At 37.5% G+C, this 72,089-nt stretch overlaps 3 protein-coding genes and 1 long non-coding RNA gene across 4 annotated transcripts; 1 reads left to right on the top strand and 3 right to left on the bottom strand.

The window, feature by feature from the left end:
- Positions 1-6,534: 6,534 nt before the first annotated feature.
- On the bottom strand, positions 6,535-7,225 carry LOC113321160. The gene is made up of 2 exons (XR_003346523.1): positions 6,981-7,225; positions 6,535-6,861 (listed from the first exon to the last, which is right to left on the bottom strand). It is a non-coding gene; the product is annotated as an uncharacterized LOC113321160 (long non-coding RNA).
- An 18,927-nt stretch (positions 7,226-26,152) lies between these two features.
- Positions 26,153-28,881, bottom strand: LOC113321899 (FACT complex subunit SPT16-like). Its single transcript, XM_026569853.1, has 2 exons — positions 28,762-28,881; positions 26,153-27,856 (listed from the first exon to the last, which is right to left on the bottom strand). The coding sequence occupies exon 2, from the start codon at positions 27,831-27,833 to the stop codon at positions 26,610-26,612; it is 1,224 nt and encodes a 407-aa protein (XP_026425638.1). The 5' UTR covers positions 27,834-27,856; positions 28,762-28,881; the 3' UTR covers positions 26,153-26,609.
- Positions 28,882-41,634: 12,753 nt separating this feature from the next.
- LOC113322158 (FACT complex subunit SPT16-like) lies at positions 41,635-44,406 on the bottom strand. The gene is made up of 2 exons (XM_026570195.1): positions 44,280-44,406; positions 41,635-43,374 (listed from the first exon to the last, which is right to left on the bottom strand). Exon 2 carries the CDS (start codon positions 43,349-43,351, stop codon positions 42,125-42,127), a length of 1,227 nt encoding a protein of 408 aa, XP_026425980.1. The 5' UTR covers positions 43,352-43,374; positions 44,280-44,406; the 3' UTR covers positions 41,635-42,124.
- A 21,902-nt stretch (positions 44,407-66,308) lies between these two features.
- LOC113320798 lies at positions 66,309-70,712 on the top strand. Its single transcript, XM_026568691.1, has 2 exons — positions 66,309-66,623; positions 69,142-70,712. Exon 2 carries the CDS (start codon positions 69,829-69,831, stop codon positions 70,636-70,638), a length of 810 nt encoding a protein of 269 aa, XP_026424476.1. The 5' UTR covers positions 66,309-66,623; positions 69,142-69,828; the 3' UTR covers positions 70,639-70,712.
- The last annotated feature ends 1,377 nt before the right edge of the window (positions 70,713-72,089 follow it).

Raw genomic sequence — 72,089 nt, 5'->3', positions numbered from 1 at the left:
AATATCATCCCTTTAGTCTCCAAAAAACTCGATCAAAACTCTAACCCTAAATCTGCCCGTGAAAGCCTTGTTTTCCCGCCAATTTCTATTTCAAAAGAAGAAAAGGTGCCCTCTCCCTATCCAGTCTCGGTGTCCCTTTAGCACATGCCTAGAAATGGGTTACCCCTTATCCAAAGCGAGAATATGAATAGCAAATGTCCTCATAGGTGCCTTTAACAACTTTTCGAGCCAATTTCGCCGCAAAAGCTTATTTTCTCCAAAAACACCTACAAAGAGATAAAATACCAAAATAAGTACAAATATGGGTACTAACAATATACACAATAGAGATGAAAATAGACACATAAATGCGTCTATCAATATACAACGGTCTAGACATATACAAAGAAGGCAAAAGTGAAACAAATACTCTTTACTGTTACTATCTTGACTTCGTGAGGTCTAAAGATAATATTGTAGATCCTTTGACGAAAGGTTTATCTAGAGAGGTAGTTAGATCCACATCGAGGGGGGTGGAACTGAACCTCATAAAATAAATCACCATGAAGGATACTCAACCTTGTGAATGGAGCTCCAAGATCAAGGTCCAATGAGACAACTAGTTTATGGTGATATCGAGACATCACTATCTCTGTCCCTCCATGTGGTGTAACTATGTGATAGTGCTACCTGCATGAGATATGATGATCTATTGAGATCTTAATGGGTTACATGGATTTATTTAAAGAGATGTGTGGCAGGACACTCTTGATGTACTCACCTATGTGGATGTTGGAAGTGGCGCCGCTTCCTATGAGAATTTGAGCCGATTCCCTACAGACATTCATTAAAACCGGGATTTAGCCCACGACCAAAAAGGGCGCAACCGTAAGAGCTTGAAAGCTTTTGTTGGAGACATCAAGTGTGGTTGTTATTTATGGATTGCATTCACTGGTGGCGAATCAAGACATTGTGTTCACCGTTACAACAAGAAGTTTCGGTAACTTCTCACTAAGCTAAGGTTCAATCTTTACGACACCTTGGCCTAATTTAATGCCTTTTGTTTTCTCGTGTTCTATCTATATGTTTTATCATTCATGTGGGGGATTGTTGGAAAAAATCAGTTTTTTGTAAATAAATAAAACATGATGCTACTTTTTTTTTTGGTGGGACTATTCTCTTATCTCCCACATGCTTCATGGCACAACTTTTGCTTGGAATCTTGTCTGATTTATCTCCTTGTTTTGTGCATATGCATTTCACTATTTTTCCTACAAAATATTTTCACTCATGAGATTCTTGTCTTTGACAATTCCTATGTCTTGTTTTTAACGATAAAAACACTAAATAAAAAATACATCTACTCATTCTTTTGGAGACACATGCATGTATAGATTCTTTTCATTGTTAATAACATTTGAAAATTCTATAAGTTAAAGGGTCTTCAATTCATTAAAGAAGAGAGTTGAAGATGAACTTAACTCTTCTCCTTTTTTTTAAAAGAGAGAAAGAGAAAAACAAGAAAATTTTCTAGTGGAAATATAGGGAAGATAAAAGGCAGGGGAAAGTTTCTATTGAAAAACATCAACCGGTTACATGGAAAAATATCCTATATATATATATATATATATGTAGGAAGAAAACCCTAGATACTATATTGGTCCGCACACCCATGGGCTACAATCCCTACAACACTCCCCCTTGTGCGGTCCAGCATAACTTCACATGCAGTGCTTCACATACAGTGCTTCGAATGTAGTTCTTCAAATGTCGTTCTTTCCTTGATGACTTGTGCCTAAATCAATTGCCTCATTAAAACTTTGATAAGGAACAATCCATCAGGACAAAGCCCTGGTACAACTATTCACATGTAGTACTTCACATATTATCTCGTACTTTACATATAGTTCATCACATGCAATACGATCTTCAAAGACTGACGAGTCTAAGTTAATTGTCTCGTTAAAACTTCTCCAGGAAAACCCAAAGGTACAAAACCCGAACTAAAGAAAAGGATTACAATATTGAGCAAACTTAGAACATAATTTGACTTGAATATGTTGCCTCATTAAAACCTTGACAATGAAAACCCAGTGGGATAAAACCTTGACGAAGGGAAAAGAGTACAACATGATAGATGCAAGTAAAGGTGATCTGTTGCAGATGATCACTTTGCTCCGTTGAAGTTGACTAGTTGCTTCACAACTCTTAAGGCAGAAAATCCTCGTGGAAAAGAAAATAACCTTAGCTGGGAAATTACATTCCCCGTGTTTGTTGTTGTCTCATTAAAAACTTGCCGAGTAACAAAACCCTGTGGGAAAAAGCAACCTCGGTGGAGGAAAATAGTTCAACAGACCATTAGATGCTCCTCCTGATGCCAGAAAATTTTCATTAGTCTAATATAGTCAGAAGAAGTTTATCACACTTTACTTTAGTGACTTGAATGTTTATATGACCTTGTTGTTGATTCTATAAGTTACGTTGCTTTACAAACTATCGCGTTTCATCTCTTTGATTCAGATATTTTCAGTAATTTCAGCGTGATCTTTATGTCTTCAACGTTCAATATACTTGATATCTTTACTGTTGTCTCGCTAAAAACCTTGTCGAGTAACAAAACCCTTCGGGAAAAACTATTCTCGATCGAAGGGAAAAAGAGTACAACACGTCTTCAATTTCGTAGTAAAATATGTCGACATCATATCCTTGGATCCTCCCCCTGATGTCGGCATCTCCACCTGATTACTTTCAGATTTGTTCCAGACAGTGTCTTTAGTCATGTACTTTTCGAAACTGAATATCGGTAATGACCTAGAACATAGTCTACCATATCTCCCCTGATTACTTTCGAAGGAGAAGAGATTAATGTTCTTTCATAATCAACAACTTTTGAAGTGCACTTTTATTAGATGTCTTTGCAGGGATAAAACAAATTTATGTCAATGATTACTTTTAAATACATGATTACATTCACTATACCATTCCAATGACGTTGCATTGGCGCTAAGCTATTTCTAGCTGACAAGTTCACTGAGGATGTAACATTTGTCTGAGTACAATATGTCAAGTACAATAACGCGTATATTATACTTAAATGCATGTCCCGACACAACTTCGCCATCTTGCTTTAGACGAATTGGTCATTTATGTACATTTTAAACTCGACTAATCATCAGAGTGCTAGTAGAATGCATGTCCTTGTTAAATTTCCTGACAATGGACATATGCAAAATGGTGGAATAATATACCACAAGCTCGGTATTATTGTTTACAACATATATAATATCGAGATTTACCAGGATTTTCATCTCAAATTCAGATTTTAAATAACTTGTAAGATCTCTTATTCCATTAAGAGTACTTATCATGTCCATGCTGTCGACATAAATAGCTATAATTCTGAATCAAGAACTTATTTAATACGCATGGCACGAAACCTTACTTTTTTTATCCATTACCAATCAAATAGTCACTTAGACGGGCATACCACATCCGCCTGATTGTTTCAATCAATAAATGAATGTTTCAGTGTAACTGCAAACACACTCCGTGGTTTAGAGTCATTCGACTTTGGAAGAAAAAGGCTATCATGAACTTTTACAAATATATTTGATTCTAAATCTCCAGAGATATAACCACATCTACTATGTTTCAAGTTCTTTTGAAACTACCAAGCAAACTAATTAACTGAACATTATAACGTTCAAAAGAGTAAGTGATCCAGGGGTTTGTGAGAAACCTCGCGCCACAAGGTGATTCTTTATACTTTAAGACCTCATTCTTCTCACTACAGTTTGTGACAAATAACCACATATGTCCCACAGGCTTTACACTAGGTTGGTTAGCACTACCACACCAAATACCCGTATATTTGTCAAAGAACTAAGTTCTACCTGGATTGCGTAGGCCAAATATGCTATTTATTTGAAATTAATCAAAATAAATCATGGTTCGATCTCATTGTGCTCTACTTCTGGAGCAACTATTTATGAATTATATCATCATTGTGCACGCATGATCCTTCCATTGACTCATATGCATTCTCATAATCCGTCAGGATTTCATTGTTCTCTAGAATCATTTAAAACTTTGGAGAGTCCTCCGGTTTGATTCATGGACATATTCAGAGACAATCTTATGAGATGATTTCTGATGATATAAATAAGTTGTGCCTTACTCACCTACTTCCTTTCTAGGTGAGGATTTATTGAACCGGGTGGTCTCTCCAACTTTATTTATGGAGCCACGGCCTCAACCAGACTTCCACTGAGTGGGTTGCAACACCTTAGTCTATGGTGTATATATCGTATTGAGGATTTGTAACTTTGCAGGTAGGTTTGCAGCTGGCATGTGTGATCTCATCAGTTTAGCAACATCATTGTACATTCTGAAAATCGAATATTATTTATCACTTCACATTCACATTTATGGAGTACAAGAATCAATATGAAACACAGTGGGAACACACCACGAAAATTCTTGTCGTTCCCTTAGAAAATACTTTTTCTTATCTCCCCCTAACGACGGGAAGACTGTCTCATTAAAGTGATAACACGCAAATCTAACGGTAAGAGATCTCCTGCCAAAAGTTATAAAATGCGGATAATTGTTGGAAATTCATTTCCAACATAACTACTTAACAGTTTTGAAGACCCATCATAGTACGATGTGGACTCGTAATGACACATATATCGTGTAGCCAAAAATGCGTAAGAACACGAATATCAGGCTTAAATCCAGTTACCAGCTGGTACGCAGAAAAGGTTGACTAATATTGGGTTCTAAAAACGAATTAAGTAAGATGCGTGCAATAATGCATACCCCCAAATCAATAAAAGATAGGTTGGTACGCATAATTATGCGTCATTTGTAACCTGTGATGGTAGCCTCTGCGAGACCATTGGGCATAAGATGCTCTACATTATTCCTATTAAACATGCAATATTCATCAAGTACTTTTGATGTAAATTCTCTAGCATTAACAAGAGTGGTAAGCATTTGCACTTTTCATTGTGTAATATGTGCTAGGATTTTAACAAAAAATGAAAAGCATCGTTTTTTGTGTGCAATAACTTGAGTGGTCCGCATTCTGCATGGATATATGTTCACTAGTAACCCTTTATTTCTTTGAAGAATGAGTTATTTACCATTTGCATCTAAGTAAAACAGGATGGTCTCAATCGTGTTTTACTAAAGAAAAGACTTTGTAAGATGAGTGACGTGCTTTCTTACTCTAAAGTATAATGGGGATAGGCAGTGCAAATCTAGTAACTTTAGTAATCACTGATTGTGATAGATGTTGTAACTTCACATTCTAATAGTTTATTATCTTGTACACTCAAATGAAGTGATGCCCGTGTTAGTACTTTCAAAACTGAACATCGTATCAGAACTAATGTTCCTTATGGTTATGTCAAAGTCTTTATGAGGCCCAATTAGTTTACTATTGGGGTTAATATGGATTCAGTAATTCAAGTTCCGGTGAAAAACAATTCACTAGATTGACACAGTAATTTTCTATGAATATGCTTCATTCCTCATTCATTAGAAATAATTTATAGATGCAATAAACTTCATTCTCACAGTGAGTTTACAAAAAGGTAGGTAATAGTTCATGCATGAACACCCTTTGGTGTGATTAACCCTTAGTACATACAGAGATTAGATATTGAGTCTTGAGAGAATTAATAAGTGGTGTGGCCTTATTACGTAACAAAAATAGGATTCAATTCAATTACTTTACAACGAATATATGTTACGTTTCATCCAAATATATCTCAAGTGCTTTAGAGAATTTATGTCTCGTGGTTTCACTCCATAAGTGCAGACATTAGATCTAGTTCAACTGAATAAGATAGTCAATTGGCCAGACAAAGTTCTTGTTGCCATTAAAGTTGATGTGAAGATTGATTGGTATTATGATACACACATTACATTGTATATACCAACATCTATGAGCAGGTTCATTTCCAACTCTTGCATTTATGACAAGAGTTAGAGTTACATTTTAGCTTCGTACCATATTCAGTTGATACCTGGACTTTGGTGTCATTACTAGTGGCAAAAAAAAATACATCTTTGTCTCATGATATATATGTCCCATTTCACATGCTTTATATGAGTCGGTATGTCTAACCCTCATTACTTCGGAGTTCTTTTCATTTTCAATTTTGCTACATTTAGCATGATTTTAGAATATTCATTATCTCAACAGGCCAATAGAATCTCACTATACATGTCAACCACATACTTTGGTTGAACATATTACTAAAGATAGTTTCTTATATCACCTTTTGACTCATATCACCTTTTGTGAGTTCTTCCAAAAAAATTAGAATACATGTGATTTTATTTCCAACATATCTTTTGAAAATACCTACTCTTTAATAGTCCATCAAATGCATTACATCCCACAAAACATTCAAATTTAGGGAGAACATCTAAACCTCAGATGAATATACTGGAATCGTGTTGGTACAACCAATTGAACAATAAACAACATTCAACTATAGCCAATATTATATTCAAGAGAACTAGGAACATTAACCAAAATTATTAATGAAAGAGATCAATAGTCATAATTGAAATCGATCGTTTGTATAATATTGATTTATCTTGAGATTAGAAAAAAAATTATTCTAAAAACAAATAAATAAGCCCAATAAATATTACATTCGTTACATACCTCAAGCTTCGGTTCCCACCATATATAGACTGAACCGGAACGATATTGGTCGCGCACGGCCTGGAACCTAACACCCGGCCTGGAACCTAACACATGCTCTGGACAGGACCGGTTCGACTCGGCTGGATAGAACCGGTTCGACTCGGCCGGGTTGGACCAGATAGGAACGGGGAACGGGGAACGGACTTTCCTTCTTCCTGTTTCGGCAGACGCTCACATAATCAATCGCATATCATAATGAAAAATATTAATAAATTGAAAAATGTAATCCATAGTATGAGCAATATAAATATATTATATCATCAAAAGCGATTACCATTGATTATGGAATTTGCAAACGGATCAATCCCGCAACAGCATAAAATTATTTATAAATATAAACAATCCTAAAAGGTAATCACAATCACTGTTGATTATGGGATTTGCATACAAATTGATTACGGGATTTACACACATACATAATACGAGATCAAATCAGACCACCGATTCTAATAGACCAAATGTATAGCATAGTCATGGAAGAAAAACAAGGAAAGTCATGGAAGAAAAACAAGGAAAAAAAATATACTAGAGAAAGTAGATCCAAATTAGCTTATTTGTAGATAATGATTCCAATGACGCCAACAAGCCCAACATAGTATATTTGATTGATCCCTTAGGGATATGATAGCAACCAAAAGAAAAATGATAATATCAAAACCCATTGTGCGAGGTTAGAGTTCGTGCATAATAACATTTTGTAGTGGAAATATAGGGAAGATAAAAGGCAGGGGAAAGTTTATATTGAACAACATCAACCAGTTACATAGAACAATATCCTATATATACATGTAGGAAGAAAACCTTAGATATTATATTGGACCTCACACCCATGAACTACAAGCCCTACAACAGAAAACTATTTCTTCTTTTTGTTTTATCAAAAATCTAAGTTTTACTTCATGTTTTGAGAGAGAAATAACCCAAAATTAATTCATTTAATTTTAGTAGAAAAGTAAAGTAGGATAGAAAAAGAGAAAACATGTTTTCTTTTTCTATTTTTCTCCGAATTGTGTGTGTGTGTGAAACAAGGTGGTTTCAATGCCAAGTTCTTAGGGCGTTTTATTGTATGCTACAATAAGGAACGCTAACGATAGTTGTATCATGTAGGAAACTCGTCAAAAAAGATGTACCATCTCTCTGTTTAGAGGAATAGCAGGCGATATTATTTTTAAGACAGCGTATCTAATACATGCCTCTATCATTTTTGTTCCGCATGCTATTCGACATGATTCATTTATCAAGTTTCTGCAAATAAAGCTAAGTACATCTTGTTCTTATTCAATTTATTTTTCATTATCTTTGTTACTAAGCCAACAAAACATTCTTTAACTCATATAAGCTATAAGAAAATTAACCATAACCGTAGCTCTGTTGTTGTACGGTTGTACTTCTGCCAATAAAATTGGTGCACATATTGTAGAAAAGATTCTTTTATATTGGCCCGTCTCCTTATTCTATTGGCACGCGTTCGCAGTAGTTCATTTCCACTACGCCGAACTTAATTTATCAGTAAAACGCCTTTGGGTCATCTCCACTTGGGTCCCCTCTGCCATCATCTTGTATTTATGCGGTTTATAGTGTGGAATACCATAGCTCTGGCTTACATTTCTACCAGTGATGCATTCATTAAGTTAAATTGTTTTCTAATCATATTTGCTTAACTATGCTATGCCTATTATACTCGTTGGATCTAGGTGCAGGTAATTTATGATATGGAACAGTTTAAGCAAGAATTTCGAGAACACACTCACGAGGCACAACATTATGTACGGTAAGGTCATACTGTAGCTTAAGACATTCTTTTTATTGAGAAGTATAGTTGATAGTTGTTAGCTGCATAAATAGATAAGTTCATGTTATGTATGAAGAACTCATCTCTCTGTTTTGTTTTTCAGAAGTAATTTGATAATTTTTTTGTTAGTTGCTTTTTTGTTCTGATCATATGTCATGTTCTTAGATATAAAGTTCAGGTGCAAGACAGATGGAATTAAAGCAGGAAATGGATGCAGCTGTTGAGTTAAGAGTTACAGTAAGAGCCGGTGAGGACAATAAGGAGAGGATTGCAGTTGAAGCTACAAGATGGCAGTAGTGATCTGGTGCAGTTCTGGTGATACTGCAATATAGAGTTGAGTTGGTAGAATCAACTGAAAGAAGAGCTGAGAAGAATTAACACTGAAATGGGGATGGTGTTGCTGTTGCGGATAATAAGGAGAAGTGGATTGATATTGCAGCTGAAGTGCAGGCTGTGGATTGAGGTGGTACTGAGATGAAGATGTTGTTGTCACAGGATGAACATCCATTATGGCTGGAAGTGAAGCAGTGATGCACTATGATGGTGCAACACAGACTTTGGCCTTTGCAAATTGGCAGTTCGCCTGGCAATTCTCTCCACCCAGATGACTCAGTTAGCTGACTCAATTCCCTGACTCACCCGATGATGTCACTGAGTTGATTCATCTCGACTTGGTTTAACTTTGACCGGGTTGACTTGATTGTCCAGTGACCGGTTTGACTTTGTCCGGCATCTGAGTTATTTTCTGGTGCCTTTTTCCGGCATGTCGCGGCGATGGAACCAGTCTCCCGACGATAGATTTTTGGCAGATTTTGTTTTTTACATTATCGACTTAATACAATTTTGTTTTACAAATTAGAATTATGATAAAAAAAATTCTGAACAAATCTGAATCCGTGCAATCACGTAATGGTGTCGTTCCGTCAAGTTCTTCGGTCGGCCCCCTTCCACCGTGGCAAAGGTTGTAATAGTACGGTCCCTTTTTTGTATCATTTAAGTGATAAATTAACGTGGATTTGGTGTCTATGGTTAGTCTTTTTCACTTGACACAATTATCCCTCCCTTTTAGTCAAATTACTTATATACTATTTTTTAGGGGTATAATTGGAAGATAAACTTTAATATAACATACTTAAATCTGTGCCTTGGAATTTTACGAATTTTATCTCGTTGGAAAGGTATACATAAAGCTACTCAATGAGTGCAAACAACAATATCAAATTAGAGTTTTTACGAAGAATCGGGAGCTATTTATCATTTTAGGCACACAATTTTAGGAAATTAAACGTATATCCATTATGGAGACCACTATAAGGATACATAATACTTTATGTAGCCGTATTTTGGTTTATGCATCAACTAATTTTTCCGTTGTAACTAATGAAACAATGTACTCCCTCTGTTTCAAAAAAAGTGATATTTTTAATTCAGACACATTTCTCGAAAATTGAATGCATCTTCGTTATGGAAACCACCACAAATGATGCATAACACATCATGCAATAATATGTTGGTTTATGGATCGACTAATTTTCCGTTTTAGAAAAAGTGATACTTTTATATTCCGTTTTAGAAAAAGTGATACTTTCTCCATGTTTCAGAAAAATGGTATTTTCGCTCGGTTTCAGAGAAAATCACTTTTTCTAAAACGAAGTGAAAATATCACTATTTCTAAAACAAGACGAAAATATCAATTTTCTGAAAAGAGGAGAAAATAATCGTAGACAAACCCCATTTTCAGATTTTTTTCAGTCAGCCCTCTCACAGTGGCAGCAGTTACAGTCGTCCTAGTTTATAACCCATATAATATTGGGTTGGTGGAAGTTTTTACGAATCATAAGGGATGAGGCAAAAACTGGACCAATACAGACCAAGTTTACCCCCATGTGCAACAGTAGAGGTTATTGCTTGAATAGTTGGCTTCATAGCTGGTGCTCAGTATTCATGTGGGATCGTGATCCAATTTTATCCAATTTTATCCAATTTTTTGTTCTTTGCTGGCAAGAAGATAATTATTCTTCGAAACAACTATACATCCACTTTTCAAGAAAATGAAAATAAGATGACACATTCACTGCATCTGCTTAGTAATAAACTAGTAACAGATGACTCACTCGCATCTATTCTACTAACATAAGTTTCTTCCAGTAAGAATATGATATTGACAAACTGTAGGTATATATTCAAAAAAGACTCTATACTTCTTTGTCAAAAATCATAAAAGAATTAACAGTCACTGAAACAAAAACAAGTAGTAAATGCTTATGAAGAAACTCCAGCCAGCTAAGGAAGTCACCGAAGCAAAAATAAGAATAACATTCACCTGTTATAGAAACGCTAATGAAGAAGCTCCAGTGTCTGTCTACTGACACAAATTTCTTCGTGAGATAAGAAATTGACAAACATAAGAAATTGACAAACTGCAGATTGCGAAAATATCTTCATTACAGCAACATTGGCTTTATAGGTAATACCTGCATGCACATTCAAAAAAAAACACCAGACTATTTTGTCTGAAATCAACCTTTCTCCTGCTATACTACCATTTCTTAACTATCCGACCCATTGCTTCTTTCATTCTTACTCTGGGGCAAACGCTATTTTCCTGCAGTAGGCAGAAATATCAGAATGTTCGCCTTTAAAGTAATCCCTTCCACCATTCTTCATGAACTTCTCGGGGCAATCTGTTGGTTCCATGTAGTAGGCCAAAGTATCACGATCCTCGAGTTTAAAGTAATCCCATCCACCATCATCTATGAACTTTTTTGGGAAATCTGCTATGCCTTCCACTATGGCCTTCCAGTCTAATTTTTTAGCATTCACATAGTACTTCACTCGAGAAAGGTTAAGGCGACGTTTTATGCAATCAAGCGACCTTAAGGGAATTGAATTGATTTCAAGCACACCGTCCTCCTTAAATTCCCGAAATATGACTGTCATATCAATTTCTTGAGGTCTAAGCAGCGCCAGATTAACAATCTCAATTTTCCTTAGTGGCACCATAATGAAAGGTGTTTCTACAAACACAATTAGGTTAAAGATCGTCAGGGCAAATGCTGATGGCTTCGAGGAAAGAACCCCATAAAATTCGTACTCCTTCTTTATCTCTTCAAACGGAAAAGGTGGATTACACGGGTATTTCCATAGAGCATTAACTTTGCCAACAAAGTTCTTTAAATCTTCATTAAGGCCCCCATCCCTGATTTGCTTCTCTTTCTCAATCTTATCTGAATCATGATCAGACCTCATCTGTCCCAGAGGGCATTGCGCCAAATGGAATTCGATATCTGTTGTCTTTCCTGACCCCATCATGATGGGCTTATGCAAGTGAAAGTGTAAGAGAGGCGGCATCCTGTTGTCCCCAAGTCGGAAGAAAGATTTTTTAATATCGTCAAAAAAATAATGCATATGGAAGCTGGAGGTTTTGTATAGGAACCCGTTAACATGGGCTTCAAGGGTACCAACAAAGGTTTCTCCAACTTGGCTTCCTACCTTCGGAAGGACCGTAACAGCAGTTAACCTTATTACTGCGTGCTCTTCTTCTCTTCAGCTCCAAAGGAGCAGATTTTCTTTCTTTAAACATAAATCCCTTCCCAGTCTTTTTGTAAGAACTAATTGCTTTGCTAGACTGACACCCAACAATCTTTGTTTATCTATAATCTTCAACCGGCAAGCAAGTTGTGCCTGATCATACCGGCGCTTCTCCTCTTTAATAAGCTCTGGGTTGTCGGAGAGGTCAACTGCTTTAAATCGTCTCAGTAGGAGGTGCAGAAAGTGATTATGATAACAATGCATGTGGTCCATTGAAAGGAGATGTAAAACTAAATCTGTGTGTAATAGAAAGGAAACAAAACTTATTTCGTTGGAAAAGATTAAATTTCCAAAAAGACATTATCTTCTATCATACTTATCAAACATGGATGCTAGAATGGCAGTTCAAAAAAAAATGACTACACAACAACAAGGACACCAGGCGAACTTCTAAATTTATATAAGTCGAACACAGGGACATTTATCTGATCGCGAGGAAATGACGAGAGAATAAGACTAATTACTTCTAAGAAATGCTATCAGAATCATTATGTACCAAGATATATAAAGAAACTCTGTGTGCTAGTATTAGAAACAGTGGCCTTGCAGGAGGGAATTTATCAGCGACAATGAAGATAGGTTATAGATAGAGTAGGAAACAATATATATGATTGACTGACCTAGAAGTCTTGTGTTCTAACTGAAGTGCTTATGTTTGTAAATTAAGACGGTGATTGACTTAATAAAAGATTACAGCACTAAACATACATATAAAGTTATTAGGTGCGGTAACCAGTATGGATTTAAACCACAAAAACTAAAAGAAGCACATAATCACTAACAGATCAAGATAAGTAAATAATACATATATCAGTTTACTTTTATCTATTAGCTCATCATGTTGATACCTTCTCCGACATGGATACAAAGAAGGAAACAAAATTGACCCAAAGTATCTTTACAGCACAACTCACCGATTGACATCAATCAGTGATGGGTCAAAGATTTATAAAAACAATGAGATGGAAATCATGCAATAAGAGGATAAATAAAAGTACATCTCAAACCAAAGATCGTTTTGAACAAAAAATTGAAACCCTAAAACTAAAATTTAGAACAATAATTCGGTAGGAATGGTAAAAGGAACTAAAACTTAAGGTCTTAACAAATATCATATGCAGGATTCGTATCATACATACCTAAACCGTTAATCAGAAGGAAGATCTGATTTTATGGGTCGCGTCTCGTCCCGTCTCGCTCTCAACAGAGGTTTCAAACACTTCTCTCTTTCAGTTTTCTTTTTGGTACGGGAATTTATTGTTATCAGTTCTATTTTCATCAACTAGGGGTCCTTTTATCCAAGGCTGCTAACGTGAGTAGGGCTGCACAACGGGTAGGGTGGGTAGGATATGGCCTATACCCGCCACCCTATCCGTTTACTGGCGGTTAAGAAAATCTTTACCCGCCAACCTACCCGCCAAATAATGGATAGGGTAGGATACGGTTAAAAAACTGACGGGTAGGGTAGGGTTGGCGGGTATGAGTAGGGTATGTGCACCCCTAGGTAGGATGGGTAGGATATGGCCTATACCCGCCACCCTACTCGTTTACTGGCGGTTAAGAAAAATTTTACCCGCCAAATAGTGGATAGGATAGAATACGGTTAAAAAACTGACGGGTAGGGTAGGGTTGGCGGGTATGGGTAGGGTATGTACACCCCTAAACGTGAGTACCAAATTGATGGATTGTGTAAACCCTTTTTTTTAAATAAGAAAACGGAGAAACCCCGAAGATTAGATGTGTTGGTGTCTGTTTCCATAACCATCATCAGGTAGGTAATTCAAATAACGCAAAAAGGAATTATCGAATCATGTGTTCGTTAAACATTCTGCTAGACCTACTGCCGCCACACTTCTGGATATAGAGTTTTCAGAAGTTGGAATTAAGTTAAGGGTTCGTATCCCTTTCATACAAACATAAAAATTTAGAATGTTTCCGTCCTGCAACCTTGTAGAGCTTTTTTTTATGTTGTTCACCATTTTCCTAGTAGCTTCAAGGACTTTCATGTTGCCACTCTCAATTTGTACCATTTGGAGATGCAAATTGCGTGTCCACTTGATCGTCAAAGAAACCGCTTTTTCCTCTAATTCTTCTCGACTGGCTCCTGATGTATTAATGCACCTTGCCACGAAGTAAGCACCTGTATGATCAGAACAGGTCAGAGCAATTGCAGAATTTTTTTACCAAGATCGCATACAACAGCTACGTTAATTTTCATAGACATAAAAGGAGGGTTTAACATACAATCACACGTGGCAATGTTTATCTCTTCCTTCCTATTTGGTAAAAGCCTACTTCTAAAGTTATCCTTAACTAAAGATGTTATAGTGTACTTAGTGCTTTCAACATTTGATTTAATTTTCCTAAACACTAGATCACATCTAGCTTTCCAAATTGCCCATAGAATGGTATCCATTGTTTCTGGCCAGTTGAGTATCTCTCTTTCCTTGATGTCGTTTCTAGTAAACCATTCCTAATCCATCCAAGGATATGCACCTGATTATTCAAAACAAATTCAATGTTAAAACAAATGCTATTAAAAACACTCAAAGTGAATTCACATTTTAGAAAGATATGAGTTAGAGTTTCTTCCTGTTGTCCACACAGAGGACAAGACTTGTTTATGGATGGTAGGATTCTCGCCATCCTCTCATTGAGCGGGAGGATATCGTGGACACATTTCCAAAGAAATGTTTTAACCCTTGGCATTGTGTTGAGCCGTCAAATATTTTTCCAAAAACCACCATACTGTTGTTGTTCTTGTTGCCCACTAGTCACGATCTGTTTATATAAAGACTTGGTAGTGAAATTGCCATTGCCTTCTAGGTTCCATACCAATTTCTATGCACTTCCCTTGTTGATATTAACTGTTCTAACTCTTTCCACCACCCCTCTCTAAAACCAAACTTTCAACATATTTGTATTCCATTTCAAACTTTCACCCGTACATTCAATTAGCTCAGCAACGAATATGATATTCTTGCTCTGTTGGTTTAGTGATTGTAAATTACCCAGTATCTCTGGACACCACAAGTCCTCCCAAATTCTGATGTTATTCCCATTTCCAACCCTCCAAAGAGTTATTTCTGATTCTTGGCATTTCTTTATTGATGTTCTTCCAACCCCATGAAGCTGAGTCAGGACACATCTTTTCACTGTTTAAAAGGCTATGTTCCTGGTAGTACTTGTGTTTCACTACTTGAGCCAACAGAGTATCTGGATCATGCAAACGTCTCCAAGTAATTTTTGCTAACATAGTGGTACGATCAAAACCAAAGATCAAAGACCAAAACAAACGATCAAATTTGAGTTTAGTACGCAGTGTGACGTTAAGGCAGTTGAGTATATTTAGTCAGGCGGAGATATAATCCACGCTTGCATGTGGAGCGTTGTTATAATCTTCGTTTGGGCCGGGCGGAGATATAATTAACGCTGCTTGTGGGGCGTTGATAAAGAATACGCTTGTTGTGGGGCGTACATATATTTCACGCTCGGAGAATGGGCGTTTGTATAATCTACGCCTGGTGGGGCGAACGTATAATCAACGCCTGAATAAAGCGTTTGTATAATCAACGCCTGACGGGGGGCGGACGTATAATCAACGCCTGTGTCAGGCGTAGGTATAATCAACGCCTGACGTGGGGCGGACGTATAATCAACGCCTGTATCAGGCGTGCGTATAATCAACGCCTGACGTGGGGCGGACGTATAATCAACGCCTGTATCAGGCGTACGTATAATCAACGCCTGTATCAGGCGAACGTATAAACAACGCCTGTTTTGAGGCGTAGGTATAATCAACGCCTATTTGAGGCGAACGTATAATCAACGCCTGAGTGGGGCGTACGTATAATCAATGCCTCCTCTTCTCTCAGGCGTACGTATAATCAACGCTTGGTTTGCAGGCGTACGTATAGTGTTGGACTTCCATTAACACACGTATCTAGCACGTGTGGCATTAAAGCCCGGCCAATCTCTAACCACCACGTATAGCCCACGCGTTCACTTTCCCTTTACCCTAATCTTCCCCGTCTTCTTCTTTTCTTTTCTACCTCCTCTTTATTTCTTTGTTTCTACCGCCCACAAACACAGCTTCTTAACAAAAACATCACAGTGACGAGCAGTAAAAGAAAAGAGAAAACCAAGATACTTGATGAACCCGGGTTACAAAAGAGGTATGTTTTTTTTCTCTTAATCTCTTTTGTTTTATCTATAATTTATTTAGGGTTTTATTTGTTAAAATTAGTTTATCTAAAATTTGGTTTTAACGAACAAATATGAATATGAAATTGGTTAAATTTAATTGGGTATGTGTGTTTTATGTTTTTATAGAGATTAATATGTATGTGAAAAAAACCATATTTGATGATTATGTAAATTTGGTTAAATTTTTTTTTAAAATAGTTAGAGCTAAAAAAAAATTTGAGATTAATATTTGTGGGTATGTGTGTTTTATGTTCTTGATAGAGATTAATATGTATGTGAAAAATTGGGTATGTGTGTTTTATGTTTTTATAGAGATTAATATTTATTAGAGCTTCCACAGTGGTTGTAAAAATTTATTTGTGGGTATTGTAAAAATTTGATTTGTGGGTATTGTAAATTTTTATTTGATTTATAATCTATATTTGATTTGTGGGTATTGTAAATTAGAGCTTCCACAGTGGTATTGTAAAATTTGATTTATTATTTTTGCGTATTGTAAATCATCCGTGGTTATGTAGATTATGTGGGAAATAGTTCTCACCCTTCAACTGTTTCAATCAACCTATTTCAATTGAGAGCTTCCTTTTATTGTTTTTCTTCATGTTGTCTGTTGGTAATTAATTTTAGTGAATATGGTTATCAATAATTGTAGTTATGTAAATTATTGGATAAATTTTAAATTATTGTAAATTATTGTAGTTATGTAAATTTTGGGAGGGTTGGTCTTTTAATAATGTAACTGCATCTATATTGAGTGTGCACAGATGTTGAACAAATTCACAGCGCGTTTCAATGGTCGCGTGAAGACGAACAAGAAACAAAAATCTGTAGCCGAAGAGGATTATAACTTAATCGCTACTGGTACAATTAAGGAGGTTGATATTCCCCGGTTAGGGAGGTTTCCTATACTGCAAGATGATAAACCGCACACTACTATGGACATCACATTTACAGGGGAGCACAAATTGAAGTATCAACATCGTGGATCTTTGGCATCGGTAATTCATCACTATCAAACTATTTCACAACACTGTCCTAGAGCTAAATATATTATTGAAAAAGCGGGATGGCAAAATTTACTGGACATACAATGTAGCGAAACCAACCATTCAATGGTTGATTATATTGCTGAGCGGTTTTGGGATACAACAAACACTTTTCACTTCCCATTTGGTGAGATGGGATTCACCCCCCTAGATTGGCTCATGTTGACTGGACTGAGTATTGGTGATGGGCCTGATGTTCCTTATGATTCGGGGAAGTACCAATTTGAACATGTTCGTGAGCATATCTTTCTGGATATCCAAGATGTCACGCTCTGTCCAAAAGCACCGTCGTGGGTTTCAAATTCAATTACAATTAAATATTTAAGGTCATATTTCACCGAAGACAAGTTGGTTGCGGCTGAAAATGATAGCACCCTTGCTCATAGAGTAGCAATTGCCTTTTTCATGTATGTTTTGGGACATTTTTTCTTTTCTAATGCAAAGACTTATATTGATGCTGGATGGTTAGCTGCTTTTGAAAATCTTGATGTAGTATCCACGTATGACTGGGGTGGTGCTGCGTTTTCGAAATTGTATGCGGCACTCCGTTTATCTGGGAGGAGACAGAAGGCACTATGTGGTCCATTCCAAGTATTAGAGGTATTCTTTCAATCTAGTTATTTTTCCTCTCATTGTTTATTTTGTGCTAAGTTATTAAATTGGTTAATTATTTTGATGGAGTAGTTTTGGGGGTATGAATACCTGGGCATATGTCGACCAGAAATCCCAGAGGCGAGTACAGAACAAAAAGTGGCCCGTATCTTCTAAATGGAATGTACCGAAGAATACAAATGATATTTTCCGTTGTAGGGATTTACTAAGTAACCTTACTGCTGAACAAGTGACATGGCCCCCATGGGAATCATACAGAGAAGTTCTTGCATCTGATATGGGATGCACGGCTACGCGGCTATCAGACTCGAGATATATATTTTCTTACATGGGCATTGTGAGTTAATTTGTAAATTTTATTATATAACATACTTTTTTTCTATATAACATACCTATTATATAACATACTTTTTTCCTATATAACATACTTACTAAATTCTTATTCCCTTTCTAACTGTACAACAAACATGTATCTTGGTGAAAGGTGTTGGCGGCAAAACCATTGTACTTTCGCTGTTCCTATAAGACTACACACAGTTATAGGGGATATTGGCAATATTCAAGCCGAACGCCTAAAAAAGAAGGTTTGGTCGATGCAACAGAGATAGTGCAAGTTGTTAAAGATTATGATATATATTTTACAATACTGGACAATGGTAACCAACTCCAAAGATTTTACAAACAAAAAACCAACCCCAAAAAAAAACGTGACTCATCCTATTTGGGAAGCCCAAACATATGGGTATGTCGGTGACTTGTATACGGTCCCAATTGAACAACCTGTTGAACATGTACATATCCCTCCTCCACATCTATTATCCCACGTAAGTGTACTTTCGACTTTTTATTGTACGTTCGATTTTTGTTGGTATATTTGTACTTATATATTTTATTTTTCTTCACAGCATGAAGCTTACACATTATTTCAAGAAAATGCTGATTTTAATCAACAATTTCGCGAATTTACATTAAAACAAACGAAGGAGAGGATGGACGTTATCATGTCGAAAGAAGCAGAAATACAAAGGCTAAATAATGCGAACGTTGATTTGCAGCAACAACTATCTCTTTTCCGTATGCCGCACACTGTCCAACCTCAGCTTGGATACGGTTCCTTTTCCCAAACCCTGCCATCACAAGTTTGGAGTGGTATGAATCAGGGATCAGCTTCAACAATGTCCTCAGTCAATACCAATCCGAGAACGCACATGCCTTTGTGGCACCAAGATCGTCCACTTCGGATAATGATAATATGAAGGGTTAATTTGTTATGACTATTTAGATGAACTGTCTTTGGAGTTATCTTTTCTTATCTTATATAGTATAGTCATATATATAGTATAGTCTAATCTATATAGTATTGTCATATCAGGTCACTGACAAACACTTTATCTTTTTTGGAAAACACATTTGCGTGAACCCAAAAAAATATCTATTTTTTTGGTTTTTTTAATGCTCTTGAAAATGGGTTATAAATTAAAGACTGGTTTCACTCAATATATGAATAACAATACATCTCTTCTGCTTCATATAGCAATGGAACAATATGAGAAAACCGCTCATTATTGCTCTTCTGTTTCTTCTTCATCTTCTTCTTCTAATAGTAGTTTTTATTCCTCGGATGATGATGCAATAGCAATTATGCAAAATAACATGGCCGTTAGTTTGGGAGTCCTTGTTACAAATTCAAAATGGCCTCAAACTCGTATCAGAATACCAAGAGATCGTGAGTCAGGGGCTGAACTTCTATGGAACGACTATTTCTCTCCGTACCCAAACCAACCACCCAATGTTTTTCGCAGAAGATTTAGAATGCGTCGACAATTGTTTAACCGGATAGTGGAAGGTGTTACCAATGCAAACAGATATTTTGTTCAAAAGCCCGATGCTTGTGGAGTTTTAGGATTAAACCCTCATCAAAAAGTAACAGCAGCAGTACGAATGTTAGCTTACGGATGTGCGGCAGATGCAATAGACGAGTACTTACGCATAGGAGAAACAACTGTGTTGGAAGCTACTCGTAGGTTCTGTAAGACGATTGTGAATTGTATGGGAAAGAATATTTGCGTGAACCAACGGCTGGTGATATTGAACTGTTGCTCAAGCAAAACAAAGACCGGGGATTTCCTGGGATGCTGGGTAGTCTAGATTGCATGCATTGGAAATGGGATAAATGTCCGTCGGCAGAATCTGGGGCTTACACCGCGTATAAAGGGAGCGAAAGTATCGTGTTGGAGGCAGTGGTGTCGTATGACCTATGGTTTTGGCATGCTTTTTTTGGTATGCCCGGTTCTAACAACGATATTAATGTTATGAACCGTTCATATGTTTTTCGAAGTCTTGTAACAGGAAAAGCACCGCCGGTGAGCTATGAGGTGAACGGACATTCATATGATATGCCGTATTATCTAGGTGATGGAATATACCCAGAGATTCCTACTATTATTACGGCCATTAAACATCCGGTGGGTAGGAAAAAGGAAATATTTTCATCGATGCAAGAGGGTGCAAGAAAAGATGTTGAACGGGGATTTGGTGTACTTCAACAACAATTTGGAATCATCAAACAACCTGCAAGAATGTGGAATCCAGATGTGCTTGCCTATATCATGAAAACTTGTATTATCTTACATAATATGATAGTCGAGGATGAGCGTCTACCCGGTGACTGGCCACATGTTTATGAACAACGTAGCAACGCAGCACCGGTTAATATATTAAGAGGCAATAGTGACGAGTTTTCCCAAATTAGAGCTCAGCAACGCCGATGTGCAATGCGTAACAAAGATGCACATATTCGCTTGCGTGATGACTTGATCGAATATATATGGGCAGAATATGGGAATTAAAAATTGTCGTTTGTCATTTCCTTTCTATTATCTCTTTGTATGTAAACATCCTCAAGTTTTAATTAAGGTCGTATGTTTCAAAAAAGTAGAAATTTAATTCAAATCAACGGAAGTAAATTTAAAATCCAAAAATTACATAATAATAATGCTAATTGTTCAGATACTAAGAAATTTAAAACATAATAATACTAATAATACTACTAATCACTAAATAGGAGAAATAATTAAGGTTTGAACTATTCCGCCTTTGTGTTAAGATTGGTTTCTTTTATTCCGAACTATGTCCGCCCTGCGAAGTCGGAAGTACTCTTGTTGTACAGGTTCCATTTTTTCAAGATCCATCATAATGATGCGAAATTCTTCGTCTTCAGCTTGCTTGGCTATTTTTGCAGCATGTTCAGCTTGTTTTGCTGCAAACTCTGCTGCTCTTTGTTCCATCTTGAATCTTGATTGTGCTTGGTAATGAGTATTGAAATTTTGTTGTTCTTTAATAATTATTCCCATCAATTCCTCTTGGTGACTGGATTTCTCTCTCCCTGTTTTCTTCAATCTTTTTGCTGCTTTTTTCCCCATCTTACGAAGATATGTGTTCTCTATGTCTCCCCCATCTGTGTCGTTACCGGTCTCTCCTTGAGTTGTTGTTTGCGGTCCTTCATCATCTTCCTCGTTATTCTCATAAGTGTCCAAATCATGCGTCGTATCGAATACAAAAGTCGATCGTCGATTATATTTTATATTTTCTAACACAACTTGGTAGCACTCTTCGTGCTTAAATTTTTTCCCATCGTTGCATTCCTTGAACCTCTTGTTAACTTCTTCAAGCTGTTAATGTTTTTAAAAACACTTAAGTACATGGGCGCTTATTAAATATTAGAAAACAATGGTTGGAAAAATCAAGAATGCTTACCTTCTTTTCAGGACCCCATCCAGTATGATATTCACCTTCAACTTCTGCCTCTTTTGCCGAAAATAACGCCACATCTTTACTTATTCCCTGATATCGTTTTTGCCAAGAACTCCAAGACCGCTCTGGATTATTAGGTAAATGAAGTTCAATATCATCCTTGATACGAGTCCACAACGTCGCCTCTGATTGATCAGCTCCAACACTAGAATCTTGAGATATAGATAAATGAATTTTACACATTGTTACATCTTCGATTGTCGTAAAATTTGGACCTCGTGCTACTCTTGGTGCCATTGTAAGCGAATCCGTGAAAATTTTCCAACTGATTTGAAAGCAGAAACAATATTTCTTCTTATTGGTGTGGATAGTTTGAAGTATTGGTCGTGGGAAAATGTCACAGGATCTCATGTGTATATATAGGTGTTTCTTCCGAAAAAACCGAAATGTCTTCCAAACTTTCCAACGTTCCAAATTATCCAACGTTCCATTTTCTTCAACGTTCCATTTTCTTCAACGGTCGAATTACCAACGGTAAAAAAAATTTCAAAATCAATTTTGTCTAAGTATTTTTTTTTTTTAAACTCAAGCTTGGGGCGTTAACTATATAAACGCCGAAACGCCGGGGGCGTTAATTATATCACCGCCTGCATGGGGCGTTAATTATATCACGCCTGTGGGCGTTAACTATATCAACGCCTGGCTGAGGCGTTAACTATATCAACGCCTGAATGGGGCGTACACTTTATCAACGCCTGGCGTGGGGCGTTAAGAATATAAACGCCGGGCTGGGGCGTTTGTATAATCTTCGTCTGAATGGGGCGTTCATTTTATTAACGCCTGACGTGGGGCGTAAACTTTATCAACGTCCCAACGGGCGAACATTTTATCAACGCCTGAACCGGGCGTAACTTATATAACGCCTTTATGGGGCGGTGACTTTACGTACGTTTCACAACAGGCGTAGATTATATATACGCCCGATGCCAAACGGTGATTATACCTCCGCTCCACTATATATAGTTTTGGTCTTGGTCCCAGACCAAATATGGTCTGGAATTTGGTTTTAGTCCAGAGTTTAGTCTTTACTTCGTCCCGTTGGTCTCGTCCCTGGATCATAATTATAGGTTTACTCGTCCATTACAGTTGCTCTTAGGGATATGATAGCAACCAAAAGAAAAATGATAATATCAAAACCCATGTGCGAGGTTAGAGTTCGTGCATAATAACATTTTGTAGTGGAAATATAGGGAAGATAAAAGGCAGGGGAAAGTTTATATTGAACAACATCAACCAGTTACATAGGACAATATCCTATATATACATGTAGGAAGAAAACCTTAGATATTATATTGGACCGCACACCCATGAACTACAAGCCCTACAACAGAAAACTATTTCTTCTTTTTGTTTTATCAAAAATCTAAGTTTACTTCATGTTTTGAGAGAGAAATAACCCAAAATTAATTTAATTTTAGTAGAAAAGTAAAGTAGGATAGAAAAAGAGAAAACATGTTTTCTTTTTCTATTTTTCTCCCAATTGTGTGTGTGTGTGAAACAAGGTGGTTTCAATGCCAAGTTCTTAGGGCGTTTTATTGTATGCTACAATAAGGAACGCTAACGATAGTTGTATCATGTAGGAAACTCGTCAAAAAAGATGTATCATCTCTCTGTTTAGAGGAATAGCAGGCGATATTATTTTTAAGACAGCGTATCTAATACATGCCTTTATCATTTTTGTTCCGCATGCTATTCGACATGATTCATTTATCAAGTTTCTGCAAATAAAGCTAAGTACATCTTGTTCTTATTCAATTTATTTTTCATTATCTTTGTTACTAAGCCAACAAAACATTCTTTAACTCATATAAGCTATAAGAAAATTAACCATAACCGTAGCTCTGTTGTTGTACGGTTGTACTTCTGCCAATAAAATTGGTGCACATATTGTAGAAAAGATTCTTTTATATTGGCCCGTCTCCTTATTCTATTGGCACGCGTTCGCAGTAGTTCATTTCCACTACGCCGAACTTAATTTATCAGTAAAACGCCTTTGGGTCATCTCCACTTGGGTCCCCTCTGCCATCATCTTGTATTTATGCGGTTTATAGTGTGGAATACCATAGCTCTGGCTTACATTTCTACCAGTGATGCATTCATTAAGTTAAATTGTTTTCTAATCATATTTGCTTAACTATGCTATGCCTATTATACTCGTTGGATCTAGGTGCAGGTAATTTATGATATGGAACAGTTTAAGCAAGAATTTCGAGAACACACTCACGAGGCACAACATTATGTACGGTAAGGTCATACTGTAGCTTAAGACATTCTTTTTATTGAGAAGTATAGTTGATAGTTGTTAGCTGCATAAATAGATAAGTTCATGTTATGTATGAAGAACTCATCTCTCTGTTTTGTTTTTCAGAAGTAATTTGATAATTTTTTTGTTAGTTGCTTTTTTGTTCTGATCATATGTCATGTTCTTAGATATTAAAGTTCAGGTGCAAGACAGATGGAATTAAAGCAGGAAATGGATGCAGCTGTTGAGTTAAGAGTTACAGTAAGAGCCGGTGAGGACAATAAGGAGAGGATTGCAGTTGAAGCTACAAGATGGCAGTAGTGATCTGGTGCAGTTCTGGTGATACTGCAATATAGAGTTGAGTTGGTAGAATCAACTGAAAGAAGAGCTGAGAAGAATTAACACTGAAATGGGGATGGTGTTGCTGTTGCGGATAATAAGGAGAAGTGGATTGATATTGCAGCTGAAGTGCAGGCTGTGGATTGAGGTGGTACTGAGATGAAGATGTTGTTGTCACAGGATGAACATCCATTATGGCTGGAAGTGAAGCAGTGATGCACTATGATGGTGCAACACAGACTTTGGCCTTTGCAAATTGGCAGTTCGCCTGGCAATTCTCTCCACCCAGATGACTCAGTTAGCTGACTCAATTCCCTGACTCACCCGATGATGTCACTGAGTTGATTCATCTCGACTTGGTTTAACTTTGACCGGGTTGACTTGATTGTCCAGTGACCGGTTTGACTTTGTCCGGCATCTGAGTTATTTTCTGGTGCCTTTTTCCGGCATGTCGCGGCGATGGAACCAGTCTCCCGACGATAGATTTTTGGCAGATTTTGTTTTTTACATTATCGACTTAATACAATTTTGTTTTACAAATTAGAATTATGATAAAAAAAATTCTGAACAAATCTGAATCCGTGCAATCACGTAATGGTGTCGTTCCGTCAAGTTCTTCGGTCGGCCCCCTTCCACCGTGGCAAAGGTTGTAATAGTACGGTCCCTTTTTTGTATCATTTAAGTGATAAATTAACGTGGATTTGGTGTCTATGGTTAGTCTTTTTCACTTGACACAATTATCCCTCCCTTTTAGTCAAACTTATATACTATTTTTTAGGGGTATAATTGGAAGATAAACTTTAATATAACATACTTAAATCTGTGCCTTGGAATTTTACGAATTTTATCTCGTTGGAAAGGTATACATAAAGCTACTCAATGAGTGCAAACAACAATATCAAATTAGAGTTTTTACGAAGAATCGGGAGCTATTTATCATTTTAGGCACACAATTTTAGGAAATTAAACGTATATCCATTATGGAGACCACTATAAGGATACATAATACTTTATGTAGCCGTATTTTGGTTTATGCATCAACTAATTTTTCCGTTGTAACTAATGAAACAATGTACTCCCTCTGTTTCAAAAAAAGTGATATTTTTAATTCAGACACATTTCTCGAAAATTGAATGCATCTTCGTTATGGAAACCACCACAAATGATGCATAACACATCATGCAATAATATGTTGGTTTATGGATCGACTAATTTTCCGTTTTAGAAAAAGTGATACTTTTATATTCCGTTTTAGAAAAAGTGATACTTTCTCCATGTTTCAGAAAAATGGTATTTTCGCTCGGTTTCAGAGAAAATCACTTTTTCTAAAACGAAGTGAAAATATCACTATTTCTAAAACAAGACGAAAATATCAATTTTCTGAAAAGAGGAGAAAATAATCGTAGACAAACCCCATTTTCAGATTTTTTTCAGTCAGCCCTCTCACAGTGGCAGCAGTTACAGTCGTCCTAGTTTATAACCCATATAATATTGGGTTGGTGGAAGTTTTTACGAATCATAAGGGATGAGGCAAAAACTGGACCAATACAGACCAAGTTTACCCCCATGTGCAACAGTAGAGGTTATTGCTTGAATAGTTGGCTTCATAGCTGGTGCTCAGTATTCATGTGGGATCGTGATCCAATTTTATCCAATTTTATCCAATTTTTTGTTCTTTGCTGGCAAGAAGATAATTATTCTTCGAAACAACTATACATCCACTTTTCAAGAAAATGAAAATAAGATGACACATTCACTGCATCTGCTTAGTAATAAACTAGTAACAGATGACTCACTCGCATCTATTCTACTAACATAAGTTTCTTCCAGTAAGAATATGATATTGACAAACTGTAGGTATATATTCAAAAAAGACTCTATACTTCTTTGTCAAAAATCATAAAAGAATTAACAGTCACTGAAACAAAAACAAGTAGTAAATGCTTATGAAGAAACTCCAGCCAGCTAAGGAAGTCACCGAAGCAAAAATAAGAATAACATTCACCTGTTATAGAAACGCTAATGAAGAAGCTCCAGTGTCTGTCTACTGACACAAATTTCTTCGTGAGATAAGAAATTGACAAACATAAGAAATTGACAAACTGCAGATTGCGAAAATATCTTCATTACAGCAACATTGGCTTTATAGGTAATACCTGCATGCACATTCAAAAAAAAACACCAGACTATTTTGTCTGAAATCAACCTTTCTCCTGCTATACTACCATTTCTTAACTATCCGACCCATTGCTTCTTTCATTCTTACTCTGGGGCAAACGCTATTTTCCTGCAGTAGGCAGAAATATCAGAATGTTCGCCTTTAAAGTAATCCCTTCCACCATTCTTCATGAACTTCTCGGGGCAATCTGTTGGTTCCATGTAGTAGGCCAAAGTATCACGATCCTCGAGTTTAAAGTAATCCCATCCACCATCATCTATGAACTTTTTTGGGAAATCTGCTATGCCTTCCACTATGGCCTTCCAGTCTAATTTTTTAGCATTCACATAGTACTTCACTCGAGAAAGGTTAAGGCGACGTTTTATGCAATCAAGCGACCTTAAGGGAATTGAATTGATTTCAAGCACACCGTCCTCCTTAAATTCCCGAAATATGACTGTCATATCAATTTCTTGAGGTCTAAGCAGCGCCAGATTAACAATCTCAATTTTCCTTAGTGGCACCATAACGAAAGGTGTTTCTACAAACACAATTAGGTTAAAGATCGTCAGGGCAAATGCTGATGGCTTCGAGGAAAGAACCCCATAAAATTCGTACTCCTTCTTTATCTCTTCAAACGGAAAAGGTGGATTACACGGGTATTTCCATAGAGCATTAACTTTGCCAACAAAGTTCTTTAAATCTTCATTAAGGCCCCCATCCCTGATTTGCTTCTCTTTCTCAATCTTATCTGAATCATGATCAGACCTCATCTGTCCCAGAGGGCATTGCGCCAAATGGAATTCGATATCTGTTGTCTTTCCTGACCCCATCATGATGGGCTTATGCAAGTGAAAGTGTAAGAGAGGCGGCATCCTGTTGTCCCCAAGTCGGAAGAAAGATTTTTTAATATCGTCAAAAAAATAATGCATATGGAAGCTGGAGGTTTTGTATAGGAACCCGTTAACATGGGCTTCAAGGGTACCAACAAAGGTTTCTCCAACTTGGCTTCCTACCTTCGGAAGGACCGTAACAGCAGTTAACCTTATTACTGCGTGCTCTTCTTCCATCTTCAGCTCCAAAGGAGCAGATTTTCTTTCTTTAAACATAAATCCCTTCCCAGTCTTTTTGTAAGAACTAATTGCTTTGCTAGACACACCCAACAATCTTTGTTTATCTATAATCTTCAACCGGCAAGCAAGTTGTGCCTGATCATACCGGCGCTTCTCCTCTTTAATAAGCTCTGGGTTGTCGGAGAGGTCAACTGCTTTAAATCGTCTCAGTAGGAGGTGCAGAAAGTGATTATGATAACAATGCATGTGGTCCATTGAAAGGAGATGTAAAACTAAATCTGTGTGTAATAGAAAGGAAACAAAACTTATTTCGTTGGAAAAGATTAAATTTCCAAAAAGACATTATCTTCTATCATACTTATCAAACATGGATGCTAGAATGGCAGTTCAAAAAAAAATGACTACACAACAACAAGGACACCAGGCGAACTTCTAAATTTATATAAGTCGAACACAGGGACATTTATCTGATCGCGAGGAAATGACGAGAGAATAAGACTAATTACTTCTAAGAAATGCTATCAGAATCATTATGTACCAAGATATATAAAGAAACTCTGTGTGCTAGTATTAGAAACAGTGGCCTTGCAGGAGGGAATTTATCAGCGACAAATGAAGATAGGTTATAGATAGAGTAGGAAACAATATATATGATTGACTGACCTAGAAGTCTTGTGTTCTAACTGAAGTGCTTATGTTTGTAAATTAAGACGGTGATTGACTTAATAAAAGATTACAGCACTAAACATACATATAAAGTTATTAGGTGCGGTAACCAGTATGGATTTAAACCACAAAAACTAAAAGAAGCACATAATCACTAACAGATCAAGATAAGTAAATAAATACATATATCAGTTTACTTTTATCTATTAGCTCATCATGTTGATACCTTCTCCGACATGGATACAAAGAAGGAAACAAAATTGACCCAAAGTATCTTTACAGCACAACTCACCGATTGACATCAATCAGTGATGGGTCAAAGATTTATAAAAACAATGAGATGGAAATCATGCAATAAGAGGATAAATAAAAGTACATCTCAAACCAAAGATCGTTTTGAACAAAAAATTGAAACCCTAAAACTAAAATTTAGAACAATAATTCGGTAGGAATGGTAAAAGGAACTAAAACTTAAGGTCTTAACAAATATCATATGCAGGATTCGTATCATACATACCTAAACCGTTAATCAGAAGGAAGATCTGATTTTATGGGTCGCGTCTCGTCCCGTCTCGCTCTCAACAGAGGTTTCAAACACTTCTCTCTTTCAGTTTTCTTTTTGGTACGGGAATTTATTGTTATCAGTTCTATTTTCATCAACTAGGGGTCCTTTTATCCAAGGCTGCTAACGTGAGTAGGGCTGCACAACGGGTAGGGTGGGTAGGATATGGCCTATACCCGCCACCCTATCCGTTTACTGGCGGTTAAGAAAATCTTTACCCGCCAACCTACCCGCCAAATAATGGATAGGGTAGGATACGGTTAAAAAACTGACGGGTAGGGTAGGGTTGGCGGGTATGAGTAGGGTATGTGCACCCCTAGGTAGGATGGGTAGGATATGGCCTATACCCGCCACCCTACTCGTTTACTGGCGGTTAAGAAAAATTTTACCCGCCAAATAGTGGATAGGATAGAATACGGTTAAAAAACTGACGGGTAGGGTAGGGTTGGCGGGTATGGGTAGGGTATGTACACCCCTAAACGTGAGTACCAAATTGATGGATTGTGTAAACCCTTTTTTTTAAATAAGAAAACGGAGAAACCCCGAAGATTAGATGTGTTGGTGTCTGTTTCCATAACCATCATCAGGTAGGTAATTCAAATAACGCAAAAAGGAATTATCGAATCATGTGTTCGTTAAACATTCTGCTAGACCTACTGCCGCCACACTTCTGGATATAGAGTTTTCAGAAGTTGGAATTAAGTTAAGGGTTCGTATCCCTTTCATACAAACATAAAAATTTAGAATGTTTCCGTCCTGCAACCTTGTAGAGCTTTTTTTTATGTTGTTCACCATTTTCCTAGTAGCTTCAAGGACTTTCATGTTGCCACTCTCAATTTGTACCATTTGGAGATGCAAATTGCGTGTCCACTTGATCGTCAAAGAAACCGCTTTTTCCTCTAATTCTTCTCGACTGGCTCCTGATGTATTAATGCACCTTGCCACGAAGTAAGCACCTGTATGATCAGAACAGGTCAGAGCAATTGCAGAATTTTTATTACCAAGATCGCATACAACAGCTACGTTAATTTTCATAGACATAAAAGGAGGGTTTAACATACAATCACACGTGGCAATGTTTATCTCTTCCTTCCTATTTGGTAAAAGCCTACTTCTAAAGTTATCCTTAACTAAAGATGTTATAGTGTACTTAGTGCTTTCAACATTTGATTTAATTTTCCTAAACACTAGATCACATCTAGCTTTCCAAATTGCCCATAGAATGGTATCCATTGTTTCTGGCCAGTTGAGTATCTCTCTTTCCTTGATGTCGTTTCTAGTAAACCATTCCTAATCCATCCAAGGATATGCACCTGATTATTCAAAACAAATTCAATGTTAAAACAAATGCTATTAAAAACACTCAAAGTGAATTCACATTTTAGAAAGATATGAGTTAGAGTTTCTTCCTGTTGTCCACACAGAGGACAAGACTTGTTTATGGATGGTAGGATTCTCGCCATCCTCTCATTGAGCGGGAGGATATCGTGGACACATTTCCAAAGAAATGTTTTAACCCTTGGCATTGTGTTGAGCCGTCAAATATTTTTCCAAAAACCACCATACTGTTGTTGTTCTTGTTGCCCACTAGTCACGATCTGTTTATATAAAGACTTGGTAGTGAAATTGCCATTGCCTTCTAGGTTCCATACCAATTTCTATGCACTTCCCTTGTTGATATTAACTGTTCTAACTCTTTCCACCACCCCTCTCTAAAACCAAACTTTCAACATATTTGTATTCCATTTCAAACTTTCACCCGTACATTCAATTAGCTCAGCAACGAATATGATATTCTTGCTCTGTTGGTTTAGTGATTGTAAATTACCCAGTATCTCTGGACACCACAAGTCCTCCCAAATTCTGATGTTATTCCCATTTCCAACCCTCCAAAGAGTTATTTCTGATTCTTGGCATTTCTTTATTGATGTTCTTCCAACCCCATGAAGCTGAGTCAGGACACATCTTTTCACTGTTTAAAAGGCTATGTTCCTGGTAGTACTTGTGTTTCACTACTTGAGCCAACAGAGTATCTGGATCATGCAAACGTCTCCAAGTAATTTTTGCTAACATAGTGGTACGATCAAAACCAAAGATCAAAGACCAAAACAAACGATCAAATTTGAGTTTAGTACGCAGTGTGACGTTAAGGCAGTTGAGTATATTTAGTCAGGCGGAGATATAATCCACGCTTGCATGTGGAGCGTTGTTATAATCTTCGTTTGGGCCGGGCGGAGATATAATTAACGCTGCTTGTGGGGCGTTGATAAAGAATACGCTTGTTGTGGGGCGTACATATATTTCACGCTCGGAGAATGGGCGTTTGTATAATCTACGCCTGGTGGGGCGAACGTATAATCAACGCCTGAATAAAGCGTTTGTATAATCAACGCCTGACGGGGGGCGGACGTATAATCAACGCCTGTGTCAGGCGTAGGTATAATCAACGCCTGACGTGGGGCGGACGTATAATCAACGCCTGTATCAGGCGTGCGTATAATCAACGCCTGACGTGGGGCGGACGTATAATCAACGCCTGTATCAGGCGTACGTATAATCAACGCCTGTATCAGGCGAACGTATAATCAACGCCTGTTTTGAGGCGTAGGTATAATCAACGCCTATTTGAGGCGAACGTATAATCAACGCCTGAGTGGGGCGTACGTATAATCAATGCCTCCTCTTCTCTCAGGCGTACGTATAATCAACGCTTGGTTTGCAGGCGTACGTATAGTGTTGGACTTCCATTAACACACGTATCTAGCACGTGTGGCATTAAAGCCCGGCCAATCTCTAACCACCACGTATAGCCCACGCGTTCACTTTCCCTTTACCCTAATCTTCCCCGTCTTCTTCTTTTCTTTTCTACCTCCTCTTTATTTCTTTGTTTCTACCGCCCACAAACACAGCTTCTTAACAAAAACATCACAGTGACGAGCAGTAAAAGAAAAGAGAAAACCAAGATACTTGATGAACCCGGGTTACAAAAGAGGTATGTTTTTTTTCTCTTAATCTCTTTTGTTTTATCTATAATTTATTTAGGGTTTTATTTGTTAAAATTAGTTTATCTAAAATTTGGTTTTAACGAACAAATATGAATATGAAATTGGTTAAATTTAATTGGGTATGTGTGTTTTATGTTTTTATAGAGATTAATATGTATGTGAAAAAAACCATATTTGATGATTATGTAAATTTGGTTAAATTTTTTTTTAAAATAGTTAGAGCTAAAAAAAAATTTGAGATTAATATTTGTGGGTATGTGTGTTTTATGTTCTTGATAGAGATTAATATGTATGTGAAAAAATTGGGTATGTGTGTTTTATGTTTTTATAGAGATTAATATTTATTAGAGCTTCCACAGTGGTTGTAAAAATTTATTTGTGGGTATTGTAAAAATTTGATTTGTGGGTATTGTAAATTTTTATTTGATTTATAATCTATATTTGATTTGTGGGTATTGTAAATTAGAGCTTCCACAGTGGTATTGTAAAAATTTGATTTATTATTTTTGCGTATTGTAAAAATCCGTGGTTATGTAGATTATGTGGGAAATAGTTCTCACCCTTCAACTGTTTCAATCAACCTATTTCAATTGAGAGCTTCCTTTTATTGTTTTTCTTCATGTTGTCTGTTGGTAATTAATTTTAGTGAATATGGTTATCAATAATTGTAGTTATGTAAATTATTGGATAAATTTTAAATTATTGTAAATTATTGTAGTTATGTAAATTTTGGGAGGGTTGGTCTTTTAATAATGTAACTGCATCTATATTGAGTGTGCACAGATGTTGAACAAATTCACAGCGCGTTTCAATGGTCGCGTGAAGACGAACAAGAAACAAAAATCTGTAGCCGAAGAGGATTATAACTTAATCGCTACTGGTACAATTAAGGAGGTTGATATTCCCCGGTTAGGGAGGTTTCCTATACTGCAAGATGATAAACCGCACACTACTATGGACATCACATTTACAGGGGAGCACAAATTGAAGTATCAACATCGTGGATCTTTGGCATCGGTAATTCATCACTATCAAACTATTTCACAACACTGTCCTAGAGCTAAATATATTATTGAAAAAGCGGGATGGCAAAATTTACTGGACATACAATGTAGCGAAACCAACCATTCAATGGTTGATTATATTGCTGAGCGGTTTTGGGATACAACAAACACTTTTCACTTCCCATTTGGTGAGATGGGATTCACCCCCCTAGATTGGCTCATGTTGACTGGACTGAGTATTGGTGATGGGCCTGATGTTCCTTATGATTCGGGGAAGTACCAATTTGAACATGTTCGTGAGCATATCTTTCTGGATATCCAAGATGTCACGCTCTGTCCAAAAGCACCGTCGTGGGTTTCAAATTCAATTACAATTAAATATTTAAGGTCATATTTCACCGAAGACAAGTTGGTTGCGGCTGAAAATGATAGCACCCTTGCTCATAGAGTAGCAATTGCCTTTTTCATGTATGTTTTGGGACATTTTTTCTTTTCTAATGCAAAGACTTATATTGATGCTGGATGGTTAGCTGCTTTTGAAAATCTTGATGTAGTATCCACGTATGACTGGGGTGGTGCTGCGTTTTCGAAATTGTATGCGGCACTCCGTTTATCTGGGAGGAGACAGAAGGCACTATGTGGTCCATTCCAAGTATTAGAGGTATTCTTTCAATCTAGTTATTTTTCCTCTCATTGTTTATTTTGTTGCTAAGTTATTAAATTGGTTAATTATTTTGATGGAGTAGTTTTGGGGGTATGAATACCTGGGCATATGTCGACCAGAAATCCCAGAGGCGAGTACAGAACAAAAAGTGGCCCGTATCTTCTAAATGGAATGTACCGAAGAATACAAATGATATTTTCCGTTGTAGGGATTTACTAAGTAACCTTACTGCTGAACAAGTGACATGGCCCCCATGGGAATCATACAGAGAAGTTCTTGCATCTGATATGGGATGCACGGCTACGCGGCTATCAGACTCGAGATATATATTTTCTTACATGGGCATTGTGAGTTAATTTGTAAATTTTATTATATAACATACTTTTTTTCTATATAACATACCTACTATATAACATACTTTTTTCCTATATAACATACTTACTAAATTCTTATTCCCTTTCTAACTGTACAACACAACATGTATCTTGGTGAAAGGTGTTGGCGGCAAAACCATTGTACTTTCGCTGTTCCTATAAGACTACACACAGTTATAGGGGATATTGGCAATATTCAAGCCGAACGCCTAAAAAAAGAAGGTTTGGTCGATGCAACAGAGATAGTGCAAGTTGTTAAAGATTATGATATATATTTACAATACTGGACAATGGTAACCAACTCCAAAGATTACGTGACTCATCCTATTTGGGAAGCCCAAACATATGGATATGTCGGTGACTTGTATACGGTCCCAATTGAACAACCTGTTCAACATGTACATATCCCTCCTCCACATCTATTATCCCACGTAAGTGTACTTTCGACTTTTTATTGTACGTTCGATTTTTGTTGGTATATTTGTACTTATATATTTTATTTTTTCTTCACAGCATGAAGCTTACACATTATTTCAAGAAAATGCTGATTTTAATCAACAATTTCGCGAATTTACATTAAAACAAACGAAGGAGAGGATGGACGTTATCATGTCGAAAGAAGCAGAAATACAAAGGCTAAATAATGCGAACGTTGATTTGCAGCAACAACTATCTCTTTTCCGTATGCCGCACACTGTCCAACCTCAGCTTGGATACGGTTCCTTTTCCCAAACCCTGCCATCACAAGTTTGGAGTGGTATGAATCAGGGATCAGCTTCAACAATGTCCTCAGTCAATACCAATCCGAGAACGCACATGCCTTTTGTGGCACCAAGATCGTCCACTTCGGATAATGATAATATGAAGGGTTAATTTGTTATGACTATTTAGATGAACTGTCTTTGGAGTTATCTTTTCTTATCTTATATAGTATAGTCATATCGTATATAGTATAGTCTATTCATATATAGTATTGTCATATCAGGTCACTGACAAACACTTTATCTTTTTTGGAAAACACATTTGCGTGAACCCAAAAAAATATCTATTTTTTTGGTTTTTTCAATGCTCTTGAAAATGGGTTATAACTTAAAGACTGGTTTCAATCAATATATGAATAACAATACATCTCTTCTGCTTCATATAGCAATGGAACAATATGAGAAAACCGCTCATTATTGCTCTTCTGTTTCTTCTTCATCTTCTTCTTCTAATAGTAGTTTTTATTCCTCGGATGATGATGCAATAGCAATTATGCAAAATAACATGGCCGTTAGTTTGGGAGTTCTTGTTACAAATTCAAAATGGCCTCAAACTCGTATCAGAATACCAAGAGATCGTGAGTCAGGGGTTGAACTTCTATGGAACGACTATTTCTCTCCGTACCCAAACCAACCACCCAATGTTTTTCGCAGAAGATTTAGAATGCGTCGACAATTGTTTAACCGGATAGTGGAAGGTGTTACCAATGCAAACAGATATTTTGTTCAAAAGCCCGATACTTGTCGAGTTTTAGGATTAAACCCTCATCAAAAAGTAACAGCAGCAGTACGAATGTTAGCTTACGGATGTGCGGCAGATGCAATAGACGAGTACTTACGCATATGAGAAACAACTGTGTTGGAAGCTACTCGTAGGTTCTGTAAGACGATTGTGAATTTGTATGGGAAAGAATATTTGCGTGAACCAACGGCTGGTGATATTGAACTGTTGCTCAAGCAAAACAAAGACCGGGGATTTCCTGGGATGCTGGGTAGTCTAGATTGCATGCATTGGAAATGGGATAAATGTCCGTCGGCAGAATCTGGGGCTTACACCGCGTATAAAGGGAGCGAAAGTATCGTGTTGGAGGCAGTGGTGTCGTATGACCTATGGTTTTGGCATGCTTTTTTTGGTATGCCCGGTTCTAACAACGATATTAATGTTATGAACCGTTCATATGTTTTTCGAAGTCTTGTAACAGGAAAAGCACCGCCGGTGAGCTATGAGGTGAACGGACATTCATATGATATGCCGTATTATCTAGGTGATGGAATATACCCAGAGATTCCTACTATTATTACGGCCATTAAACATCCGGTGGGTAGGAAAAAGGAAATATTTTCATCGATGCAAGAGGGTGCAAGAAAAGATGTTGAACGGGGATTTGGTGTACTTCAACAACAATTTGGAATCATCAAACAACCTGCAAGAATGTGGAATCCAGATGTGCTTGCCTATATCATGAAAACTTGTATTATCTTACATAATATGATAGTCGAGGATGAGCGTCTCCCCGGTGACTGGCCACATGTTTATGAACAACGTAGCAACGCAGCACCGGTTAATATATTAGGAGGCAATAGTGACGAGTTTTCCCAAATTAGAGCTCAGCAACGCCGATGTGCAATGCGTAACAAAGATGCACATATTCGCTTGCATGATGACTTGATCGAATATATATGGGAAGAATATGGGAATTAAAAATTGTCGTTTGTCATTTCCTTTCTATTATCTCTTTGTATGTAAACATCCTCAAGTTTTAATTAAGGTCGTATGTTTCAAAAAAGTAGAAATTTAATTCAAATCAACGGAAGTAAATTTAAAATCCAAAAATTACATAATAATAATGCTAATTGTTCAGATACTAAGAAATTTAAAACATAATAATACTAATAATACTATAATCACTAAATAGGAGAAATAATTAAGGTTTGAACTATTCCGCCTTTGTGTTAAGATTGGTTTCTTTTATTCCGAACTATGTCCGCCCTGCGAAGTCGGAAGTACTCTTGTTGTACAGGTTCCATTTTTTCAAGATCCATCATAATGATGCGAAATTCTTCGTCTTCAGCTTGCTTGGCTATTTTTGCAGCATGTTCAGCTTGTTTTGCTGCAAACTCTGCTGCTCTTTGTTCCATCTTGAATCTTGATTGTGCTTGGTAATGAGTTGAAATTTTGTTGTTCTTTAATAATTATTCCCATCAATTCCTCTTGGTGACTGGATTCTCTCTCCCTGTTTTCTTCAATCTTTTTGCTGCTTTTTTCCCCATCTTACGAAGATATGTGTTCTCTATGTCTCCCCCATCTGTGTCGTTACCGGTCTCTCCTTGAGTTGTTGTTTGCGGTCCTTCATCATCTTCCTCGTTATTCTCATAAGTGTCCAAATCATGCGTCGTATCGAATACAAAAGTCGATCGTCGATTATATTTTATATTTTCTAACACAACTTGGTAGCACTCTTCGTGCTTAAATTTTTTCCCATCGTTGCATTCCTTGAACCTCTTGTTAACTTCTTCAAGCTGTTAATGTTTTTAAAAACACTTAAGTACATGGGCGCTTATTAATATTAGAAAACAATGGTTGGAAAAATCAAGAATGCTTACCTTCTTTTCAGGACCCCATCCAGTATGATATTCACCTTCAACTTCTGCCTCTTTTGCCGAAAATAACGCCACATCTTTACTTATTCCCTGATATCGTTTTTGCCAAGAACTCCAAGACCGCTCTGGATTATTAGGAAAATGAAGTTCAATATCATCCTTGATACGAGTCCACAACGTCGCCTCTGATTGATCAGCTCCAACACTAGAATCTTGAGATATAGATAAATGAATTTTACACATTGTTACATCTTCGATTGTCGTAAAATTTGGACCTCGTGCTACTCTTGGTGCCATTGTAAGCGAATCCGTGTAATTTTCCAACTGATTTGAAAGCAGAAACAATATTTCTTCTTATTGGTGTGGATAGTTTGAAGTATTGGTCGTGGGAAAATGTCACAGGATCTCATGTGTATATATAGGTGTTTATTCCGAAAAAACCGAAATGTCTTCCGAACTTTCCAACGTTCCAAATTATCCAACGTTCCATTTTCTTCAACGTTCCATTTTCTTCAACGGTCGAATTACCAACGGTATAAAAAAATTTCAAAATCAATTTTGTCTAAGTATTTTTTTTTTTTTTTAAACTCAAGCTTGGGGCGTTAACTATATCAACGCCGAAATGGGGCGTTAATTATATCACCGCCTGACATGGGGCGTTAATTATATCAACGCCTGAATGGGCGTACACTTATCAACGCCTGGCCTGAGGCGTTAATTATATCAACACCTGAATGGGGCGTACACTTTATCAACGCCTGGATGGGGCGTTAAGAATATAAACGCCGGGCTGGGGCGTTTGTATAATCTACGTCTGAATGGGGCGTTCATTTTATTAACGCCTGACGTGGGGCGTAAACTTTATCAACGTCCCAACGGGCGAACATTTTATCAACGCCTGAACCAGGCGTAACTTATATACACGCCTCTGTATGGGGCGGTGACTTTACGTACGTTTCACAACAGGCGTAGATTATATATACGCCCGATGCCAAACGGTGATTATACCTCCGCTCCACTATATATAGTTTTGGTCTTGGTCCCAGACCAAATATGGTCTGGAATTTGGTTTTAGTCCAGAGTTTAGTCTTTACTTCGTCCCGTTGCCTCTCGTCCCTGGATCATAATTATAGGTTTACTCGTCCATTACAGTTGCTCTTAGGGATATGATAGCAACCAAAAGAAAAATGATAATATCAAAACCCACTGTGCGAGGTTAGAGTTCGTGCATAATAACATTTTGTAGTGGAAATATAGGGAAGATAAAAGGCAGGGGAAAGTTTATATTGAACAACATCAACCAGTTACATAGGACAATATCCTATATATACATGTAGGAAGAAAACCTTAGATATTATATTGGACCGCACACCCATGAACTACAAGCCCTACAACAGAAAACTATTTCTTCTTTTTGTTTTATCAAAAATCTAAGTTTTACTTCATGTTTTGAGAGAGAAATAACCCAAAATTAATTCATTTAATTTTAGTAGAAAAGTAAAGTAGGATAGAAAAAGAGAAAACATGTTTTCTTTTTCTATTTTTCTCCCAATTGTGTGTGTGTGTGAAACAAGGTGGTTTCAATGCCAAGTTCTTAGGGCGTTTTATTGTATGCTACAATAAGGAACGCTAACGATAGTTGTATCATGTAGGAAACTCGTCAAAAAAGATGTATCATCTCTCTGTTTAGAGGAATAGCAGGCGATATTATTTTAAGACAGCGTATCTAATACATGCCTTATCATTTTTGTTCCGCATGCTATTCGACATGATTCATTTATCAAGTTTCTGCAAATAAAGCTAAGTACATCTTGTTCTTATTCAATTTATTTTTCATTATCTTTGTTACTAAGCCAACAAAACATTCTTTAACTCATATAAGCTATAAGAAAATTAACCATAACCGTAGCTCTGTTGTTGTACGGTTGTACTTCTGCCAATAAAATTGGTGCACATATTGTAGAAAAGATTCTTTTATATTGGCCCGTCTCCTTATTCTATTGGCACGCGTTCGCAGTAGTTCATTTCCACTACGCCGAACTTAATTTATCAGTAAAACGCCTTTGGGTCATCTCCACTTGGGTCCCCTCTGCCATCATCTTGTATTTATGCGGTTTATAGTGTGGAATACCATAGCTCTGGCTTACATTTCTACCAGTGATGCATTCATTAAGTTAAATTGTTTTCTAATCATATTTGCTTAACTATGCTATGCCTATTATACTCGTTGGATCTAGGTGCAGGTAATTTATGATATGGAACAGTTTAAGCAAGAATTTCGAGAACACACTCACGAGGCACAACATTATGTACGGTAAGGTCATACTGTAGCTTAAGACATTCTTTTTATTGAGAAGTATAGTTGATAGTTGTTAGCTGCATAAATAGATAAGTTCATGTTATGTATGAAGAACTCATCTCTCTGTTTTGTTTTTCAGAAGTAATTTGATAATTTTTTTGTTAGTTGCTTTTTTGTTCTGATCATATGTCATGTTCTTAGATATAAAGTTCAGGTGCAAGACAGATGGAATTAAAGCAGGAAATGGATGCAGCTGTTGAGTTAAGAGTTACAGTAAGAGCCGGTGAGGACAATAAGGAGAGGATTGCAGTTGAACTACAAGATGGCAGTAGTGATCTGGTGCAGTTCTGGTGATACTGCAATATAGAGTTGAGTTGGTAGAATCAACTGAAAGAAGAGCTGAGAAGAATTAACACTGAAATGGGGATGGTGTTGCTGTTGCGGATAATAAGGAGAAGTGGATTGATATTGCAGCTGAAGTGCAGGCTGTGGATTGAGGTGGTACTGAGATGAAGATGTTGTTGTCACAGGATGAACATCCATTATGGCTGGAAGTGAAGCAGTGATGCACTATGATGGTGCAACACAGACTTTGGCCTTTGCAAATTGGCAGTTCGCCTGGCAATTCTCTCCACCCAGATGACTCAGTTAGCTGACTCAATTCCCTGACTCACCCGATGATGTCACTGAGTTGATTCATCTCGACTTGGTTTAACTTTGACCGGGTTGACTTGATTGTCCAGTGACCGGTTTGACTTTGTCCGGCATCTGAGTTATTTTCTGGTGCCTTTTTCCGGCATGTCGCGGCGATGGAACCAGTCTCCCGACGATAGATTTTTGGCAGATTTTGTTTTTTACATTATCGACTTAATACAATTTTGTTTTACAAATTAGAATTATGATAAAAAAAATTCTGAACAAATCTGAATCCGTGCAATCACGTAATGGTGTCGTTCCGTCAAGTTCTTCGGTCGGCCCCCTTCCACCGTGGCAAAGGTTGTAATAGTACGGTCCCTTTTTTGTATCATTTAAGTGATAAATTAACGTGGATTTGGTGTCTATGGTTAGTCTTTTTCACTTGACACAATTATCCCTCCCTTTTAGTCAAATTACTTATATACTATTTTTAGGGGTATAATTGGAAGATAAACTTTAATATAACATACTTAAATCTGTGCCTTGGAATTTTACGAATTTTATCTCGTTGGAAAGGTATACATAAAGCTACTCAATGAGTGCAAACAACAATATCAAATTAGAGTTTTTACGAAGAATCGGGAGCTATTTATCATTTTAGGCACACAATTTTAGGAAATTAAACGTATATCCATTATGGAGACCACTATAAGGATACATAATACTTTATGTAGCCGTATTTTGGTTTATGCATCAACTAATTTTTCCGTTGTAACTAATGAAACAATGTACTCCCTCTGTTTCAAAAAAGTGATATTTTTAATTCAGACACATTTCTCGAAAATTGAATGCATCTTCGTTATGGAAACCACCACAAATGATGCATAACACATCATGCAATAATATGTTGGTTTATGGATCGACTAATTTTCCGTTTTAGAAAAAGTGATACTTTTATATTCCGTTTTAGAAAAAGTGATACTTTCTCCATGTTTCAGAAAAATGGTATTTTCGCTCGGTTTCAGAGAAAATCACTTTTTCTAAAACGAAGTGAAAATATCACTATTTCTAAAACAAGACGAAATATCAATTTTCTGAAAAGAGGAGAAAATAATCGTAGACAAACCCCATTTTCAGATTTTTTTCAGTCAGCCCTCTCACAGTGGCAGCAGTTACAGTCGTCCTAGTTTATAACCCATATAATATTGGGTTGGTGGAAGTTTTTACGAATCATAAGGGATGAGGCAAAAACTGGACCAATACAGACCAAGTTTACCCCCATGTGCAACAGTAGAGGTTATTGCTTGAATAGTTGGCTTCATAGCTGGTGCTCAGTATTCATGTGGGATCGTGATCCAATTTTATCCAATTTTATCCAATTTTTTGTTCTTTGCTGGCAAGAAGATAATTATTCTTCGAAACAACTATACATCCACTTTTCAAGAAAATGAAAATAAGATGACACATTCACTGCATCTGCTTAGTAATAAACTAGTAACAGATGACTCACTCGCATCTATTCTACTAACATAAGTTTCTTCCAGTAAGAATATGATATTGACAAACTGTAGGTATATATTCAAAAAAGACTCTATACTTCTTTGTCAAAAATCATAAAAGAATTAACAGTCACTGAAACAAAAACAAGTAGTAAATGCTTATGAAGAAACTCCAGCCAGCTAAGGAAGTCACCGAAGCAAAAATAAGAATAACATTCACCTGTTATAGAAACGCTAATGAAGAAGCTCCAGTGTCTGTCTACTGACACAAATTTCTTCGTGAGATAAGAAATTGACAAACATAAGAAATTGACAAACTGCAGATTGCGAAAATATCTTCATTACAGCAACATTGGCTTTATAGGTAATACCTGCATGCACATTCAAAAAAAACACCAGACTATTTTGTCTGAAATCAACCTTTCTCCTGCTATACTACCATTTCTTAACTATCCGACCCATTGCTTCTTCATTCTTACTCTGGGGCAAACGCTATTTTCCTGCAGTAGGCAGAAATATCAGAATGTTCGCCTTTAAAGTAATCCCTTCCACCATTCTTCATGAACTTCTCGGGGCAATCTGTTGGTTCCATGTAGTAGGCCAAAGTATCACGATCCTCGAGTTTAAAGTAATCCCATCCACCATCATCTATGAACTTTTTTGGGAAATCTGCTATGCCTTCCACTATGGCCTTCCAGTCTAATTTTTTAGCATTCACATAGTACTTCACTCGAGAAAGGTTAAGGCGACGTTTTATGCAATCAAGCGACCTTAAGGGAATTGAATTGATTTCAAGCACACCGTCCTCCTTAAATTCCCGAAATATGACTGTCATATCAATTTCTTGAGGTCTAAGCAGCGCCAGATTAACAATCTCAATTTTCCTTAGTGGCACCATAACGAAAGGTGTTTCTACAAACACAATTAGGTTAAAGATCGTCAGGGCAAATGCTGATGGCTTCGAGGAAAGAACCCCATAAAATTCGTACTCCTTCTTTATCTCTTCAAACGGAAAAGGTGGATTACACGGGTATTTCCATAGAGCATTAACTTTGCCAACAAAGTTCTTTAAATCTTCATTAAGGCCCCCATCCCTGATTTGCTTCTCTTTCTCAATCTTATCTGAATCATGATCAGACCTCATCTGTCCCAGAGGGCATTGCGCCAAATGGAATTCGATATCTGTTGTCTTTCCTGACCCCATCATGATGGGCTTATGCAAGTGAAAGTGTAAGAGAGGCGGCATCCTGTTGTCCCCAAGTCGGAAGAAAGATTTTTTAATATCGTCAAAAAAATAATGCATATGGAAGCTGGAGGTTTTGTATAGGAACCCGTTAACATGGGCTTCAAGGGTACCAACAAAGGTTTCTCCAACTTGGCTTCCTACCTTCGGAAGGACCGTAACAGCAGTTAACCTTATTACTGCGTGCTCTTCTTCCATCTTCAGCTCCAAAGGAGCAGATTTTCTTTCTTTAAACATAAATCCCTTCCCAGTCTTTTTGTAAGAACTAATTGCTTTGCTAGACTGAACACCCAACAATCTTTGTTTATCTATAATCTTCAACCGGCAAGCAAGTTGTGCCTGATCATACCGGCGCTTCTCCTCTTTAATAAGCTCTGGGTTGTCGGAGAGGTCAACTGCTTTAAATCGTCTCAGTAGGAGGTGCAGAAAGTGATTATGATAACAATGCATGTGGTCCATTGAAAGGAGATGTAAAACTAAATCTGTGTGTAATAGAAAGGAAACAAAACTTATTTCGTTGGAAAAGATTAAATTTCCAAAAAGACATTATCTTCTATCATACTTATCAAACATGGATGCTAGAATGGCAGTTCAAAAAAAAATGACTACACAACAACAAGGACACCAGACGAACTTCTAAATTTATATAAGTCGAACACAGGGACATTTATCTGATCGCGAGGAAATGACAAGAGAATAAGACTAATTACTTCTAAGAAATGCTATCAGAATCATTATGTACCAAGATATATAAAGAAACTCTGTGTGCTAGTATTAGAAACAGTGGCCTTGCAGGAGGGAATTTATCAGCGACACATGAAGATAGGTTATAGATAGAGTAGGAAACAATATATATGATTGACTGACCTAGAAGTCTTGTGTTCTAACTGAAGTGCTTATGTTTGTAAATTAAGACGGTGATTGACTTAATAAAAGATTACAGCACTAAACATACATATAAAGTTATTAGGTGCGGTAACCAGTATGGATTTAAACCACAAAAACTAAAAGAAGCACATAATAACTAACAGATCAAGATAAGTAAATTAATACATATATCAGTTTACTTTTATCTATTAGCTCATCATGTTGATACCTTCTCCGACATGGATACAAAGAAGGAAACAAAATTGACCCAAAGTATCTTTACAGCACAACTCACCGATTGACATCAATCAGTGATGGGTCAAAGATTTATAAAAACAATGAGATGGAAATCATGCAATAAGAGGATAAATAAAAGTACATCTCAAACCAAAGATCGTTTTGAACAAAAAATTGAAACCCTAAAACTAAAATTTAGAACAATAATTCGGTAGGAATGGTAAAAGGAACTAAAACTTAAGGTCTTAACAAATATCATATGCAGGATTCGTATCATACATACCTAAACCGTTAATCAGAAGGAAGATTTGATTTTATGGGTCGCGTCTCGTCCCGTCTCGCTCTCAACAGAGGTTTCAAACACTTCTCTCTTTCAGTTTTCTTTTTGGGACGGGAATTTATTGTTATCAGTTCTATTTTCATCAACTAGGGGTCCTTTTATCCAAGGCTGCTAACGTGAGTAGGGCTGCACAACGGGTAGGGTGGATAGGATATGGCCGATACCCGCCACCCTATCGGTTTATTGGCGGTTAAGAAAATCTTTACCCGCCATACTACCCGTCAAATAATGGATAGGGTAGGATACGGTTAAAAAACTGGCGTGTAGGGTAGGGTTGGCGGGTATGAGTAGGGTATGTGCACCCCTAGGTAGGGTGGGTAGGATATGACCTATACCCGCCACCCTACCCGTTTACTGGCGGTTAAGAAAATTTTTACCCGCCAAATAGTGGATAGGGTAGAATACGGTTAAAAAACTGGCGGGTAGGGTAGGGTTGGCGGGTATGGGTAGGGTATGTACACCCCTAAACGTGAGTACCAAATTGATGGATTGTGTAAACCTTTTTTTTTAAATAAGAAAACGGGGAAACCCCGAAGATTAGATGTGTTGGTGTCTGTTTCCATAACCATCATCAGGTAGGTAATTCAAATAACACAAAAAGGAATTATCGAATCATGTGTTCGTTAAACATTCTGCTAGACCTACTGCCGCCACACTTCTGGATATGGAGTTTTCAGAAGTTGGAATTAAGTTAAGGGTTCGTATCCCTTTCATACAAACATGAAAATTTAGAATGTTTCCATCCTGCAACCTTGTAGAGCTTTTTTTTTATGTTGTTCACCATTTTCCTAGTAGCTTAAAGGACTTTCATGTTGCCACTCTCAATTTGTACCATTTGGAGATGCAAATTGCGTGTCCACTTGATCGTCAAAGAAACCGCTTTTTCCTCTAATTCTTCTCGACTGGCTCCTGATGTATTAATGCACCTTGCCACGGAGTAAGCACCTGTATGATCAGAACAGGTCAGAGCAATTGCAGAATTTTTATTACCAAGATCCCATACAACAGCTACGTTAATTTTCATAGACATAAAAGGAGGGTTTAACATACAATCACACGTGGCAATGTTTATCTCTTCCTTCCTATTTGGTAAAAGCTTACTTCTAAAGTTATCCTTAACTAAAGATGTTATAGTGTACTTTGTGCTTTCAACATTTGATTTAATTTTTCTAAACACTAGATCACATCTAGCTTTCCAAATTGCCCATAGAATGGTAGCCATTGTTTCTGGCCAGTTGAGTATCTCTCTTTCCTTGATGTCGTTTCTAGTAAACCATTCCTAATCCATCCAAGGATATGCACCTGATTATTCAAAACAAACTCAATGTTAAAACCAATGCTATTAAAAACACTCAAAGTGAATTCACATTTTAGAAAGATATGAGCTAGAATTTCTTCCTGTTGTCCACACAGAGGACAAGACTTGTTTATGGATGGTAGGATTCTCGCCATCCTCTCATTGAGCGGGAGGATATCGTGGATACATTTCCAAAGAAATGTTTTAACCCTTGGCATTGTGTTGAGCCGTCAAATATTTTTCCAAAAACCACCATATTGTTGTTGTTCTTGTTGCCCACTAGTCACGATCTGTTTATATAAAGACTTGGTAGTGAAATTGCCATTGGCTTCTAGGTTCCATACCAATTTCTATGCACTTGCCTTGTTGATATTAACTGTTCTAACTCTTTCCACCACCCCTCTCTAAAACCAAACTTTCAACATATTTGTATTCCATTTCAAACTTTCACCCGTACATTCAATTAGCTCAGCAACGAATATGATATTCTTGCTTTGTTGGTTTAGTGATTGTAAATTACCCAGTATCTCTGGACACCACAAGTCCTCCCAAATTCTGATGTTATTCCCATTTTCAACCCTCCAAAGAGTTATTTCTGATTCTTGGAATTTCTTTATTGATGTTCTTCCAACCCCATGAAGCTGAGTCAGGACACATCTTTTCACTGTTTAAAAGGCTATGTTCCTGGTAGTACTTGTGTTTCATTACTTGAGCCAACAAAGTATCTGGATCATGCAAACGTCTCCAAGTAATTTTTGCTAACATAGCATTGTTGAAACTCTGCAGATTCAAGAGACCCCCCCCCCCCCCAATTCCTTTAGTACACAAACGTCACTCCAAGCTTTAGGTATACTCCTCTGGATATTGAAATATCTTCCCCCCAAAAGAAATCACATTGGATCCTGTTAATTTTGTTAGTAACCACAATAGGAATTCTAAAGCAATTCATTTGGTACATAGGAATAGAAGTTGTACAAGTATGAATTAAAGTAGACTTGGCAGCAGGCGACAAATTCATATTCCAGTTTTGAATTATGTTTTCGACCCTAACAACAACATCTCGAAAAGCATTCACCATAGAAGTATGTGTAAAAAGTTATGTGCCTAGGTACTTGTCATTCAAACCTATCCTACTAACTCCCAAAATGTTTCTAAGACTGTCAATAGTGTTCTGGTGGGAGTTTGTACTAAAGAAAATTCCCAACTTGTCAAAATTTATCAGCTGACCTGAAGCATTACTAAAATCGGTAAAAAAAATTTAGGATGTTCTCACCTTCTGAATTATAGGATGACGAGAAAACTAACAAGTCGTCAGCAAATAACAGGTGGGAAATGGGTGGTGCATTGTTCCCAACTTTTATCCCATGGATAAGGTTAGACTCTTCGGCCTTATCTATAACACGAGATAACACTTCCATACATATTAAAAGGTAGGGAGATAAAGTATCTCTCTTCCTTAAGCCTCTATAAGGGGTAAACTGATTCCCCGATACACCATTTACCAGGACCGAAGAAGAAACAGTTTTGATACATTGGTGAACAAGCTGACACCATTGTTCACTAAAACCAAACTTCCTCATGACATTCAACAAAAAATTCCACTCAACCCTGTCAAACGTTTTCGACATGTCGATTTTGATACCCATTAGGAACTCATTTCCCCTTTGGGCTCTCATAGTATTTTGTACCAACCCAAAGGAAAATGTTATTTTGTCCTATATGTATTTTGGTACACCCAAAGTAATTTGGTACCTCTATTATCAATATTGCTTTTGTCTTGGGTTTTGGGCTAACCTCCTCTCTTATTTTCTTAATGGTTATGCTTACACAACTGGAGGGTTTGATATGCCACGCATCGGCTAAGATCTATCTAATTTTCTAACTAGCGTCGGGTCTGGAAGTTTCAACCTCTGACCCTTATCACATTCAAACTTATCTATATAAAAGGTAATTGATTGAATTGTCCATTTATATTAACGAAGTATCTACAAGTTGAATCTATGGATTTCTTCTTGATATTTCTCTATCGGGTTGGAAGTTTCAACCTCTCATCCTTATCATATTCAAACTTATGTATAAAAGGTAATTGATCGATTTTTCCATTTATATTTACGAAGTATCTACAAGTTGAATCTATGGATTTCTTCTTGATATTCTTCTATGAGGTTGGAAGTTTCAACCTCTCATCCTTATCATATTCATGTTAGTCTCTATGTTGGTTTAACAACAACATGATTTGTATTCCTTTAAACTGGATTAGTATTAATCCCAAAAAAATAAGGTTAAGGTTTGTTCATGTTAATCATGTATGTTTAAAGGTACTCAAAAAATGGGGGTCTAACAACCACACCCAATATTTCGAAATTTGTATGGACTAACTCCAATATACTTCCAAGAGAATCAACTAGACAGTCAGACTCAATCAAGGAAAAGTATATCCAAGAGTTATATCTTTGTTTATTAATGTAATCAACAAATCAAGGTGATATAAATCCGTGAGACTGATTAATATAAGAAATAACTTGGACAGTATCAAAAACCAAATCCAAGAGTCAATTAATTCAATGAACAAACCAAAGGTCGGATTCACAAATTGGTTGAACTTACGCACAACCTGTGATATTTTAATTATATAAAGAATATAATGCAAAGAAATAACACCATAAATTTTGTTAACGAGGAAACTGCAAATGCAGAAAAACCCCGGGACCTAGTCTATGTTTGAACACCACAATATATTAAGCCGCTACAGACACTAGCATACTACAAGTTAACATCATACCGAAATGTAGTTGATCCCTAACCAATCTCACATTGATTAAGGTACAGTCGCGTTCCTTACGTCTCCAGAACCACGCCGGATTCTACGCACTTGATTCCCTTAGCTAATCTCACTTGCAACTAAGATTTGATACGACCTAAAGTCAAAGACTTAATAAACAAACCCGTCCCACATAGAAAAGTCTATTTAGATAGATAATTATGTCTCCCACAGAAGTACCTACAAGGTTTTGTTTCATCTTTTGATAAATCAAGGTGCACATGAACCAACTGATATACCAAACTTATATTCCCGAAGAACAACCTAGAAATATGAATCACCTCATAATAACTTAACTATATGGAAGTAGAACAAGCTATTTTGGAATCACAGACAATGAGACGAAGATGTATGTAACTAATTTTTATATCTTACCTATCGAAGATAAATCTCGAGAAAATCTTAGAAAATATAGTACTCAATAGGATAGAACAGTAAAATCAGAACACACAACTACAAATAAAATAGTTGGATCTGGATTCATAATCCCAATGAAGTCTTCAAGTCGTTAACCTATAATGGTTTTAAGAAAAACCTAGATTAAAGGAGAATAGACTATAATCCCAACTAGTATCACACATGATGTGTGGGGATTAGGTTTCCCAGTTTCTAGTGTTCTCCATTATATAGTCTTCAATCAGGGTTTGATAGCTTAGAAACAAAGCAGTCAGTATCCACCGTTAGATGAAAACCTGATTTAAGATTCAAGTTAAGTTTTTTTTTAAACCAAAGCAATATCTCTCCACCGTTAGATGGTCTTAGCTTGTTACACGCAAATGAAATATACCTTTATTTATATATAGGTAACTGTACCAAAACATGTACACTTAGTTGGCTCAACAATATTTAACCGAAGTTAGCCATACGAACACTTTCATATAAACCTTGTTCATCTTAACACATCTAGTTCAGATGACTCAAATGAAACTAGTTATGTTACTCATAGAGTTGTTCAATTGTTTATATTCTTATAGAAGTATACAAGACACAATTGAAGCAAAATCGGGTTTGGTTCACTCGAATTATTCATGAACATTATAGCCATGGTTTGCAAAGATTGAATTCCTTATTATATAAATTTATTTTTTCATGAGTATGTAAGCATACTTTACCGCTTTTAGAACTTAACCCACTCAAGTATGCATATTGTACTCATACTTAAGTTGCCGGAATTGGTATGTGTTCCCCAGTATGCAAACGAGTACGCAACTGTCGTTCACGACCGAACTCAGTTGAAGTTAGTATGCAAACGGGTATGCGTATTATAGTTACCCGATTGTCATAATTAGGTTTTATTACCTAACGGTCAGAGGAGCACTATTTCAATAAATGATTAGACCGGTAGTTAATCATCCTCTCACCAACTGATCAACAAAGGACTTTGGTGCATGCTCACTCGAGCACCTGGGCGTTACATGGTTGACCCATCATCCCATGTAGGCGGTCCCTCCTTCGCTCAGTGACTTATTTTCAGTAAGTCATCATTTGATCAACAATCGATCAAAATTAGGGTTTTTGAACAAATCATAATTCTGAGCAAATTCAAGCGCTAATAATTTTATGTTGATCCAGCAATCAACGTTATAATTAATTAAATAATATTTGGTCTAGCTACCAATATTTTAATTAATATTTTATTTGGTCATGCTACCAATAATCTATCAGCTGAGCAATATTTGCTCAGACGAGCAATATTGATTCAACTATCAATATTCAACAATTCATCATACGAGCAATATTTGCTCAGACGAGAAATATTGATTCAACTATCAATATTCAATAATTCATCATACGAGCAATATTTTCTCAGACGAGGAATATTGATTAAACTATCAATATTCAGTAATTCATCAAACGAGCAACATTCGCTCAGACTATCAATATTCATCATGTTGATCCAATTATCAACATTTATTCAAGAAATGTACGTCCCAACATACATGTTCAATCCACGAATCATAGAGCATTCGACAACCATGCTCGAATGGACAATACTTAGACTCATCGTATAATTAGTCAATAATTGACTAATTAAATGCACGTCTGCCTTGCAGAATCCAAAAATCATGAGACATAAATCATGTCACATGGGGGGATATTAATTAGGGTTTTGGTTTGGCGACCTATGACACGTGTGTCCATCCACAATTTGAAATGTGAGTAAGTCGTGCAAGTATTTGAGGGTGTTATCAAAGTAGTGGGTAGACGGTAAACCAAGTCTCTGCACGATAGAACTGGTCTAACCACGATTTTCCACTTTCCCACTCTTTCAATCAAGCAACCTTCATACTTACTAGAGATCAATGTGTTTACTATTCTGGAAATATAAATAAGTCTCTGAATCGATGATTGGACAAGATAGACAACGTTCGTCTAACAGAAGAATTCTAATCCGAGCAATCATTCTCAAGAATTCAATCAATCAACCAAAACTTATTCGAACCCAGCAGTTCATTTGCAGAAACCCACAACACATTCACAACTTTTGATCATCATTGATCTCACAAACTTCTGAGCTTCCCTCCTACAGATCAACCATCTTCCCTCTTTGTGACCGAATTGATTCTAGAACGACCATTTCTTGGTTTAGGCCGGAGTCCTATAGATTGATCTCTCGAATTCAAAGCACTCTCGTGCAACGCACATGTTTGAGGTTAAGCAGTTTTCTCGGTTGAGGAGTCTCTTCTGCACGATCGTCTCTCCACTTTCCCAAAAAAACTAGTAAATCATTTTTCCCCATTAACAGATTGGCGACCACAGTGGGAGATTAATCTCTCGGTTTCAATCTCAAATTTTCACAAAATGGTTGATCTTAGGTCAGGTTCAGTTACCAATCCTAACCCAAACAGTGCTAGCACTAGCAACAACGTTGGTACTCCAGTTCTCGTTCCCAACAGCGACACTACTGATACTACCCCTCCTCAAACCAACATCGAAAACAATCCTCTCTCCGGAAGGTCTCTTGAAGAAATCAGAAAAGATCCACTTACCATAACCGATCTCATAAAGATTTAGGAAATCCTCGCCAAGAATCAAATAGACATGGAAACAACATATAAAGAGCTATGTGCTCATCTCAAGAACCTCACGAACAAGTTGTCACCTGTACAGACTACACCTAAGCGTCAGTCGGAGAAAGGAAAAGGGAAAGCCAAAGAAATATCCACGGACGCTTACCCTGAAACCTCTCCAATCCATGTCCCAGATGATAACGAAGTTCAAGTAGACAACACTCCAGCGAATGAGCCATCGAATTTCATCACTCGTGAAGATATGAAACACCTCTTGGAGAATCGTGGAATGAACAAGACATCTTATTTCCATCGTTACCAACCTCCATACCCTGCTGCTATACAGAGGATTCCTCTTCCAAAGGGTTATACTTATTCAACGTTCACACTTTAGAATGGAACGGGGAATGCCCGATAACATGTTTCTTGATTCCTGGAAGTATTAGGAGAACATGAACACAACCATGTCATCCGTATGAAAGAGTTCTCAAATTCTCTAACTGGTCGAGCATATACATGGTACAACAACATCGTACCAGAGAGCATCACAGGTTGGGAATAAATGGTTAATACTTTTTACCAGAAGTAATTCTTTGTCTCAGATAAGATTACTCTATCTGACTAAGGAAGAATGTCTCAAAAGAATAATGAACATCCTACCTGAAAATGCGGGGGTCTAATAACCACACCCAACAATTCGTTTGTCAATCTGAGAGGACTTACTCCAATATACTTTCTATAGAATCAACTAGACAGTCAGACTCAATCTAGAAAATAGTATATCCAAGAGTTTATATCCCTATCTATCTGCAACCAAAAAATAGAAATCTGCGAGCCCGATTGAATACAAGAGAAGTAACTTGAACGGTACCAAATACCAATACTCAAGTATCAATCAATTTCAATCAACAACCAAAGGTTGGATTTCCCATTTGATCGATTCAACGCATAAGTTGTGATATTTCAAATATATAACAAAATATAATGCGGAAAAGAAATAACACAGACACCAGAATTTGTTAACGAGAAAAACTGCAAAAGCTGAAAAATCCGGGACCTAGTCCAACTTTGAACATCACACTTTATTAAGCCGATATAGACACTAGCCTATTACCAATCAACTTCGGATTAGACTGTGGTTGAACCCTAATCAATCTCACATTGATTCAAGGTACAGTTGCGCTCCTTACATCTCTGATCCCAGCATGATACTACGCACTTGATTCCCTTAGCAAATCTCACCCACAACTAAGAATTGCTACTACCCAAAGTCGAAGACTTGATAAAAAATTTTGTCTCACACAGAAACGTCTATTGGAATAGACAAATCTGTCTGTTATAAAAATACCTATGAGGTTTGTTCAGTCTTTTGATAAATCAAGGTGAACATGAACCAATTGATAAACCGGACTTATATTCCCGAAGAACATCCAAGTATAATAAATCACCTCAAAATAATTTAAATCGTATCATGACGAAACTAGATATTGTGGAATCACAAATGATGAGACGAAGGTGTTTGTGATTACTTTTTATCTTGTTACACACAAATGAAATGTACCCCCATTAAGGTTTATGTAACCGTACCTAAACGTGTACACTATGTTGGCTCAATAATAGTTAACCGAGGTTAACCATACAATCACTCTCATATCAACCTTATTCATCTTAACCATAACTAGTTCAAATGACTCAAATGAAACTAGTTAAAGAGTTGTTCAATTGCTATCTTTTCATAAAAGTATACAAGAACACAATCTAATCCGAAGTTGATTGGTAATAGGCATTATAGCCACGGTTTGCACTATAGCCACGGCATTAAGAACACAATCTTTTCAATTGCTATCTTTTCACTCGAATCAATTCATGAACATTATAGCCACGGTTTGCAAAGATTATATTCCTTATTATATAAATGTTTAAGTTCATGTACACAACCGATTTTAGAACTTTAACCTTCAAGTATGCAAACGGGTATGCGTACTTGAAATACCCGGACCAAGATTGGTTTCCGGCAGTACGCAAACGGGTATGCGTATTTCCAATCCCAACAGAAATTCTCGGACATGAACCTCTCGCCAGTACGCGCACGGGTACGCATACTTAGGTTCCCGGAATTCACAAACTAACAGGTACGCGTACGGGTACGCATACTATAGTTCTCGGACATGTATTACAAATGTGCAAGAGTGCATGACATGTCAAATCCAATAATGGTTAAATATTCTAAACTCTTTATATTTCAATCATTGAAACTTTCTTAGAGGATGACAATAGTCGTTTTCACACACTATTAACATCAAAGCGATTTTCAAGTTATTGAAATAATCATAACAAAACATTCCAAGTCTACACCAAATGATTGTATCACAAAAACCATGTAAGATGTTTACTCGGAAATTTTCACATGATCATCTTTTAACTTGCGTCAAGAATATAAGATGAACCTGGTAGAAGCGAAAGCTTTCCAACACATATTCCGAGAAATATGTAAGTGAGTTAAACTCAACTCGAAATCTCAAATGTGTATAATAGAAAACTATATCGTAATACGACTTATGTCTCAATATAGGAGATAAAGTATAAATAGACTTTCCAAGTGATAGATGAGTTTCAGTCGCCACATACCTTTTGTTGATGAAGTTCCACAAGCTCCCCTTATTAGTTCTTCGTCTTCAAATGATGAACGCCGTGAAGTCTAATGCTCAACTACACAATCTATGTCCTAGTCCGGGACATCTATAAATAGGCTTGAAAATGCGGGGGCCTAACAACCTCACCCAATATTTTGATTAGAAATTTGTATGGACTAACTCCAATATACTTTTTAGAGAACCAACTAGACAATTAGACTCAATCAATAGAAAAGTATATCAAAGAGTTCTTATATCTCTATCTTTTGATTTAAATCTTATTCAAGCAATCTGCGAGTCTCGATTAAATACACGAGAGATAAACTTGGATGGTACCAAAGACCAATGTCCAAGGATCAATCAATTTCCAATCAACAACCAAAGGTTGGATTTCACCATTGATCGATACGACGCACATCCTGTGATATTTCAATTATATAAAAAAATATAATGCAGAATAGAAACAACAGAGACACCATGAGTTTTTTTAACGAGGAAACCGCAAATGCAGAAAGACCCCGGGACCTAGTACAAATTGAACACCACACTGTATTAAGTCGGTACAGACACTAGCCTACTACAAACTAACTTCGGCATGAACTTTAGTTGAACCCTAATCAATCTCACACTGATTCAAGGTATAATCGTGCTCCTTACATCTCTGATCCCGGAAGGATACTACGCACTTGATTACCTTAGCTGATCTCACCCACAACCAAGAGTTGCTACGACCCAAAGTCGAAGACTTTAATAAACAAATTTGTATCACACAGAAAAGTTTACAGGGATAGATAAATATGTCTCCTACAGATAAACCTAAAAGTTTTGTTCTGTCTTTTGATAAAAATCAAGGTGAAAAAGAACCAATTGATAAACCGGACTTATATTCCCGGAGAACAACCTAGTATTATCAATCACCTCACGATAATCTAAATCGTATGGTACCGAAACTAGATATTGCGGAATAAAAAATGATGAGACGAAGATGTTTGTGATTTCTTTTTATCTTGCCCTATCGAAGATAGAATCTCAAGTCAATTATTTCAATTGAACTCGTACGATAGAAAATGGCAAGATCAGAACGCTCAACTACAAGAGAAGTAGTTTGGTCTGGATTCACAATCACAATGAAATATTTTAGTCGTTAATTGACAGGGTCTCGAGAAGAAACCTACGATTAAAGGATAATCGACTTTAGCAAACTAACTAGTAGCACACAGGAGGTGTGGGGATTAGTTTTGCACAGTTGCTAGACGTATCCTTATATAGTTTTCAAATCAGGGTTTGCAATCTAAGTTACCTTGGTAACAAAGCATTCAATAATCACAGTTAAATGAAAAACCTGATTTATCCAAGTTAATATCTTTCAACTGTTAGATCGAAACATAGCTTGTCACACACACAAATGAAGTGTATTCATTTACGCGTACGGGTATGTGTACCTTATCTATCGGATTTTGAGTTGGTTTTACTTTCCAAACTCAGTAGACTTTTTCGGGTAAAAAAGTTCCGCCAGTACGCGTACGGGTACACGTACCTAAGGTGAATGGTTTTTGAGTTGTAAACTTCAAACCCAGGAGAATTTTACGGACTTAAACTTTCGTCAGTATGCGTACGGGTACGCATATCCAACCTGTCTCCTTAACTAATACCGCATACACATATGCACACACTTTGTTTCTGGCACATGTATTTATACAAAAATGTGCGAACACACTAAATGCTTACATCCATAGGTGGTTACGTATTCTCAACTCTACATTTCAATCATTGAAACATTCTTCTATAATGTTATAACAGTTGTTAGACATAAAGAATCGACTATCGTCATCAAAGCTATTTTCAAGATTGAAACATCATCATGAAGTTATTCACGGGTAAAGATGAAAATGGTTAAAGTAAAATCTAACCAACACGTATTTTGATAAAAAGATAGGCGAGTAAACTCAGCTCGAAATAGCAAATGTGTATGTATGAAAACTATCATACTTATACGACTGTTTTCTCAAGAGTACGAGATAGAGTAGATATACTTTTGAGTGACAATATGATTTCAAGTCTCCACATACCTTTTGGTCGGATTAAGTTCTACCGGTTCGTTGAATAGTTGTTCGTCTTTGCAATATAATCACCATGGAGTCTGAAGCTCATCTATTCCTAACTATCCTAGACCAAGACTTAGTAATAAGTATACTATAAATCAAGACATATAGTTTTGATCACTAATATTGACAAACATCCTTGATATAGAAACACATGCGAGTTCGACCGAGCGATGCTTTAACATTCTCCCCCTTTGTCAATTTTAGTGACAAAAATATCAATACATATGGATTACAAAATAAATAAAACTTTGTAGCTTCTCTTCCACATGATTGATCTCCTTGGTGCTTTAACGTTACTCGAAAACTTCGTCTTTTCCAAGTACTCCCATGATTCCAAAGGTTGTAATTTCAGCATCATAGTTGCTGAAGTCCGTAGCCATAACAATGTGAAAACAAAAGCTCTCGATCATTGTTATACAATGTCATAGTATTATTACACCACATCAATGTTTTCATATCACAACTTCGACAATAATACTATGGTGATATGTATCACCCCCCATTAGTCAATACTTCGCCTCAACATGAAAACCACTCCCCTTACATAATGACCCGTAAAGCACGTAAATCATATGTATTTGTAGTGTGAACTACACATTAATTCTCCCCCTTTTTGTCAATAAAATTGGCAAAGGTACGAAAACAGGATCCTAATGAAAATATTTATGGAGACACTTCAGGACTAAAGAAAAGTACATACCAACTTGTTTAGATGCAATCATAAAGCCTAATCTAAATGCATTCATCACGTAGTTTATAAAGATACATGATAACTTCTCAAATATTCCACAACCTTACTCCCCACAAAGATATGGAAGTTAAGCACGAGTTCAAAAGAACTCTCCCTCATTTGATGTCATTCCCAAGAGAACAACAAGAGCGACCTTAATTTCGAAAGAAAAGAAGGCTTTTACTGTACACCAAAAACCATAAAGAAATGATTTTCTATATCCAAAAAAATCAATTAAATTAACCACAAGAGAACCCATGATTCATTTAATCAGAATACTCAACCAAAATAACCACAAACGAACCTATGATTAATCTAATTGGAAATGCTCGACATAAGAGAACTTATGGAGCCACGACTAAGTTCACCATAAGAATGATTAACTCGATCGTCTTATGCTCATCACAAGAAAAACTTATGGAGCATTGCAGTATAAACATGAAATATGGATCAAGGAATGATCAATTATGCGACATATACAATGATTCATTCTATTTTCCGTCACTATTTGCACAATGACATACAATAGACATAATCCTTGCGAACAGAAAATTTTAGCCTATCTTTCATCAATAATTGACATAATAGACTTAACTTTTGTTTGTCAAAAGTTCATTCCTTCTTTTATCAACACATGCAAAACGACATATAAAGAAGATAACTTTTGACATCATATGGGAAAATGATAGTTCACGGACGCAGACACATATATCCCATAACATATTGCAACAAAACCATAAAGATTAATACTGCAAAAATCATCTTCCAAACTAATTTTTAGAATTTAAAGAAATAAATATGAAAAACAAAAAAAAAACAAAACAATGAACATAACTATGTGTACTCACATTAATGGCTATTCCAAACTCTAGTTATTCTTCCTAAAACATAAGAGAAAAATTCTCATAAGAAGACTTTCTAGACATTAGTATCTTTGAGAACTTATGTATCGTTCCCGAACTCCTTGTCGTCAACACCTATTGGAACATAGGGTTCGTGGAGGAAGGAGTCAATACCAACAAACCGTCTTGGATGAAGATGTCGAACCAGGGCCTTCTGAATTTCCAAAGATCTTGACACACAAGCCTTTATTTCTCGAATCTCCTTTCTTGTCTCTCTCAACTCATCAAGAACATCAGAGAATTTATAAAGTTAGAAGGAACTTCCCTTGGCTTCCTCACATTCCTTATTTTTCTTTTCAAGGATGGAGACGCGAGATAATTTTCTTTTTCCTTGGTGATTGATGGCTTAAAAATCATGTTGGTATCTTTACCATATAAAGACATGGTGCTTGGAGTTTCCATGGTATGGTTTTGTGAGAGGAGTTCACAATTAAACTTCAACAAGCAGTCTTAAGATATAAAGAGTATCAGAGACGGAAAAAGTAATGTAGGGATTTGAAACCTTTAAACAGGTTCGTATATGTCCAACTCACAACCCGATAAAGAACATAATTGTCGATAATAACCCTCTCCTTGTGGCAAATTAGTCACTTCCAATACCAATAGTGATATGAAGAAATTCCATAGCCAAACAACTCAAAGCTAAAAAGTAAAAACAAAAGAAAAAAATATTTTTTATTTTAATTTTAAAGCCTGAGGTGTGAAATTGTTCTCTCTTTTGAACAGGCACATGAGACAAGATGCAAAAAAAAACAACACAATCAGGTTGTGCTGTGGTGAATAACGATTTTTCCACCATGACCCTTTTGTACGGAATCAATGGAGCTCTGCTTTTCCGTATGTTTAGACCAGTTTTTCCTCTCTAATGGTCTATATCTTTCTTTGGAAACCAGTATTTTCGAAGAGGATAAGATCTTACATACCTTAGCTTTTTCTACGTGAGTTTAAGCTTATTGGCTAAACGATCTGCTCTTCGTTAAAGCTTGTTGATATATCTCATCTTGTGTTTGTACTTGAAACACTTTGAAAATGCATGTCCCTTGAGAGAACAATATGAGCATGTCAACGCAAGAATGATTCAGGGGCCTTTGAAATGCAAGATCCTAGGCACATAGTAGATCCTGAAACATTGGTAAAGGATTTCCAAAAGACGAGTCAGATTATTCCATCTTGATTGGGCTCTCTTCTAAAATATTATCAAGTTTGGGATCTCTTCTAAAAGAATATTCCATCTTTATTGGGCTCTCTTTTAAAATATTATGTATTTCTACAATTATCAAAATCAATATTTTCAGACAGAAGAGCAACACTTGATTTCTTATCTTCATCAGAATCATAATTGTCAGACATCTCATCAAGTGTCGCAGCAAGACCTTTGTTCCCAATGTATTTTATACAATTTGGGCACTTGTTTGCAAATGACCAAATCCTTTACACTTAAAGCACTGATGCATATCCTCGTCAACAGTTTCATCCGTATCCCTGTTTTTAGGAGGAATACGATTATGAGGTTTGACATTATCTCTGGAAAACCGTTTACTTCTCTTCAACAGAAAATCTCTAAACTATCTTGTGATCATCGAGACTGATTTTTCAAGATCTTCATCTGATGAATCTGTCTTAGATTGATCATCTTCAGAGATATACACATTTTTAATTTTATCAAGTAATTTTGTGTCTTTCAGTGCTTTGAACACAACATCCTTATATTTGGACGAGTGTTCGTGATCAAAGATCTTAAGCTTCCCAACCAACGTATTTCTGGAGAGGTTATCAAGGTTATTTTCCTTAATGATGGCATGCTTCTTAGAATCGCATCTAGATGGCAGTGATCTGAGAATTTTCATCAGAATGTCCTTTTCAGGAATAATCTTACCCAATGCAAAAGATGCATTAATAATTTCAGACACTTTGTGATTAAACTCATCAAATGAATCCCCATCTGCCATACGAAGGTTGTCCCAATCGGGATTAGGGTTTTGAAGCCTAGCTTCCTTTTCACTGGTATTTCCTTCGAAAACGGTTTCTAAGATATCTCACGAATCTTTAGACCTAGTGCAATTTGATACATGGTGCTGAAAATTTGGGGTAATGGCATGTATGATGGCATCCAAACCGTCGGAGTTTTGCTTTGCAGCAAGTATCTCTGCAGCATCGTATTCGCTAATATTTTTGGGAACACTAACGTTACCTAATGCAACAACGGGAGCATCATAGACATTAAAAACATATACCCATGGTTGAAAATCACGCGCTTGAAAAAACGCGCGTATATCAATTTTCCACCATAAGTAATTTGATTCATCGAAGACTGGTGGTACGTTAATAGAGATAACACCTCTGTCCATAGAGTCAGATCGCTACAAAACACAGACATTTGAGGTCTTGAACGTGTTTGCCTGCTCTGATACCAATTGAAAATGCGGGGGGTCTAACAACCTCACCCAATATTTCGGTTAGCAATATGTATGGACTAACTCCAGTATACTTTTTAGTGAATCAACTAGACATTTAGACTCAATCAATAGAAAAGTATATCAAAGAGTTCTTATATATCTATCTCTTGATTTAAATCTTATTCAAGCAATCTACGAGTCTCGATTAAATACAAGAGAGATAAACTTGGATGGTACCAAAGACCAATGTCCAAGGATCAATCAATTTCCAATCAACAACCAAAGGTTGGATTTCACCATTGATCTATACAACGAACATCCTGTGATATTTCAATTATATAACAAAATATAATGTAGAATAGAAATAACAGAGACACAAGAAGTTTTTTTAACAAGGAAACCGCAAATGCAGAAAGACCCCGGTACCTAGTACAAATTGAACACCACACTATATTAAGTCGCTACAGACACTAGCCTACTACAAACTAACTTCGGCATAAACTGCAGTTGAACCCTAATCAATCTCACACTGATTCAAGGTATAATTGTGCTCCTTACGTCTCTGATCCCAACAGGATACTGCGCACTTGGTTCTCTTAGCTGATCTCACCCACAAACAAGAGTTTCTATGACCCAAAGTCGAAGACTTAATAAAAAAATCTGTATCACACAGAAAAGTCTACAGGGATAGATAAATCTGTCTCCCACAGATAAACCTAAAAGTTTTGTTTTGTCTTTTGATAAAAATCAAGGTGAAAAAGAACCAATTGATAAACCGGACTTATATTCCCGGAGAACAACCTAGTATTATCAATCACCTCACAATAATCTAAATCGTATGATAGCAAAACTAGATGTTGCGGAATCACAAACGATGAGACGAAGATGTTTGTGATTTATTTTTTTTTGCCCCATCAGAGATATAATCTCAAGTCAAATATTTCAATCGAACTCGTATGATAGAAAATGTCAAGATCATAACGGTCAACTACAAGAGAGTAGTTTCCTCCGGCTTCACAAACCCAACGAAGTCTTTTAGTCGTTAATCGATAGGGTCTCGAGAAGAAACCTACGATTAAAGGAGATCGACTCTAGCAAACCAACTAGTAGCACACAGGAGGTGTGGGCATTAGTTTCGCATAGTTTCTAGACGTCTCCTTATACAGTCTTCAAATCAGGGTTTCAATCTAAGTTACCTTGTATTTGTGGGTGAAAACTATTTCTGCTGGTTTTGGTAATTTGGGGTGTGTGGATGAGAAATGAATCTAAACCCTAAACAAATGCATTACATGGGAGTGCTTTTGATTCGAGATATCAATCTGTACAATTCTGACCTAAACGAAGAAATGGCCGTTCCAGACTTGCTTCGGTCACAAAATGAAGGAGATGGGGTTGATCTTAGGGAGGGAAGCGAAGAAGGTGTTGAGATTGTGAAGGTGTTGGTTGAGCCTAACCAACGTCTCTCGTGGGAAGTGGAGTGATGGATTAGTGGGGTCATGTGTGAGTGATTGCATGATCACGCCTAGGCCCACTTCTCCCATCATGACTAACCGCCCATGTCTTCCTGACACGTTCTTGTGATGGCGCGTTGCACGCCGACTCTTTAAACCGCCATACCAATACCACAGTAAGTATCCCCCAGTTTGTGACATGCTTGATGTCTCGATTGTGTGGATCGAGGTACCCACAGAAGGTAGCATACGATGCTGGGTTAAATAACTAAGTTATTTAGGAAGTCGATATTCATGAAATATCGTGTATACTCTATACATATAATGTATCGAATATAATCAATGTGTATGAAGCATCGTTGTTTTAAGGCTTAACGGAGTTAGAACAGATGCATGCTTAGCTATCTTCAAATGATAGTTTGGAGGTTGCACAGGTAAGCGCTCCCTTGGCCGATCACATGATGTGGTAGAGTGATGGATGGTAATCACCACGACACCTTATTATCCATTTAACTCCTAGTCTGGGATGTCTAACTAAGCTGGTAGAGTTGGACGGATGAGATGATATATAATACTCATATGCGACCGTTGATGAAGTTTTGGGGGTTTGAAGAGGTGCGCAAGCATCACTTTTCAGCTTGGTCGAAACCAAGCATGGGAGGTGTTTTTGGCAGGACCGACCGGGCAGGCGTGTAAAAGGCTTGCCGGTGTGCATGTCCATACCTCACTGCCCCATGAAGATGCGATCTAGGCCACTCAAGTTTACCAGTACAGAGGAGTGGCTGAGATCTATTTGCGACAGGAATCTTGTGCCGCAAAGGATTTACAAAGGGGCGCGGCATAATGCACACGAATCGAGGCATCTGGTCCCGCCTTGCTCTGTTCGGCCGGAAATAGAGGTAGACGGGCCCACGGTGATCATTTAGATACTCTCTAGACCTCCTTAGTCTATTCCTGCACCCTTTATCCAGGCTGGCGAAGATGGACGCTCGTGATCCAATTACGAGACATGTAATATGCCGCAAACCCTAATTAGGGTTTTATGTTGGTCGCACGCATGCTACTTTGGCCGGAAGAATTTGCATGCTATGCTCTTCGTATGGATTGGCCGACCATGTGGGACCCACATTAGGCCGGTCGTGAGCATGGTGATACCTGACCGACGGTCATAGGCCTGATCTAAGCCATCCAAACATGCCGGTGAAGTTGGATGGTCCTGATCAATTTAAGACCCTTAGTGGAATTTCCTGCAACCCTTTAAACCACACGCCGATCCAACTTCAGGCAACCGCACGTCATTTCGTGGCTAGGTCAGGGGAGAATCGATTATGCAGGTAGTAAGGGGGCCCGCCAGTGTGTGCCATGGCACTTTTCCGACCGGGCTTGGAGCAATCCACGCCGTCCATTCGTGCCGGTAAAGTTAGACGGCCGTGGATGTTTTAAGAATGATGCGGTCGGATTTTGTCGCACGAACTTCTTCAACTGTTGCACACCAGCCTGGACATCCAACTCCAGGCTGGGGTTTGGTGGCTATTTGATGGGCGTGACTTGCACCTGACCGTCCAGGACATAAACGGGCCCGTTGGTGGTCATCCCGGTGGTTGCATGCTCCTGCTAGGGTTCGTATAGGCTGGTTAAATTATGCGGCCAACTTGTGTGGTCGTGATAGTTTCTGAGACTGACATGGGAAATCCATATTTCCCTTAAGAAATATACTCAATCGGGCTAGTATAACACACCGAGAGATGTATGCTCAATCGGGCTAGTATAAAACACCGAGAGTTGTGCCCTATACGGGTATTTCGTGCATGCCTCATTATTGACACTTGGAGATTCGTGTTACTCTGCTGAGACTAACACTCAGTCGTCATGCCGCACCAATAATGAGAGTTCTGCGGGAACAACACAGAAAATACAAGACTAATCGTGTATTAATTAATAATGCTATAAATTCACAGGGTATATGGGATTGTTGCTACATGCTACAACCTGGATGAATTTTGTATATTTAATTCACAAAATACAGGGATTATTGTCACTTGCTCCATTCTAGGTGAATTAGTAAAGTGAAGAAGTATTCATCACTTATCAGTGGTTTTATCATTTGTAGGATGTCAGCGCATAAATTTGGTTTTACAATTTTAGCCCTAAACTAAAATCCACCATCAAAATTAAGTCAGCTACCTAACATGCAATGGTTACACTATTGTGGAGTGCATTATATGGTGACAAATAAAGATAAAACTTTTGAGACAAAGTTTAGATGTTACCAGGAGAGATGGGTCGTCCTATCCTTGGAGCATGTCATGTTCAAGAGGTGTCCAGGCGAGCGTTACCTAGCATGATGTCGGTCTTTTCTGCTTCGATCGACCTTGTTATGCCTGCTTCAGTCGAGAGCCTGCTTCGTGATTGCTCCATCGAATGTCGGTCTTGCCTGCTTCGATCGACCTTGTTATGCCTGCTTCGGTCGAGAGCCTGCTTCGTGCTTGCTCCACTCGAATGTCGATCTTGCCTGCTTCGATCGACCTTGCTATGCCTGCCTCGGTCGAGAGCCTACTTCGTGCTTGTTCCGCTCGAATGTCGGTCTTGCCTGCTTCGATCGACCTTGCTATGCCTGCTTCGGTTGAGAGCCTGCTTCGTGCTTGCTCCGCTCGAATGTCGGTCTTTCCTGCTTCGATCGACCATGCTATGCCTGATTTGGTCGAGTGTGGGACCTGATGTGAGCGTGCTTGCTTCGAACATGGACAGTTGTGCATGCTTCGATCAAATACGGGTCCACCGTGTACATGTTTCAGACGTCGGACCTGTCCCGTGCCTGCTTTAATCGACCTTTCTATGCCTGCTTCGGTCGAGCTTGAAACCTGATGTGAGCGTGCTTGCTTTGAACATGGGCAGTTATGCATGCTTCGATCAAAAAAGGGTCCACCATGTACATGTTTCAGACGTCGGCCATGTCATGTGCCTGCTTTGCCCGTACGGTTGATGTGCTTGCTCAAGCGTCATCCTTGCTACTTCGACCAAACACCGACCCTGCTATCTTGACCAAACACCGACCTTGCTGCCTTGATCTTGCTGCATGCTTCGATCAAACGTGGGACCCACTGCGTGCTTGTTTTGCTCAAAAATGAACCTTGTGTGCTCAAATGCGGATGTGGGTCCTGCAGAGAACGTTGAAGCAGCTTCTGGAGAGAACAGGTCCCAGAGAATGTTGAAGAAGCTTCTGGAGCGAGCAAGTCCCAGAGAGCGTTGAAGCATCTTCTGGAGCGAGCAGGTCCTGGAGAGTGTTGAAGTGTTGGAGCTGAAACGCCTTCTTCTGGAGAGAGAGCTTTGAAGCGGCTTCTACTGGAGGGATCCTTGAAGCGACTTCATCTGAAGGAAGCTTTGAAGCGGCTTCTTCTGGAGGGAGCGTTGAAGCAGCTTCTTCTGAAGGGAGCGCTGAAGCGGCTCCTGCTGGGGAGAGTGTTTAAACGGATTCTTCTTCAGTTTAGTTCCCCCTTACGAATTACATTCTTCTTGATTGACCATCTCTCTTATATTGAAGAAGTTCTTGACTGACGGTGAAGGAATTTCATGCTGAGCCTCAGTCCCCAAGCGTGGTCTACGTGGCTCTATCTTGTATGCTCGATGGGTCTTTTGTACGTAGTGGTCGTTGATATGGTGAAGCTCTGGATTGTATCAATCGTCGAGCAACAACGGTTCTTGGCAGCAGCTGTGATCAGAAGAGACTTGTAGGGAGAGGCGTGGTGGAAACTTGCACGAACTTGGCACCCTCTTAAGTCTCAGGTGCAATATCCTTTGGCAACACAATTACTTCTTCCACGGGAGACAAATTCTGAAAGCGTGTATCATTGATGTATTTACCGTCGATCCAGATATGGAATATCTTGGACATTGTTTCATCATTGTGGCAGTCGTGCATGTGGTACTAGAGTTGAAGTTAGCAATTTTGGACACGCAGGATGTTGTATCTCGGTGGTTTTCCTCTTACTGCTTCAGTGAAACTGCTTACATAAGGCTGAAGGTTGTATTGCATGTTGGCGAGATGTATGCTTCCACGAACATCGTGAGGCTCTTCATTACTGTCAGGCTTGTTGTTTCTAGCAGGGCAGCTACCGTGGAAACTGAGCGTTTAGTGATGAGTGTCAAATATTGTATATATATGCACCTTTTTATTGGCATTTAACTCATCTTTTGTGCGCTAACTCTCCATTTTACATATTCTGTGTTTTCGTTGTTTTCAAGAATAGATACTTAAAACTGTTTAATTTTGTGTTTTTAGGTTCTAAATAAAGCTTGGGTGAATTGCGGAGCGAAAAGAGCAGAAAAATGGTGGAAAGCCGATAAAGACTCCCTCAAGAAGGCAGCGAAGAATGTTGTGCGCAAGACTCAGAGGCTAGAAGTGGGATAAGAAGGAAGAATTTTTCTTAAAAGATAAAGTGGGCTTGGCATGTCCAAGGCCCAAGCTCCAACTCTAAACCAAGACCAAGATCCAAGCCCGTCTCAACTAAGACCGTCAGATCGATCCATCATCTCAAATCATCCATCGGTTTCGTCTCACTGTGCATAAAACTCGCTGTCCCCGCCTAACACCACAACACCTAACACCTACTTCCCCTACCCAAAACATAACCAAACAACCTTTACTCCAATTCCATCGACTTCTTCTTCTCCTCCCTCACCCTCTGCAACACCACGACTCGCTGTCACAGTGGCCTTCACCAAACCTCTACAGCCACCCTACATCAACTAAGACCGAAACACATCACTACCCCCATCATCCTATGCTACATATTTCACTGATTTAACACTCCCTCTCTCTGTTAGGGTTTTGAAATCGATGAACTAGGTTGAGGGACATGGCAGAGGGAACTGAAACTAGAGCTCGAGCTTTGCAGCAGCATGGAGAGGAGGATGGAGTGGAGCAGAAGCAGGTGGAATTTGGTAAGAATTCGACAACTCCACAAACCCTAATTTCTACTGTTAATTTGGGAAAATTGTAAACCCTAATTTTTAGGGTATAAATAAAGGGTGTGGGTGTTGTAGAGAAGATAAGCCTGGGTTAGCCAGAGCAAGCCAATAGAGGCCTGGACTATCCAGTTCCCTCAAGTGTTTATGTCAGTTGAATTTCAGTTAGTGTAAAATGCTGTTAATGGGTAACATTTCAAGTTCAGTTATTTGTATGTGTGTTATCTTCATGTTCTAAGTCAGTTGCCAGGGTTTAGATGAAGCCCTGATATGCTTCTGTGCATTGCATTCTGCTTATGTTACTCTTGAATGTTTAAATTGTTCTAGAATAAATTTAATCTTAGTGCTTCAATACTTTACTTTCACAATGTATGTCAGGCATCCATTGTAGTCAGGATAACACTGTGTTGATTGTGCTTCAGCTCATGCCTTAGATACTGTTGTTAATCCCTTGACTAGTTGTGCTTAATTAGACGTTAGTGCTTCAGATTGATACTTTAGTTGCGATTGAATTTTCTATCGGTGAAACACCTTAGATATAGGGCAGACTTGAATCTTCGCCCTTATCTGTTACAAGGACAAGAGTCATATGATCAGTTGAATACATAGTGCATGTTAGGGGTAGATTCGACAATCCGAGTGCCTTCACTCTCAGTGTTAACATCTTTACCTTTTACATCTTTGTTTACTAGTCAGTCACTACAAATTCTGTTCTCTTGTTTACTTCATCTGTTCTCTGTTCTCCTGTGCATCTTAGTTTGTGTTATGTTCTCTAGCATTGCATCTTAGTTCAGCTTCACTGCACTAGTATTCCCTGTCTTCTTCACAGCCTAGGAACAATTCAGCTTAAGCCTTAGAAACTTCAACTTTACACACACAAGTCCCTGTGGGTTCGATCCGTATTTGCCATGTTCTCATTTCAGACACCGTGCACTTGCGGTTAAATTGTGGGCATATTCCCAGTCCCACCAAGTTTTTGGCGCCGTTGCCGGGGATTTGGTAGCTGTGTAGTTGATTTTTTTTTCATCTTGTATCTTTGCTGTGTAGTAGCATATTCGTCTTAGTAGCATATTCATCTTGTATCTTTGATGTGTAATAGTGTAAGCATCTTGTAGATCAGTAAACATCTTCCTGTAACTGCACCTTAGTTCTGTAACTTGCATCTATAGTTGTAGCTTGTCTGTTGCTACCTCAGCTGTAATCTCTTAGGCATTTGTAACTAGGCATTTGTACCAAGCATTTGCATTTGTATCTGTAGCTGTAAGCATCAATATTTGTAGGTCTTTACTTTAGTTCTGCATCATTTGCATACTTAGCAAACAGTAACCTTGTATATATGTGTTAGATTTTTCTTTGTTTCTTTCACCTGCATAAACTGCATTTTGTTTTGCTGCATCACCTAGTTTACTGCCTGTACATATGTGTTTAGAATATTGTTGTAGTTTTAATTTTTCTGCATCTCAGAACTTGTCTTAGCTGTAGTGTATCTGCCATTTTGTAGTTGTTAACTTAGCATCACTGCATTTTCATTTTCCCTGCATTCCATTTTCATCTGTACCTTGACTACTGAAAGTGTGTTTTTCAGTTCATCTGTAGCTTCTTAACTTAGTGTAACATAGTTCAGTTTCTTTACTGCATACATACTTATCTAGTAGTCTTAACCGCCATTCTGTAGCTGCACCTGCACCATCTGTCCTGTAACTTAGTTTCAAAATTACCTGCATTATCACATAGCTTGCATAGTTTACACTTTATTTGCATCTATATTTCCTTAGTATAACCCATCTGTTACATATTTTGATCTCAGTGTCAGTTTTAGTTGTTATCCTGTAGCCAGCCTCATCTTGAGCTAGCAAAAGTTCACTATCACCTGTAGCTAGTTGTATTCTGCAATTTTAGATTGTACATATTTTTCTTATAGTATTTTGCAGTTGTTTATCATGTTGCATCTAGTTATAATATCATTAATGCATCTCATGTTGTAACTTAATACCATCTTAGCTTTGTAGTAGTAACTATAAGTTTGAATTTCAATCATTTTAATTTTCATAAGCTGCATCATTGTTTATCTCATATTCAGTTTGTAGTTCACCTGCATCATTAGCATCATTAGCTTATCATTGTTTATCTCATATTATTTGTAGCTTTATCTTCTGTCATAATCTTTTGCATCATTAGCTTTGCATCATCACCTTTTGTAGCTAAGTTAACCCATCTGTATAGTTTCATTAGTTGATCCTTGTTACTGCCTACTTCCCAGTCTAGGTCTTGCCACAACTGCATCTGTTACTGCATTTGTTACTGCCTGCTACTCAGTCTTAGGCTTTATCAACAGTTAAATCTCAGTACTTGGGGTACTTGAGCATTGAGTATGCATATCGGCCATTGGGTCATTTTTGTTCTGTACCAATTCCAACTGTAAAATTTAACATGTTGTTAATGTGGTGTGGTTTTGTCATCTTGAACTGAAAACTCTGAGTTGTGTGCTAAACAGGTACTTTTGAAGTTGTTGTAGAGCCAAAGAGGAAAAGCGAGGAATTGTGGTGCTGCACTGGTTTGTGAAAGACAAAGACCCAACTGGTTTGTGCAATGGCTAAAAAGGGGTAAGCCTAAACTTTGGGCTCAACTTCAGCCAAACTAAAGTTTAAACCCAGCTGAATTGTAGATAGTGGGTTGTGTTCACTGATTTTTGGGCTTCGAATTTTTGTTTGAACCCAGCTGAATTGTAAACTGTGGGCTTTTGATCACTGCACTTTGGGCTTAAAATTGTATTTAAACTAATCCCAGCTGGTCTTTGTTTCTAAAACACCAATCAATGGGCTTTGTAAACTGAATAGTTGGGCCTCTCACTCAAACTATAAGTTGTCCCCTGGGCTTCGCTCAAACTGAAAGCAAAATTTTAGACCTTGTTCGCACCAAAACCGAATTTTCGGCCTTGTCGAACTCAAATTCTGAAACCCATTAAAAACCAAATCTTCCTTTCACCCATCAAATACCCCTAATCAAAAACCAAAAGTTTTTCAAACCCATTAAAACCAAATTTTTTCCTACAACCCATAAAACCGAAAATTTTACAAACCCATCAAAACCAAATGTTTCCCGCAAAAATCAAAAAAGTCCAAACCCATTAAAACCAAATAGTGGGCTTTGTAACATAGTTACTTAGATTTTGAGCTTAATCATGTCCGGATTTTGGTCTGCAACTGGAGATTCGAATAAGTCCATTAGGGAACTTGCTTATGGGCATACTTCGCATTATAAGCCTCCGACAGACCATGATGTCAATAGTTATAGGGATTATTATGGACATTTTCATAGTCTTGAACCTCAATACATGAACCCTAATAACTATGCACACATGTATCATCCTCCACGGAGAGAATATGAACATTTTGTTGATGCCTCACTCACACAATCAACACTTTTTGATCAATTAGAAGCTAGAGTCACTGCTTTAGAAATGGAAATGCATGAGAACTCTGTCACATCTGATTCACCTAGGCAACCTGAGATCTATGCTTGTGCCATATGTGGTAGGTTATACCACCCTGTTGAGAATTGCTATGTTGCACATGATTTTAGGCAGTCTAGAGGAAATCCAAGGTATGAAATACCCACAGATTATGATACTGGTAGTCATTGGAACCATAATCAACCTTTCGAAGGTTGCGATCAGTTTTTGATAAACTCTAATGACCAGGAACCCATGTATCAGATTGCTGAAGACTCTCCCTGCATAAGACGAATTCATGCATATTTAGATCAAATTATGCTTCATATACAAAATGAAGGAGAGGAAGAATTTCACCATGAGATGTCTGTTATCCCTAATGAATTTGATTCTGAAAATAGTGTTTATAATTCTACTCATGCTAGTAATATTGAACATGAACCTAATATAGAGGTAAATGAGTGGACTAGAGACACTATAGTTACGAGTAGGGAATGGCATCCTTGTTATGATGATGATGATGATGTTATGTTATGTTAGAAGAACATGTCTATGCTGAAAATAGTGTGGAACCTTTGGGTTCAAATACATTAGGCTCCTCTGCCTCGACCTTCATGAATGATGTTTCTTCTAGTATTCCATATACATGTGATGTTTCTCCTGATTTGACGATGCATGAGAATAAATCTGTTGATGATGTTGATGATTCTGATTTGTGTGATGACTGTGAGCATGTTGTGACACTTTCAGATGACTTAGGAGATATTGATGTGACTAATAATGATGTGCCTATCTTCCTGCATAAGTCACAGCCTGATGACCGTACACCCAACCTAGATTTGGTTTGTACCAATATTGTCAAACCAACTTTTCTGAGAATACTTAATCTCTGTCTGGAACTGTGTGCTTCCCAAGTCCTCTTGGACTATTTTGCATCTAAATACAATACCGTTGAGAAGCCACAATTAGAATATGCATGTCTACCTGTTCCTAGCAAAGTTCATTTTGAGTTAGACCTTGTGCATGATGAACCTCCAAAAATGCGAGATTTTGTATCCAATAGTATATCCAGTGTAAAATCCAGGTTTGGGGGTAGCTCATTTTTTTTTGCAGCCTCACTTGCACTGCTATCCTATTTTAACTGTGTGAGGCTGTTGAAATCTCTACACTTCATCTTTTGGACTCTTTAGATTGTTGGTGTATGGTGAAATTCTCTTGTATATAATCAAGTAGGTAATGTCTCAGTTGAATCTTATGTTTCTCTTGTATATATTGTGCTAATCCAATGTACTCTCAGCTGAAAAATGTTGGATTCTAGCCGTGGATAATGGAGTTCAGTTCTTTCTTTCGTCAAATCGGGTAATCTCTTTCCTTTTTCTCAAACTCAGCATGTTTGTCCTGCTATATACAGTTTTATATCCGTTTATCATTAGAATCATTGAGGACAATGTTTAGTTTAGGTTTGGGGGGTGAGGAATAGATACCTTGAGTGTCACCATATTTAGAAACTGAACTATGCCATATAGATTAAAAAAAAAATTAAAAAATTAAAAATCGAGCTCATTTACCTTGAAATGTTGATTCCATGTATGTAAAATTAGGATTCTTAGTCTAGATGATGAGGCACCCCTGATTCTAGCATAATTCACATGTTGATAAGAAATTTGCACATGCACGATCTATCAATACATGTATAGCCTCAGGTAGGTGTTTTATCGGTTAAGTAGACTTCCAATCATCTAGAATACTGAATGAAACATGACTAGCTTGTTCTTTGGTTGTCTGGGATAGATGTTGGAGGTTACGTTAAGAAAATCAACCATTGAATTTGACCGGTGCATCAAAAAGGGCTACCTCTTGCTAAGAGCATGTAATTATTTTTCCTTTTTGTCGTGTATCAAAAGTGTCACTATTTTGTAAAGTTAAAAATATAAAAAAATATAAAAAAAAATCAAAAAAATATCAGAAAAATACAAAAAATATCAAGTTCC

Source organism: Papaver somniferum, chromosome 11 (genome assembly GCF_003573695.1).
Source record: "Papaver somniferum cultivar HN1 chromosome 11, ASM357369v1, whole genome shotgun sequence".
Classification (NCBI taxonomy): Eukaryota; Viridiplantae; Streptophyta; class Magnoliopsida; order Ranunculales; family Papaveraceae; genus Papaver; species Papaver somniferum.
Note: the sequence above shows the minus strand (reverse complement) of the source record. Positions and strands in the feature narration are given on the sequence as shown.

What these genes read in the sequence shown, in the direction of transcription:
- LOC113320798 (XM_026568691.1), top strand. Translation starts at nt 69,829, where the DNA reads ATGTCCGGATTTTGGTCTGCAACTGGAGATTCGAATAAGTCCATTAGG.
- LOC113321899 (XM_026569853.1), bottom strand. Translation starts at nt 27,833, where the DNA reads ATGGACCACATGCATTGTTATCATAATCACTTTCTGCACCTCCTACTG.
- LOC113322158 (XM_026570195.1), bottom strand. Translation starts at nt 43,351, where the DNA reads ATGGACCACATGCATTGTTATCATAATCACTTTCTGCACCTCCTACTG.